This window comes from Anas acuta, chromosome 9, assembly GCF_963932015.1.
Source record: "Anas acuta chromosome 9, bAnaAcu1.1, whole genome shotgun sequence".
NCBI classification, from domain to species: domain Eukaryota; kingdom Metazoa; phylum Chordata; class Aves; order Anseriformes; family Anatidae; genus Anas; species Anas acuta.
This window is the reverse complement of record NC_088987.1, coordinates 25087714-25159390: the sequence shown is the minus strand read 5'-3', so window position 1 is coordinate 25159390 and position 71677 is coordinate 25087714. Positions and strand designations below refer to the sequence as shown.

General features: G+C 36.0%; 3 long non-coding RNA genes across 5 annotated transcripts in view; all 3 read right to left on the bottom strand.

Annotated features, from left to right (window-relative positions):
• LOC137861157 (uncharacterized) overlaps positions 1-1292 on the bottom strand; it is a 9948-nt gene extending 8656 nt beyond the window's left edge. The window contains exons 1-2 of one of the 2 annotated variants that reach the window (XR_011099423.1): positions 927-1292; positions 146-250 (exon numbers count right to left, since the gene is read on the bottom strand). This is a non-coding gene — a long non-coding RNA (uncharacterized lncRNA). Of the gene's footprint in view, positions 1-145; positions 251-446; positions 581-926 lie in introns of those variants that run through there. The other variant, XR_011099422.1, reaches the window with a different exon arrangement.
• Positions 1293-15038: 13746 nt separating this feature from the next.
• Positions 15039-20977, bottom strand: LOC137861318 (uncharacterized). 2 transcript variants are annotated; one of them, XR_011099541.1, is made up of 3 exons: positions 20446-20977; positions 19125-19302; positions 15039-18058 (listed from the first exon to the last, which is right to left on the bottom strand). It is a non-coding gene; the product is annotated as an uncharacterized lncRNA (long non-coding RNA). The 2 variants fall into 2 exon arrangements; XR_011099542.1 differs by having other exon boundaries at positions 15039-17666.
• Positions 20978-28802: 7825 nt separating this feature from the next.
• LOC137861110 (uncharacterized) lies at positions 28803-33432 on the bottom strand. Its single transcript, XR_011099392.1, has 3 exons — positions 33294-33432; positions 32407-32438; positions 28803-31229 (listed from the first exon to the last, which is right to left on the bottom strand). It is a non-coding gene; the product is annotated as an uncharacterized lncRNA (long non-coding RNA).
• Between the last annotated feature and the right edge of the window lie 38245 nt (positions 33433-71677).

Here is a 71677-nt window from a genome sequence, read left to right as displayed (position 1 = left end):
TGTTTAAAACTGTATCCTTAAAACAGGGTTAGCAAGAGAGAAAAGGTGCCAAAGCAAATTCAAACTGAGCATAACAAGGATGGAAGAGCAAGTTAATTGGAACCAGTAAGTAGCTTGTGTAGGGTAAATTTAAATTTTTTCTTACCTCATTTTGCCAGCTTTCAATGTATTTGTATTTACTCATCCACATCTGAATTTCACTTTACATTTCCATTTACTTATTTCTTGTACTCCCCTTTTCACAGACTCTCTGAAATGGAATACAAATGCAAAGTAAGTAGTTGAATGACTATTAAAATATTTCTAACCAAATAATTTATTATTCAAACTCAAGTTTCTAACTAAATTATTTCTTCTCCCTCACTTGCTGTGAACTAGGAGAAAATCAGTTGTTTTAGTTACAGTTACAGGCCTCTGCTTAAGAAATATCTATTTAATTTATATACTTGCTAAAGCAGCACGTTGGTGGCTTAGTCTCTGAAATGTCTCTCCTTCAATCAAGATTTTTCAGAAGAGTGGGATTATCATCAGTGAACAGGGATTTCCAGTGTTGATTCAAAAAGATATATGTGAGACACTTGGATACTTGAACTGAGAAAGCTGCTGGTATAGAGCAAGTCTCATGGAATCATAAAATTTGTAATTAATGTTATCTGAAATGAATCTGAGATCAACAGAGCCCTTCTCCTGCCAAAAGACTTTCCTACAAGAGAATCTCAAATTCCATTGTCCAAAATAATTTTAAATTACCTCATACATCTACATGTTCCCTAGCAGCATTTTCATGTTGTTTAACAGGATACAACATGAAGAGCTGAATTTTCTCTACTAATCAGTCTAAATTTATCTGTACTTGCTTTCATTGTCTCCTTAGATTAATTCAGGTCATCCTAAATGAGTTTCCATGGTTACTACCAGCAACATACCTCCTGATAACAACGGCTTTCGTGAAGCTTCCCATTGGTATTCACTCCTTTTCAGAATTTTCAATGCATTGTTGCAGTAGACAATAAGTTAGGCATTGAAAAGGTAAAAATGTTGCAAGAACCAGAAGGATTGAAAACAAAAAAAACCAACACTTTAAGAAGATCATCATATTTGTGCCTGAAAAAATAAAATAAAATAAAATAAAATAAAATAAAATAAAATAAAATAAAATAAAATAAAATAAAATAAAATTAAAATAAAATAAATTAAAATAAATTAAAATAAATTACTAGGGCAGACAATGCTTTATGGAGACAATAAACCAAGAACTGGGTAATATGTTCTGATCATCTGGTTTAGACAGACTTAAAATACTTGTCTGGCAAAATTATTGCTTTATATAACAGTTTGTTCTTTTTGTTGTGATTAATGACCTTGCTAGTTTCTAAGTAGCAACAGTTCCTACAGCTACACTGGAGAAAGCACATTTTTTGGAACTGCTGTTACCTGCTGGTAAGAAAATGACTATCCTGCCAGTGCGCTTTATAGAATCCAATTAAATCCTGTCCCAAACTAGAAAGTGCTTAGTGCAGCATTTAAATAAGTAAGAATTTTAAAGTGTCCTGTTCTTGTTTTTCTATCTCATTTGCACTACATTCCATGTGAATCTTCAGACAAGATAAATTGATTTTGTTTGAAATTAATTTACTGTCTAAACACATATTTTTACCAGATACCTCTGGGAGCAATGATACTTCCTCTTGACTTCTTCTGGTACCTCAGATGGTTTTTACAGCTTGATTTATTTATTTATTTATTTATTTTTTTATGCTCAGTGCAGTAGAAGTACATTGTATGCACATCTTTTAGTGTTTCATTTTTTTAATTTACAGATCTTGGTCACAGAACAAGGATGCATGAAAATATAGCTTTGTTTCACAAGTATAAAAATGAAAATTTTAGTCTTCAGATAAGGAAACTGAATAAAATGTGACTGCTGTAGAAGTCTGATTTTTTTTTAAATATATATTTTTTCTGTCTAAAACAGAAGCAGAAAGCTGGCAGACTTATTTTGTGTCCAGAAGACAAGCTTCTTTGAAATGTGATGGTTAAACACAACACTCAGCCCACAGCTACCACTTCTTTAGCAGTTTCCTATAGCAAGTAATAGGCAGAACAACATCTATAACCAAGCACAAAATACAGGTCCAACCTGTGCTTCAAACACACTGGATCAGGGCAAAGGAACATTAGGCAAAACACTGTAGTTTCCATACTTTTTAAAAGATGTCTTCATACATTTAGCTTTTGTTTGGAAAACAGGAGGGACTAGGAAAATAATTGCCAGGTCACCATGCTTTGAATGAAGAAAGAGAACCAATCTTTAAGAGTTTTAGGAAATTTATCATAGGAAAGAAGTTGTTTTATTTCCAGTTGCCAAAACTTAAGGCTGCAAAAATCTCTTAAAACATGCATGGGACAAAAAATGCTGAAGTGGTGGCTGGATTTTGAGAGAGCATCTGCCAGAGATTTGTATTCAATTGTATGAACTGGACATATGGATTGAGTTACATTATTTGAAAAGAGTTTGGCACGCAGAAACTGAACTTCTATAAAAGCCAAGGAATACAATGCAGAGGAGCCAGGAAGAAAAAGTCTTTTAAACTGAGGTAGAAAGTGAAAGAAAACAAGATCAGAGAGTTGTGACACGTTGTGTCCTATAATAAAGGACAGTGAAAGTAAGTTTCTCAGAGCACTCTTGAATAAATCTTAGAGCTTAGTGCCATATTCCAAAAATAAATGAGAAAAATCTGTGTACAAGAAGGTTAACAGCCAGTCTGTTACTATAAACTCGTTTGGTTTTGTTTCTAAATCCTATTATTGTGGTTTTGGGTTGTTGTTTCTTTTTAAGAAACATTTCACTCTATTGGGCAAAAGAAAACTCCACTAGCAATAAAGACAATTCAGAATGGAGTAAGGTCCCTTTAGCAAACATCAGAGGCTCTTCCAGTGAACTGTAGGTAGAGAGGGCACAACCTTCCCATCAGAGAGACAGTCCACATTTCAACAGCTTCTTCTCCCCATTATATCAGCCCTGGCTTTATATCATTATATCAGGTCTGGCTTTCACTTGTGACTTCTTACTTCCTGAGCCTTTAGTTTGATTTTTATGCTTTGTGCCAATATTTTCTTCTCTTCCCCAGCTTCTGTCTGGTGTTGCACGAGTGTGGATGTTCTTATGTTCTTTCCCAAGCTTTCTGGCTCTGGAGGGAGGTGAAAGGTTTTTATGCATATCTTTTCTTTTGCACAGATGTTACTGGCAGAATGATTAGCTTACTGGCTCTACTACTTGACTACTGCTCAGAATGGTGCAGGCCACAAACTCCCTTTTACAGCTAGATCTTCGTGGTATTTCCTTATCAATGAAGTTTAAAAATGTAAAGGTCAGTGTAAAGCTAATATTATCTGGTCACAAGCTTATTGTGCACCCAACAACCGCTTCAAACATAACCCAAATCCCATGTACCAAAGTCTGAACATCTCTAAGTAGACCTTTTTGTACTAGCTGCTAAATTATTCCTATGAGCCTCTAGTCATATCCCTTGGGCCAATGATGCAGAGTCTACAGTTTCTCAATAATTTCATACTTGTCATTTTTTCCTGGAATCACCGTCAAAGAAGTCTAAAAATGGTAAAAATTCCAGGATCCTCAAAATGGCACTGTAAGAGAAGCCTGAGAAAAAAAAAAAAAAAAGAGGTTTTATGCTTTCAGTCTGATTACCTCAGACTAACTACAGACTAAAATGAACCTTGGGTTTAATATGAATTTGTAAAGTTTGTCTGTACATTGTTTCTTCATGCAGCTATGGGCTCAGGACTTCTACAAAAAGACAGAGACATGGAGAAAGACAGTTAAGGAAACAGGACCAGCAGTTTGAGGAGCTGTGACACACCACAGGAAAAGTACAGAGCAAGTTTGGGTGATGACTTTGATCAACTCTATCTTTGACTTTTAGTCAGTCTTTGTAATTATTGTTATTTTCTTTCATTTTATTGTGGTTTTTCAAAATGTATCTGCACTTTACAAATGCTATTTTCCTCAGCTGAAAGAATCCAAACAAACAAGCAGAAAACCAAGCCAAAAGCACAACTCCAAAGTACATGTTATTCCCAGCTATACATTCAGAAGGCAGAAATAAAATGAAGCTGACCATGTTTTTATGGTGTTTCATCTGAGCCTTCCAACCCAACCAATGCCTGTTACTGTCTACACACCTACCCAGGCAAACATACACCAGTCTCCAACAAGCCCAGGTTCCTGGGAAGCTGAAGGAAGTGTTTTGCCAACAGGGTCTGGACACCTGCGCTGCCTTCCCTATGAATGGTTCACACTAAAGTGAAAGAAAAAATACTATTAAACAGAGGATCCAAGACCACAAAATCTCAACTTTGAAGCAAGCACCATAATATTGATGCATTATCTATAAATAAAGATCAGCTATTAAATTAAACATTTAGTAGGCTACATTTCTTTGAATATCCTTGAAAGGATATAACCAAGAGTCTGTGGTACTTCAAAAACAGCACTTTTACAACATTTTGGCATTTTAAACAAAACTGCCCTGAAATTTTTAAGAGCCTAAATATGCCTAGAGATTAATTAACTTCACTTTAATGCTTTTCCAGCAATTATTTATATGAAGTGCAGGGAATCACTCAATAAATAAGAGATGCTGTGTCCAACAGTATAAGACCTTCTTACCTTAAATCACAGGCAATAGAAAACAGTATGAAATTCCTCTCTACCTCCTCTAAGAGCATTATTACCAAGTGTAATGTTAGAGTGGACTGTAGAAACTTTAGGTTTCCATGCTGCCACCACAGTCACCTTAATAGTTCAGAGACTACTGTGTTAGTAATTCCATGGCACTGACTGCTATAATTTGGTTTATATGAAAAGAGATACTATAACATGTCAGTGGTGAAAGTAAGAGGAGACTCATGCCCAGGACCAACAGCATTTACATTTATAAAGTTACAGGGACAGGCAGAGCAGATATACTCAAACACAGAAACCACCTGGCAAGTGTCACTTTACAGTCCAGCGTGGGCAGAAATGTTTTCACATAGAATCACAGAATAGTCTAGGTTGGAAGAGACCTCCAAGATCACCTAGTTCAACCTCTGACCTAACACCAACAAGTCTTCCAATAAACCATATCACTAAGATCAACACCTAAACGTCTTTTAAAGATCTCCAGGGATGGTGACTCAACCACTTCCCTGAGCAGCCCATTCCAATGCCTAACAACCCTCTCAGTAAAGAAGTTTTTCCTAATATCCAACCTAAATGTACCCCTTTAATGTACCTATACAGTGCAATAATGTTGCTCCTGAGCCTCCTTTTCACCACGCTGAGCACCCCAGCTCCCTCAGCTGCTCCTGGTAAGACTTGTTCTCCAGAACCCTCGCCAGCTTCGTCGCCCTTCTCTGGACTCGCTCAAGCACCTCGATGTCCTTCTTGTAGCAAGGGGCCCAAAACTGAACACAGTACTCAAGGTGCAGCCTCACCAGAGCCGAGTACAGGGGGACAATCACCTCCCTAGCCCTGCTGGTCACACTGTTTCTTAAGCAAGCCAGGATGCCGTTGGCCTTCTTGGCCACCTGAGCACACTGCTGGCTCATATTCAGCCGACTATCAACCAATACTCCCAGGCCTTTCTCTGCCAGGCAGCTTTCCAACCACTCATCTCCCAGCCAGTAGCTCTGCCTGGGGTTGTTGTGCCCCAGATGCAGGACCCGGCACTTGGACTTGTTGAACTTCATACAGTTGGCCTCAGCCCACTGGTCCAGCCTATCCAGATCCTCCTGTAGAGCCTTCCTACCCTCGAGCAGATCGACACACGCACCTAACTTGGTGTCATCTGCAAACTTACTGAGGGTGCACTCGATCCCCTCATCCAGATCATTGACAAAGATGTTAAAGAGGACTGGCCCCAGTACTGAGCCCTGGAGGATGCCACTAGTGACTGGCCTCCAGCTGGATTTGACTCTATTCACACCTCTTTGGGGCCGGCTATCCAGCCAGTTTTTAACCCAACAAAGTGTATGCCAGTTCAAGGCATGAGCAGCCAGTTTCTTGAGGAGAATGTTGTGGGAAACGGTGTCAAAAGCCTTACTGAAATCAATGTAGACCACATCCACAGCCTTTCCCTCATCCACTAAGTGTGTTACTTTGTCATAGAAGGAGATCAGGTTCATCAAGGAGGACCCGCCTTTCATAAACCCATGCTGACTGGGCCTAATCCCCTGGTTGCCCTGTAAGTGCTGCGTGATGACACTCAAGATAATCTGCTCCATGAGCTTCCCTGGCACTGAGGTCAAACTGACAGGCCTATAGTTCCCTGGGTCTACCTTCTGGCCCTTCTTGTAGATGGGCGTCACGTTTTCTAGCTGCCAGTCAACTGGGACCTCCCCTGATAGCCAGGACTGCTGATAAATGATGGATAGGGGCTTGGCCAGCTCCTCTGCCAGTTCTCTCAGTACCCTTGGATGGATCCCATTCGTCATTCCCTATCGACTTGCGTACATCCAAGTGCCATAGCAGGTCACAAAACATTTCCTCATGGATAGTGAAGGCCACATTCTGTTCCCCATCCCCTTCCACCAGCTCAGGGTACAGGGTATCCAGAGAAAAACTGGTTTTGCCGCTAAAGACTGAGGCAAAGAAGGCATTAAGCACCTCCGCCTTTTCCTCATCTCTTTTAACTAAGTTCCCCCTCCACGTCCAGTAAAGGATGGAGATTCTCCTTAGTCCTCCTTTTTGTGTTGATGTATTCATAAAAACCTTTTTTGTTATCTTTAACTGCAGTAGCCAGTTTGAGCTCCAGATGAGCTTTGGCCTTGCTGATTTTGTCCTTGCTCTGCCTCTCAACTTCCTTATAGTCCTCCCTAGTGGCCTGCCCACTTTTCCAAAGATTATAAACCCTCTTTTTTCTCCTAAGCTCAAGCCACAACTCTCTGTTCAGCCAGGCTGGTCTTCTGTGCCAACTCATCTTTGGGCACGTGGGGACAGATGGCTCCTGAGCCATTAAGATTTCCTTCTTGAAGAGCACCCAGCCTTCCTGGACTCCTTTGCCCTTCAGAACCACCTCCCAAGGGACTCTGCCAACCAGTGTCCTGAACAGCTCAAAGTCAGCCCTCTGGAAGTCTAAGGCAGCAGTTTTACTGATCCCCTTCCTGACTTCGCCAAGAATAGAGAACTCTACCATTTCATGGTCACTCTGCCCAAGACAGCTCCTGACCACCACATCTTCCACCAGTCCATCTCTGTTTGTGAACAGAAGGTCTAGCAGAACACCACCCCTGGGTAGGCTCACTAACCAGCTGTGTTAGGAAGCTATCTTCCATGCTCTCCAGAAACCTCCTAGACTGCTTTCTCTGGGCTGTGTTGTGCTTCCAGGATATGTCTGGGAAGTTGAAGTCTCCCACAAGAACAAGCACTGACAATTACACAACTGTCAGCTTCCTGTAGAACTCCTCATCCGTCTCCTCATCCTGGTTCAGTGGTCTGTAACAGACCCCCACCTGGATGCTTCCCTTGTTGGATGACTTCATAAGTGATTAAGTTTACAGCAGCACTGGAATCATATCTTTTTACTACACAAGAAACTACCTGCAACAGCAGCTGCAGGACAAAACTTCGTCCACTGGCTGACTACACCTTTCTGAAGGGTGAAAAAAATGCTCAGATATTCAGATTTTAAAACTAGGATATGTGCTGTAGGATATTCATTGGTGTTGCACTTTCATTTACTAAGACAAGTGCTTCATATTTATATTTGGCTCTTGGACAAAGATTTCATTAAAAAGATTACCCCAAAACTAACAGTGAGAATAACTATCCCACATAAATCTCCATCTCCCTCTAAGTTACAGATAGCATAAAACCTATGGAACATTTCTCACTTTAAAAAACAAAACCAAGAAAAAAAATGTTGTCCCTGCTGTGTAACAAAGCAGAGGTGGAAGAACTTCAAAAATAAATAGACTGCTTACCCCTCGAATAAGCAAAAATGGTCAGTATGAGAAGTGTCATACTCATACCATATGCCAAGTAGACTCTTGTCTACTCTCCTCATCTCTAAATGAACTCTCAGATTTATTTTACACACTGCTCAAAAAAGATCAGCAATTTTCCCCTTGACTGCACTAAAGGCCTCAGAATCAGAAATATGAATCCTATGTGAGACTGTTCCCTGTTTTCCTTCATTATTTAGTCAGTAGTTTTGCCATGAGGACTAAGCTAGAATGCTTTGTCCCAGAAACAGGCTGAAGACTGACTTGGGACGGTTCAGGAAAGCTGTTTATACCAAACTCTTTTCCCAGTGTAATACACCCCTTGATTGGTCACTGGATGTGGTAAATAACTTATAATCCCTGCTCAGCTGTGAGAGAAGCGAGTTGCCATAAAGTTGCTAATGTAGTTTGAAAATTCATGTGTCACTAATAAGAACCGGCTTTTGCCACAGCAGTGACAACATGAAGGCAAGTCAGGACCCCCAGTCCATAGCGAGCAACAGCATTTTTCTCCTGCAGACATTATGTGCGACTTGGGACAAGAGAACAGACCCTGCTACATGATTCCAAGACTTTCTGGTGCATGTGGGAGAAAGGATGAATTTAACATGGCAGCATCAGGAGGGAAAGGATAAGGGTTAAGCCCAGATGGACAGAGACATTTATTCTGATGCTTGAAACTGAGGTCTGTTTAGATTACAGACCAGGTTTCACAGCATCAACATCCTTCAGTCATTCTTGAATTAAAACAGAACTGGCAGGAATTTGACCTGGGTGATTAACTCCCAAAATTTCAATGTTATTACAGTTTAAAGAAGAAAATAAGTACAGCCGAAATGAAAAAGCTCTGGCTGTAACTGAGAACTAAGTCAAATGTGCCACTGCTATGAGCCCTTGAAGCCCTTGAGGCCATGGTGATGATCTGTGCTTGCACTCGTTGGAGGCGTTGTAAATTCAGCCTGCCCAGGGGAGTGTTGTTCTGAGTTCAATGGATCAAATTAGAACTTACTGCCTTCAAAGCAGATTTACTAGGGGACTAATGGGTTTTCAGCATTTCAAGCTCCCTCAGTGACACTTCCTTGAAGTGTATACAGGATTTCTGGGAAAATGGCATGCAAGTCAGGTAACTGTGGTGGTGGATCTGAACTTCTACAAAAAGCCTGGTCCTTGTATGTCTCTGCAGACATACTCTAGAGATAAACTGACTGCACATGTAAAAGACGTCCTGATGTTTCTGGATTATATCCATGAATACAGACATTTTATTTCTTGTGGATACATGTCTGCTGAGATGTATCTCTTCAGATATGCCCTCTCATTTTCTCACTCAGTACAGAGGGAAACGAAATGCAAAATAGGTGTGGATTTCTGTCTATGCAGGTTTGCAGCCTCAGGTCTGTAATGACTGAAGTTTCTGTAGCTCACATTAAGAAAGGCACAAGCGTACACTAGGGAGAGTCAAAGAGCCACAAGCTCTCAATAATAACTATTCTGGAAGGGGACAAATGTAGTAAAACTGATTTTGCAGGCCATCTCTCCCAAAACACAGAAGGCTGGTATTTTCCATACTCTCTGGTCTACTACACAATCACCCTGGCGATATCAGCATACTAGAGAGATACATTAAAATTGCTTAAAAGAACACTTTTTTTCCTAGTGTTTTAGGTAGTTTAGAGTCTCAACTACAAATTCACTGCAGCTCTGCAAGCTGAGATGAAAGGTGCAAAAAGCTTTAATACAAATCTAGAAGTACCAAAGGAAAATTCCCTGCAAAGGGAATAGCAGCAAAGTACTTGCTGGCAGAGAGGGTTCACACTCAGGTCACAGGACTGCAGCTCCCAGGCCCTGGCAGGGGAGCACAAGTGTCCCTGTTCCACCTCCACCTTCTGATGGCCCCTGAGCCTTGGGGTCACTTCTACCCTGAACTGTCTGAAGGTTGCCACTTTCCTCCTCTTCTTTCCATGCTCCATTGTTTTCTGATGGAATTCGGATCTGCTTCACCCCACCCCTGCCTTCCACACTATACTGCAGAGCTATGCTCACTAAGTGAAGATGTTTCCTTTTCCAAGGGGTAACCTCTGGGACCCTTTCTGGGTCTTTAATGACCTTTACCATGCCAGAACAGTATAAAGGAGGCCACTGACTTACTTTCAATATTTATTTCTACAGAATGACCTTTTCTTTTGCTTTATAAGTTGTACACTGCTTATTCCATCTATTCTCTAAGCGTTGTACCAAAGCTGGAAAACAAAACGAAACAAAACAAAAAAAATAAGAGGAGGGTGATGACACAATAATGTTTAATAAGGCAGAAAGAGCTCATTTGTTAGTCCCTTATCTCACAAAGTAAGAAAATCTTTCTTTCTTTTTTTTTTTCTCCCCCCCAAAAAAACAAAACCAACCAACCAACCAACCAACCAACCAAAAAAACCTGTCTGCTTAAAAGGTAGGACAGAAGGAATACAGCTGGCAGTGGATATAACTATCTACCTACTCTCCCCTCAGTCTGCTAGGAAGGACATCTAATTCAAACATCAGGTTTGGTCTTTGCAATAGATATAAAAGAGTTTTTGTTCATCAGTACACCTTATGCTACCTAGTTATGAACATGTTTTCATAACCACTGTTTAAGTAGCAGCAGAACTCCACAAATTTTTTTTTTTTTTTTTTTTTTAAAGTCAGAAATATTACATCTGTTCATGAATAGCTTTACCTGACTTTATTGGAGGTCAGTCAAGTCCTCTTTTTTATAACTCCACTATATTCTTGGAAAGCTTATAGAAACTTTTAAAATCTTTTACATTTTCCCTTGTGATTTAACATTCATTCAGCCTGTTATTTTATTGGATTTGCTGTAAACTTATTTTACTTTCACAAAGGATTCAGAAATAAACTCTTGTGAAAAGTCCCTACATGAATATTTTCAAAAGGGCAGCCAAAGCTGACCCCAATTATATTTTTCCTATGATTTGTATGATACAAATGAGCAATACCTGGGAATTAATTATTTTTCTCTTTGACAGCAATTGCAGCATATCCAGACTGCACCTATTTGATAGCCTAACCTACAAAAATAATGATTAAACATCAAACTACTTACCAAATCAGTGTATTCAAGCTACTTGAGGACTGTTTACAGCACAACAGGAGAGAAATAACAAAATAATTTGTCACTGTCGTATCTCTGTTTCTTTTACCTTTTCTTGAGGTATATATATGTTTCTGTCCTGTGGAGTGGGCTATGGTAAGGTCTGTACCTCCTTTAAATTGGAAGCTGGTTATGAGTAGCCAAGTTGGTGCTGAACGCTAATGCCAATCAGGGCTTTCTGCTTCACTCCCTTTTCAGCACCTGATTGCTCAGGGAGCAGCTTTCTGTACCATAGCACTTACTGCCTCTCTTACTGCCTCTCATAGCACTTACTGCAGTGACAGTGATTTAAAATGACTCCAGTGACTCAGACATTTCTTCTGAGTCTCTCTTGAGGCCTGATTACAGTGCGGAGACATAAAGCTACAAAATAACCCCCCACTTAATTTAAGCCAACAACACTGACTAAAGTCAAAGGTGTGGTTGTCTTAAAAAAGTTGTATGTGCCCTGGCTGCCTATGAATGATGGCTCCATTACCCCATCTTTCCAGTTCAATTCAAAGCTAGTCTGGTGTAAAACATGGCAGAAAGGCAATGATCCACCACAGCACTTAAGCATTTCTTATTTACAGTTCCTGCATTGTTCCACTGAAGTTAATGTTACTCTTCTCCACATTTAGACTTATGGGTATGTAGTTTGTCAGTTAGCCCTTATCTGGATTTCAGACTTTTGACACCTCCTGCAATGTTCATGTATATTGTCAGAGCATATTTAAATACAGTTGCAAAATCAGGTTTGTTCTAGATGGAATTTCTAAGTGTAAAGGTAAAGCAAAGAATATACAATGATCTGGATTGGGATAGAATGTCTGCATCATGTTTTAAGGAAAAAAAGTGAGATTAGTCTGACTTTTTTTTTTCTTCTCCCAATATCCATTCTAGCCAATTTTTACATTGCTTTTGTTTTGCAGTCTAATAAATCACAGTTAGCTATGTAGGTTGATGTAATGTTACTGTAATGGTCTGAGACAAGTGCTGGTGTGTTAGTTACGAAGATGAGAGTGTGTAGGCAAGGACTCATTAGTGTTAACTAATGCATCCTCTTACAAAATCACATACAACTGAGAGGAATATAAGTTACCAAAGCCTTACGGCTCATTGCATTGACATAGTGGTCTTTAAGGGAAGCTTTGTGGCTTTTTTTTTTTTTTTTTTTGATTGAACATAACTATTTACTGCCTTCCTTGCTTTTAAGAGGCAACAGTCCCAGAGTATGTTTCTGAACTGAGCTATGTTTTAAAGACCTGACTTTTATATGGAGTAAAAGCCAGATTTGCCTGGGAGTGATCTAAAATACACTCTTACTATGCTGCATCAGCAGTAAAACGATGTGATCCTGCAGAGATATACAGGTGTATTTTTTGGAATCTGTGAGACTTCATAGCACCAATGAAAGCCCTTAACAGCTAAATGAAGTAGGTCTTTGTACTTCAAAAAACAATCAATCCCTTGAAGACCTGAAGGAAAACACAGGTGAGCTTTGTTTTCTGCTGAGGCTGAGAAACACAATAGGTTACAGGGAGAAAGCTGGTGTGAGCAGCTATCATCTCATTAATACATTGTTTCCCCTTCATTTCGTAGTTTCCCTATAGCTATGAGCCCTTCTGATTGTTTGTTTAAGGGTACTTTTTTCTCCAGATTCAGTGATCCTCTCTACCTTCCCATGTGAGAAGGATCTTCTGCAAGGGGAGGATTGCAGCTATTTAATTTTTGCATTCTTTGTTGTATGTCGTATTCTTCTCAGAAGTCAGTGGGTCAGAAGAAGAAGAGAGGAGGCTGCATCTTTTCTGGAGAGCTGCTGAGCAAATTCAGGGGAAGAAATTTCAAGAGTCTTCAGGGACAGTGTGGGCAGACCTGGAAGCTGGATCCTGAATGCTTCGCTGCAGCTCAGAAAGTTGTGGAGACTCAACTGCTAATCATAGAAGCAACTGGCAGCTTGCAAAGACTGTCATACATGACACTGATTTACAAACCCTTTTTAGTTCCATTTTCTCTTATTTTGTTGTTTTGAATTTTCCTTATTAAATAAGTTTGAGATTTTATTCTAACAAGATCTGCTTCTAAGTTCTACTTGAATCTGTCTCCCAGGGCTATAAAGATCTGGCCAAGCACACAACATTACAAAACATTTCCAGAAAACACTGTCCTGGCAATGAAAGAAGAGGAAAGCTGAGGCTCAAAACATAAATAAATTCAAAAGTTGCAAAAGTGAGAGGCCTCATGGAGTATGCTTTGGGCACAAGAGATCTGGATACAATTTTCAACTTCAACATGTTAATCCATTTTGTAATCTACGCCTCCACCTATACACTGGTAGTGTGTTCCACTTCTTTGGCTTTTTTTTTTTTTTTAGTTACTAACGTGAATAGTGCTATTAATTTACTAGTTGACATTCATCGGAAGCATTAAGAAAAATATTTTAACTGTTTGAAACCTTTACAGAGATGCAATCTCCCTTCAGCTTTAATTCGAAGTTGTTGAGTTGGCAGAAGTCATCTCCCAGGTGAGGTGAATTTCCCTGCTTAACTCACCCCCACAACAGGAGGAAAGAGCAGTTTCCCTGCCCTACACTAGAATGTATCTTCCTTTTTGTCCTTTTTTATTGTCATAGCTGCACATTTAATAATTTCTTTTTCCTGCCAAAGTAGTCTTGCCCTACTTTGAAGAATACCAGTTGGGACTGTGGGCCGGTAAGAACACTGACAAACTCAGAGGGAATTAAAACAAGCACTGCAGCACGCACATTACACACAAAAAGAGCCACCTTCAGAGAGCTGGCTGACCCAGCATTAGCTAATGTATACATAAAATAATTAGGATAAAATATTATCAGGATATATGGAGTAACATACCAGATAAACCACATACCAGCATAAATAAATGAGACTTTAACAGTAATAAAGTATATAAAGAAGGATATCTTCAAGATTAGCAAAGTAATGTTATATTCAGTCTGTTTTCCTTGAGGACTCATTTGAGAGTTAAAGTTAGAAAACTAACCCTAATATGTCATCTTTTTTGAATATAGTTTAATTCTTGCGTACATGTGACTGGAATTCTACATGTGACTGGAAAGCGATGTTTTCTTTAGCAATTCCTCCTAACCCAGACAGTTTGCAGTAGAAAATAATTTAAGATATAGTTGATTCTTGGAAGACCAGTTCTCATGAAAGCAGGCCTTCCTACACTGTAAGCTTTTTATAAAGGCACAAAGTAGATCATGGCAGAACTGGGTTGACTTTCTGCACCCTAATGAACCATTACTATAAATGCCCATCGGTCAGTAATAAGTGCAAAGTATGAAAAACATGGGAAACCCTTCCCTCCTCCCCAAATTCCTGTCATAACAACCCACCCCATTTTTATTAAAAATACGAGGATATGTTTCTTACACACACACACAAGAAGTAAAATAAAGATAAAATTAAAATATTAAAATCTCTCCTTTCTTTTAAGGAACAGAGCGAATTGATGCAACAGTTGGCTGTCAAAGAGGAAGGGAACAAAATCTCCATGGAAATAAAATAATTTATAATCTGATTGATTTTGGTCATCATCCTCTCATTTTGTAAACCAACTGAAGCAGAACATAACGTGGAAGCTGCCATAGGGCTCAAGAAAAATTGAATATCAATTCTACAGCTGATAAAAAATGCTCCTGGTGAAGACCTCCCTGGACTAGCAAAGAGCTCCACTTACTGGCAGACGCAGTCACTGAATTATTGCTTCCCACTTAATTATGGAGCCAAAAGTAAGCAGCAATAAATCAGTTACCCAGTCGATCAACCCAGCATAAGGAATTACATTGCTTAAAAGTACCTGATGACAGCTCACATGCTTTCAAATATACTTCCTGCTTTGAAATGAAACTTGTATCATGAACAAGTACATAGAAAAAATGTAAAGTGGCACTTAAGCAAAGTGGCGAATCAGAGTGAAGGATGATGCAAAGCCCACTGGAATCTTTCACTTGCCATCAATAATTCTTGGCTCAGCTCCGATACGAAAGTAAGGCTGAGATTTTGACACTATCGGTAATTTCTTTACTATATCCTCAGACTATTAAAGACTGATACGTTGACATTTACTGGTCAAAAAAATCAATTCAGATTACGCATATATTTTGCATATCCTAGTGTGAGATGAATGTAAGATATAAATTTTTTTCCCTGATAGTGAAATATTGCATAAAAACATGCCCTTTTTTGTTGATTTTTTTTTTAATTACCTTTATTTTTCATTATAACATTATGCTTTTCACCTTTGAAGCAAAGTTGAACATGGATAGTGATTTTATCCAACACTTCTTCAAAAGTACCTCATCAGTGTTCATGTGGATGAACTTACATTTCATGGTGTATAACAGGATATTTTGCATATAATGAATGATCAAAAACAATTTTGTTCTATGCCAGAAGTAAATATAAAAGTATGCTGTTCTTTACATTCATTTCATTAAAAAATAGAATTGATTTTTCTAATGTTTGGGAGGATCTTGTGTAATAACATAGTGATAACACTTCCTAATACTTTCCTAGGAAGGGGATAAGAATGACAAATTTTTGGAAAAATAGCACAAGAACTAGAGCTGAGCTAAAAATATTTTAAAGGACATCAATCATAAACCACTTATGTACTCAAATTATACAACCCTAATTATGCAAAGCACAAACATCACTAAGAGCAAATTTACCCAATGAATTTTACCAAGATCACTAGACAAACATTCTTATTTTTCTGAATAGCTGTCTAAATTGGTTTGACGTTTTGTGGCAAGTTTTTTTTACTCGATCAAGGTCAGACTGTGGAACATTACTTGTACTTCATCCCCTTTACTCACAAGTTGCTTTTTCACAGTGAACACTGATAACCTGGAGTGTTATCTCTATCCTTTAGTCAAAGCACACACCCCAATAAGCAGATTGTCCTGAATGAGTTATTGGAGTAACATGCTCTCAGGCTGAGGAAGCATTTAATGTGCAAAATTCATCAGTGTTCAAAAGGCATGAACTTAAAGATAATTTAGGAAGTGCCATCTTATATTTGTACTCTGATTGCTTTCATCACAGAAGTAGCATGAAGGATTTAGAAAGTTCTGCTCATTCCCTTGCTGTGCTGAGCACTGTTCCTTTTCACTCAAATTACTCACACTTTGGCACATTTTGTGCAGCCTGTCTCGTCTTTTAGTTATTTAAGTTTGGATTTTTCACACACATGTGCTCAGGAGTAATGCCACAGTACTTGAGGTTAGAATCAAATCCACACAGGCCTTGCTTAAATGCACACATGTGAGCTAATAACAGTATTCATTTTGTCTAGCTGGTTTTATTAGCTCCTTGGCAATACTACAGCAAACAGAAAGTTATCCTTCTGGTGCGTCGATCATTGTCTAACAAGAAACACTCATCTTTTAAAAAACAATATTCAAGGAAATAAGCATATAGGAATTAATTTAAGATTTCAAATTAACGTACAGTAAAACTCCTGCTTCATTACTCAGTCTGGAGTATGATCTGGTTTAAGGAAGAGCAAGTACAATAATTATGCAGCTTTCACCACCCAACAGAAGCATGCTGGCAAGATAATAGGCAGTAACATGAGCTTCCTTTATTTGTGGACAGAGAATTGGGAGACAGGTTTAATTATTTTTCCCTACCAAATGTTATACAAATGGCCTCTAGAGGGATCCAGGCTATTGCTTTTCTGCTGAAATCTCTTAAGCATTTTTGTTATTATTACTTCTGAAAAAGTGAATCATTCAACTAGAAATAATGATGCAAACATTTTATATTAATGGGTGATGGAACTACAGAGCTCACAACTTAAGAGAAACCTTTTGAAAATCCAGCAGTTACAAAACATGGAGGGCAAGGTTCACATCCAGTAGAAGTCCAGTCCCAAGCAATCAGTTCACATCACATTGAATAAAACAAAGAAAACCAAATAAGTATCTAGACATTTAGCTGTATATCTGAAACTCACCTGAAGACATGATTTTGCACACTTAGGTTAGGAATGTGGTAAGAATTAGGCTCATGTTTCTGTGGAATGAAGCAGCTCTTGTTTCAGCTCCTAGAACTCTAGGACAGAATTATTTCACCTGGTTTACATTTTTACTCCTATGTTTTTAATAAAGCATGCATATAAAGTTAACCAAAGGGTACGACTTTCATTCTATACTGTCTATATTCTATTTATACTATATTCTGGTTTGACCAAACAATGGACAGGTAGCTTCAAAACAGCTTCAGAATTCAGTCTAGCAAGCTTTTGGGTAGATTCTACCAAATGTGCAATTTGGATGCCATTAAATGTAATTGTAATTATAGGCATACAGAAATGCCTGGATGCACAGGTGTGATATGAAGTCCTCAACATGCTCCAACTCAGTTTGCGGCAACATCTTCAGTTTCATACTCTGCTAAAAGCACATTTTCAGTGTGCCAATCAGAATACTGTATGAAAACACCGAGACAATGTCTTGATGAAAGCGTGGTTTGGCTGCTACAAGCTGAGATGGAGATGGAAAAGGGTAAAAGAAAGGTTACACCAAGGCCACCTTGATCCCCACCCTCTGATGGTAACAACAGGTCACAATTCTCCCATTAGACATGATTTATTGAAACTGGAACCTCTGAACAGACTTCAGTTTGCATAATACAAGATAGTACAAAGGCAGTCCAAAACCAATATGGTCTGCTGAGTTTGAATTTTCATTGAACTGTATTTGTATTTCTCTTGTCAGATTACTAATGGATGTCCTGATAGCATAAATAGTGATAGCACATCAATACAGAACAACAGTTTTGTGGCATAGGCATTTGGTCGGGGTACAGGAGGTGTCAATTCATAGAACACAGATCCACTTGAGATCCACAAAGATATATGCTGTTTCTGACATACCTTGTTAAAAAACATAAAATGCAAATAAATTGTCTTTTTCCTGACAATAATTTTGTAGAGATAATTTTTTAGTATCTGAGAAGTGCTTAAGTGAATAGACCACAAATTCATGTAGAAAAACTCTACAAATTCAGTCACACCTTACATATAAATGAAAGGCATGATCCTCCTCCAGAGAAACCAATGACAGCTTTTGTTTCTAACTCAAAAGACACATTGTGCAGTTAAAGCCTCCTACTGTTGCTTTTTGTTTTAAAATTCAGCTTGAAAATAAATGAAAAACACATTTAATTAAAAGTTCTAATATAAACCAGGCAAAGTTGCCTTATGCTTTATTGCGTGCTTCATATAACATTAGAAAAGCTGTAGAATTAAGTTTCTTCCTCAGGGTAAAATATAAAGCAAACAACCATAAACTGGAATCTAAACAAAAATTTCTCATTTTATCAAGCATGCTACTAGCTGAATTTCTTGATTACTCCTTCTACAATTTAATAGTATAGACCATGAAATATCTTCTGAACCTACTAGCTTCAAAATTGTTAGCCTCCAATGAAAAATGACAGTGTTTTTCCATGCATGGATCAAGTAATAGTACCCCTTACTAAAACAGGAACATTTCATTTATTTTCTAGCTGTTATTCCTACATAAATTTTTCTCTCCTTGTAGTTTTTGGATAGTGTCTATAAAGGAAAAATAATTTGTTTTTCCCTATTTGGAATTTACAGAAGTAGTTAAAAGGTTAGTTTTTTTTTTTTTCTTTCTTTCTTTCTTTCTGGAATTTGAATCATCATTTCTGATACTTAGTTAATGCTATACATATAAATATATGTTCCTCTTGAAAGATTTTGATAAGCAAATTCTAACCATTCCAATTCTAGTGGATTAGTGGATTTTCCCTCATGATCTCAGTAGGAAAAGAAAGCTTTTTTCATGTGATTTTCCAGCTCTACCTAATTAGATGAGACTCTTCACATGTCAGGTTTACGTATCTTATTGTCCACCCCTCATAAATAAATAAATAAATAAATAAATAAATAAATAAATAAATAAATAAAAGTTTACCTTACAGTGGGATTCAGAAACTTCAGACATGTTGGGTCTCTGGTGTGTTCATCCAGAAGTCCTGAAGATCGTTCAAACCCCTTGTACCTTATCGGTTATGGTAGGCTCTATCTTAGGCCCCACATACAACCAAAGATGCAGGATTTCTCACATCATACAGTAGCGTAAATCATCCTGGCTGGAAGAAAGGAGATATAAAATAATTTTTGTTTAGGAAAAAAAATCCTAAAAGTGGAGACCATTATTGTTCTGAATTCTCCAATCTGCAAAACAGTCAAAAAACAGATTCAAAAGCAAATTAATATGCTGTTACTGAAATGAAATTCAAATAATGTAACATCAAACAGCTAATAGAAGAAACAGATCAAAGAATTTACAGCAGAAGAACAAAACTATTCCTCTCCAACCTCACAGCAGAGCTAAGACAATTTTTAGTAGCATGTATATTAATGACCATATATTTTCATTAATGAAGCTCTAAGTGCATTAAATGGCAAAAGCTGTTGGTAGCGCTTGCCTTGTGCATTGCTTAGCACATTTCCAGCACTTAGAAATTACATATGCCAGAAGAGAAAACAAACCTTACAAAATGAATATTCCTTAAAACTGACAGGCACGTGCATATTCATTCAAAGTAAAACTTCATCCACTTCTGAAATGTGAAGTTTTTAGCTGGATGATTTCATACATTTTTAACTCTAAATAGTTACATAAAGTGACAAGATAGTACAAACTGGTCATGAATTCATATAAAATTCACAGATAAGAACGTTTACTGAAAAGTAAACCATTTCAAAGGATTTTTTTTTTTTAAGTATTTACCTCTTAAAGTAAAATCTATATAACCATAAACTGTTTTAATTTCAATAAATGTTTTGCTAAACATATTTTTTTTTTTTGTCTGTTATTTAACTTCAGGAGGAATAAGGACTGCTTGGAGCAAGCCTAATCACAGAATCACAGAATTTCTAGGTTGGAAGAGACCTCAAGATCATCGAGTCCAACCTCTAACCTAACACTAACAGTCCCCACTAAACCATATCCCTAAGCTCTACATCTAAACGTCTTTTAAAGACTTCCAGGCATGGTGACTCCACCACCTCCCTGGGCAGCCTGTTCTAAGATGCCTCCCTTCTTCACTCAGCCATTAACATAACCTCAAACAGAGTAACTGCCAAACTGAATAAATAACGGTATTCTAGCTTTTACCAGGTTTCATCCTTAGAGGTCTTCAAGTCAAATTTTCTTAATACAATTTTTCTCATTATAACTCTTGTTTACTTCTTAGATTTTTTTTTTTTTTTTCCAATATCCAACTCACCTCTACTTCAGATCTTTGCTCAAAATCTGTTAGGGTTTTTGGAAGTTATCTATTGTCTCTTTCCTTTTTGGTTCACGATTTACTATTCACTGTTAACTCCCTTCCCAACGTTTACATGAAAAGTGAAAAATATTTGTTATTGTGTTCCCTTACTATGCAATGGTCCTTCTTGTATTTAAAGAATGTATAGCCTATGCTCTTAAAGATGCTTTGTGATACTTCTACAACCTCTTTATGTATTAATAACTTTAGTAGCTCTAGTTGTCACATAAAATCTCTAGAAAGTAGGTGCTTGTTTCCTGAAAGATTTCAGCATAACTTCTTTTTCTATATTCTCTTATCTTGTCATTATCTATTTTGTCTCCTTATCTGCCTTTTGTCACAGAATTTATATCTCCAGATGAACCCTGAATAGAGAAAAAAGGAGAGACAGAGCTACAATTTCAGAATAAAACCAAGCCTGCAGATAGAAATCTTCCACAGAAGTCTAAGCTTGGTGACATAAATAATGGACAGGAGAAGAACTTTCACATTTCCAGGAGCCCTTTTCCTCAGATATTTAACAGGACTCTGCTGTGCATATAAAGATACACAGCTGAGAACAAGTTCTCTTTCCCTTAAACAAACAAACAAAACATTATTTTGGGCTCACCTGCCACTGTAACTAATCAGTTTCCTTTACCACTTTTTATCCTCAGAGAGGATGAAGTCAGAGTGTGGCAGGTATTGTAGATGACCAGATTGCTTCTTTTTAATTTGGTGTCAAGCCCTAACAAATCTGCAGTATTTCTACCCACACCTACACATGTTCAAAGTTTGCTAAACAAAGAATTGGATTAAAATTTTAAGAGTAGAGATTAACTTCTGGCATTTAATTTGAGCACAGCTCAAATGCTGGAGTTGAAATAGTGCCTCTTGTACACGTATGCAATTTACCACCATAATACCTTTTATTCTCTTTTCATGATCCTGGGTGATTTCTTGCAAAATTCCTTGGCTATTTATTGACAAAGAATTTAATCGCACTACAATTTACATTTCACCTTCCCACATTTTGTTTTATTAGGCTTGTGCTATGTCTCTTAGGGCAACAAGAGACAATATCCAGTAGATACATTTTCATTTTTTACTAAGTAGGAATGAGAAACTTCTGTTTTTAAAGAGTGTTCATGGAATTTTGCTGGAATCCAAGGAACCTCCAGGAAAACATCCTTGTTAACTGAAAAGTTAACAAAAGCCAAAAGTAGCTGTGATTCTGGAAGAATTGCATGGGAAGTGAATTTGGAGAATTTACCTGACTGTTATTTGTGTCAGATGTGATTGACAATGTGACTGTTTGTTTTTCCACCTGCATTGAAGAAAAACACCTTTACATTTCCCAAAGTATAGGGACACTTTGCCTGCAAATGGAGGAATGGTTTAAATTTTAAATATGAAAAATATACTGGCCATAGAAAAACTGGAAATCATAAGCCAGAGAGACCATAAGATAAAATCAGGAGACAGTGAACAGTTTTAGTTTTAGTTTCCTACAAGTTCATACCTTGTGGCCAGGTTCCTCAGTGATAAAAGGTCTGACTGAACCTTCTCTCGGCATCGTGTTTGTACCAACTTCCCTCACAAGAGGCTCTTCGATACCTAATAATAAAAGCATTCAGATTTTTTACTTTTGAGAAATTACACTGTTTCACTCTTCTACCTGGCTTATTTTCAAGTATACTAATTACTTTCATGAATATCTGTGAGACTTCAATTTATAGCAACTAGTCAATGTGTTCAAAAGCTAGTAGGGGAATATAGACAAACACTCACCCATGCGCTGGAGGACAATAAGCAGGGCACAAGTCTCATTAGGTTCAACATTGTTCAACAATGGCTTGTCTCAGAACTGGAAATCAGTTCAGAACTGAAAATCAGTGGAAATCAATCAAATTCCTTCGCTTAAATTTCAAGAGATTCATTCAGGTAAAGTATTCTCTAGAGCTACTAAACAACTGCAAAAGTGTGTTTTTGCTGATCTGCCAGAAAGACATTTCTATTCCCTGGAATTAAGATGGACTGTAAAAAAGCAATAGACTTGCATCAAATAACAGAGATCATGAAGCAGTTTGTTTCTAATGATTAAGTCATAAAAAGTTCATGGGAGCATATTAAGCCTTTAAGCCAGTCAAAATGTTTTCTTTGCCAATAGAAAAAAATTTCTTTTCTCCAGTCAGAAAAACAGCTAATTTCAATGGCGTTTGCTAGGGAGCAGTCACTCCATATCTGACTGCCATGTGTCTTTGTAATAAAACAAACTGAATAAATTAACATTGCTATAGTAAGCAATGCAACTAGTCGTGGTACAATTTTTGGACATATTCCCTAGAACAATCAAGTGCTTTGAAATTTTGTATGCTTAGAGCTAGGTCTGCAGTTATATTACGTTATTGTTAATATTATTGCTCAGAAGACAGCATAAAAAGCATTATTCTCAAATAGAAATATTTGTATTGGTATATTTTCAGCTCCTGAAAATCACCTCCTGAGATTGCTGCTTTAGTGATATCAACCTTTTTTTTTTTTTTTTTTTTTTGGTCAGGTAGCAAATCAACAAGATTAAATAAAGTACAAACGTAACCAGTACATGGCTATTTAATAACAAAAGACATGATGCTGCAGGTGTAAATGTAGCACAGAAAAAATGTTCTTGAATAGTGGACAAGAATATTCTGAATGCCCTGCATTCTAAATCTTTCATTAAAGATTTAACTGCATCTGGTATGGTTTCTATTTTTTCTAATTCAGATTCTCTCTCTCTCTCTTTTTTTTTTTTTTTTTTTTTTTTTTTTTTTAATTAAAGAGGACATCTGCATTCCTTCAAAAGCTGTTTGCATTTTTATCTTCTCAAATTATACTGAATGAAATGTGTCCACACAGAGTTTGAACCATAGTCTTGAGTTTGAACCATAGTCTTGAAACTTAACCACTTGAACAAACTGTGAATGGTACTTAAAAATTATCTGGTCCCTTCCACCTCAATAGTGCTATTCACTTGGGTACACACACAAATAAAAAGCACATTCTTAATTAGCTCATCTGAAAGAAGTGCCTCCTAAGCATATCTTCCCATGCTCTGTTTATAATTGTGAAGTTGTCATCCTAAGGGAAAAAAACACCACTGTTTTCATGTTCTGCTATGCAGTCTTAAGCTAATGAGTTTACACTTGGACTTACTCATTAACATGTTTTAAATTCTTTGTATAAAAATCTTGCCCAAGACTCTGTTAGTGAGAATCTAATACAATATGTTAAGATTTAATGCCTTCAACTTTTTGAAAAGACTATGGTGATTACTTGGCTGAATAACATATGTCCATAGTCTCGATGAATTCTGAATGTTACTCTCACTGAAAAATGGAGAATGGACTATTTTAAGCAATCACACTGATTGCTTCTACTTACATATTGAACACGAGAATTAAGCTTATAATTCTAAAGTCATTTCAGTATTAAGGTAAAATGCTAACCAAGTTTTAATTGCATGACTATTGAAAACATCAATTCCTAAGTTAAAAAACAGAACCAAATACATTTGACTTTTCAAGAAAAATAAGTCTTAAAATTAAGATGTTGAAGATGCAGAAAAAGACTGTAGATATGGATCTGGATAGGCTGCACCAATGGGCTGAGGTCAACTGTATGAAGTTCAACAATGCAAAGTGTTGGGTCCTGCACCTGGGGCGCAACAACCCCAAGCAGAGCTACAGGCTGGGAGACGAGTGGTTGGAGAGCTGCCAGGCAGAGAAGGACCTGGGAGTGATGGTGGACAGTCGGCTGAATATGAGCCAGCAGTGTGCTCAGGTGGCCAAGAAGGCCAACGGCATCCTGGCTTGTATCAGAAACAGTGTGACCAGCAGGGCTAGGGAGGTGATCGTCCCCCTGTACTCGGCTCTGGTGAGGCCGCACCTCGAGTACTGTGTTCAGTTTTGGGCCCCTCGCTACACGAAGGACATCGAGGTGCTTGAGCGGGTCCAGAGAAGGGTGACGAAGCTGGTGAGGGGCCTGGAGAACAAGTCCTACGAGGAGTGGCTGAAGGAGCTGGGCTTGTTCAGCCTGGAGAAGAGGAGGCTCAGGGGTGACCTTATTGCTCTTTACAGATACCTTAAAGGAGGCTGTAGGGAGGTGGGGGTTGGCCTGTTCTCCCACGTGCCTGGTGACAGGACGAGGGGGAATGGGCTTAAGTTGCACCAGGGGAGTTTTAGGTTAGATCTTAGGAAGAACTTCTTTACCGAAAGGGTTGTTAGACACTGGAACAGGCTGCCCAGGGAAGTGGTGGAGTCACCATCCCTGGAAGTCTTTAAAAGACGTTTAGATGTAGAGCTTAGGGATATGGTTTAGTGGGGACTGTTAGCGTTAGGTCAGAGGTTGGACTCGATGATCTTGAGGTCTCTTCCAACCTAGAAATTCTGTGATTCTGTGATTCTGTGATATGACAATCATAACCTTTCAGTAAGTAAAACACCTTTCAAAATGTGGCTGGCTGTAGCAACCCAATGCAAACTATATCTGGTCAAAGATATGATAATTTTTCTAGATGTCAATACAACTTAAAATCTTACTCTCACAGCAGAAGTAACAGCATAATGTATAGAAGTGTATATATCAGCTTATGTGGCCACTGGGTTGATCAACTGCAAATATTATTTCGTTAAGCTACAGGAAAAGGATTGTTAAGCTACAGGAAAAACATATTGCTGCACTGGAAATAGACAGTTGCCAGCATGTTAACAGAGTTATAAGAAGCCAGCTGAGTATGTCTCATTTATAACTATGAATTTTGGCAGGGTCTAAACACTATTAGCATTAAAGTGGGAAAAGTCTCCACTGAATTTAGACAATTAGCTGAAACTCAGAGATAGTTTGGAGTAAAGAAACACTTAGGGTGCTACCTCTTTCTGAAAAGTCTATTTTGAGTTCTTTGTTTACATTAGTAGTACATTTAAGCAGATTGAAAAGCAAAAAGCACGTTCACAGAATATCTGAACCACACATTTCTCAGCTATTTTCAAATGTTACAAACAAAACTCAATACAAACACATCAGAAGGGAGAAAAAGAAACTAAGTGTAATAGCTATGCTTTTGTCAGTCCACTTTCTCTGTGATACAATGATTTCTCAGGTAAAGAATTTGCCTGAAAACGATATCTGTGTAGAATTACATTTGATGAGTTTCATTGTTATAACATTATAGCTGAAGGCTGATCAATATCAAATTACCTTGAACAAAGCCAAGTCTGCAGCACAGTTGGACCACTGCATTGTGATCAAGGTAAAGATGTACTTTCTAAGTAAAAATCAATTCTCTTTTTCATTTGTTACCTTACAGTTGAAGTTGCACTTGATTCTGAGACTTGGCTTCAAATCCTGATCTGCTGTTACAGAAAAAGGTAGTACAAATCATCAACCTTCTTCACTATAGACGAAAATGACCTCATATATAACATAAACATCACACATATAAAGTAGTATTCTTTCAATAAATATTATTGATCCTTACACAAGCCATTGATAGAATCATTTATAACCAGACACTTTTTCCATTCAGGCACCAAAGACCTCTGGAGCCTGCAGTATTCCACATGGCAGTGACATATTCTACCCATATTACAGCTGAGTGTAAATGCAAGTATGCTGTTTTTTCTACTTTCAGCTGCTTTTTCTAATTCAGCTGCTTGAGCACTTCTTTTCTGGGTGTTCTAGACTGGAACATCAAACAAAGGTAAAAACCATCCGGTTCTTAATCCCATTAAACCCCTTCTCCTGAGGCTAGGTGGAGATTCACCAGCTTAGGTCAGTACGTGACTTCTCTAGTAGGACTAGGTTTAAGGTTTATGTATCACTGGAATAGGTTAAGCAATAAAAACGGCTCTAAAAACCTTTTCAAATGCACCTTAAGGTAAAATCCCTATTCCTGTTTCTGATTGTATCACAGTTATTGTAAACACATTTCTGGCATCAGGAGTCAACATGCAATCTATTTGGTAAACTTCAGTTTAAATCCTGCCTATACCAAGATTTCAATCAATGCTGTTAAGTGGCTGGATAAACAGGCTTTATTTCTTGACTATATACATGTATTTAGTCCTTCAATGAAGTTTCTTTCAGGTTGATCCAAACCCCCACAATATGGACTTTCTACACAATTGCATACACACCTCTGGGATGTGGGCTTGGGCAAGCACTACAGCCCCCACAATGATGATGCTTATGGAAGTTCCAGATTTAAACAGTCTTAAAATAAACTGTTCATTGCTTTGTTAGAGCAGAGTTTGGGTGTTCTGTATTTCATGGGAATATGCCTATAACAGATATGTTTAATTATCCTGACCCAGCTTCAAATGGATAACTAAGACCTAGAAAGCTTTTACAGATAGAAGAAATAGAACTGGGTTACACTTCCAGTCATTTATCTTTTGCACATTCACTCCATGAGGAACCAACAATACCATGCAGAGTTTTACACATTCACAGTGAAAAAAACTTACTGGTACAACACAGGTAATAAAATCATGCCTCAAATAGAAAAAAATAACCTCTCAGCTATTCAAATGAGCTCTGCAAAAATCTGGTATTGCATCTGGAATTAAAAATTATTTTTAATCAGTTATAATTTACTGATTCATAATCAGTCCCCACACTATTTCAAATCTTACTAAAAACAAAAAATTAAATTATTGTGGGAATTATTACAAAAAAAAAAAAATATCTATTCTTTGCTTTCTTATTCTTCCTCCTTCCCTCCCCTCTCTCCTGTATATCTGTGGAAAATTTTAGGTACTAATTTTTTATGAGATATTATTCAAGTCCTTTTGCTCATTTATACTATCATTTGGAAAGTGTAGTTTTCAATGTACCATTTTGTACAACTTTTTTTTTTAAATTTGTTTATTATTTTTATTTTTTTGACAGCGGGATGGGACAGGGAATTTGTCTTGGTGCTTTTGGTTTGACATAGTTGTAATCACAGCTAACTCTATCTCTATTCACCAATTAATATTGCACATGAATTGCTTCAACTGTGCTGCTCTTTAACAAAACAGTCAATAGTCTCATCTGTCAGCTTCTTGTTGAAAAGCATCTTCCCCAAATATTCTTGCATATATGAACATATCTTTGAAAGCTTTTTATAAGTGTTTCTACTAGTTTTATGTTTTTTTCTCATGCTTGCACTGTTAAGAGAACCAGCTGTTGAAACCTTGCAGCCTAGCACAACTTTGTTACAGACTTCAGCCTTCCCAGTCTTTCTTCCCCCCCTCCCCCCCCAGGAAAAATTTGGAATTCTTCCAGTTGTTGGTTGAAATTCATCTCATCTGACTTCACCTACTGAAATGTGATGGATAAGTTTTACTCTCAGTCATCTGAAGACATTCCTCTTTTGACAGATACATAGATAAACTGGTGTATGGAAGTGCCTGTGTGTGTCCATTCTCCAAGGCTAGACTAGTCACCAGAGAGAGCAATACTTTCAGAAGGTGATTCTTCTCATTTTAAGATGTATATGTCTACAGGTAGATGAGATAGGACCAAACACGCTTCCATAACAGCTAGTCCCAAGCTGGGGACTTCAGTCATTGAACTTTTTCTCAAAAATTTAGCTTTCCAATGATTCCCAATACAGATGAGTAAGTCAGAGGTGCTCCAAACAAAAGGATTGATTTCTGTCAATCCACATCATGTGAAATACTACAGACCTGAAAATGTTACACATTGTCCATCAAAGGACAGTTTCTGCAGTCCTTGCTAGCTACCTGAAATGTACATGCAGCCCATTCAATGCTATGATACCACCCCTTCACAACACAGTTAAGAAATGAAGATTTCTCTCTTTTCATGTAAATGTTGGGAAGGGAGTTAACAGTGCATAGTAAATTGTGAATCAAAAAGGAAGGACACATTAGATTATTTCCAAAAACCCTCAAGGATTTTGAGAAAACATACGAAGTAGAGGTGAGTTGGATATGGAAAAAAAAAATCAAACGCTTTTCACTCCATATCTTGCCTCATATTTTTATATCACTTTTGCTGTTCTACACTTTCTCAATATGAGGATTTACTAAAGGCTGCAGGGGAGGCTGGCCACTGCTGATATTTCCTATCAGTATATTTAATTTCAGAGATTTAGTAAGTAAACAAGCAAACAAATAAATAAATAGGAATGAGGGTCTGGAGTTGACAATGTAATATCTGAAACTTGCTGTTATGATTAGGGTGTCTTTCTTCCTCAAGCAACCTGGACTTTGTTATGCGCAGGCCAAGCTGTAAATCAGAAGGTATTGGATATTTCCAAAGCTGTAAAGAACATCAAATTATGTGGCTTTATCTTAAAGGATCATAGGCAGAGAGAAATTAGGGATGGAAGTCTTATTAAACTGTCTTGTTCAATCTCTGCCAGCATGGGATTATTCCCTGGAATGTATTTTGCAGCACGTTATCCACAATTGTTTCCATTGTGATTTTGCTCTGAAAAGAGCTTATAAAAGTGATCTGATATAGCGTCGTTCTGATTGAATCAACGATTTCTCTTTCAGTTGCACAAAGTTTACAGAAATATTTTTTTCCTTTAAGTTGAAGATATTCATTCTTTCAATCATACACACTGTCACTTCTAATAGATGCTCTGTGCTACATCATCACCTTTATTTGCATTGTGTAACTCCACATTATGCCTCAGCTCACTCTGATTGCCTTAGACATACCGTAATACAGGAAAGAGGATTGAGGTAACAGCACAGGTAAATGCTTTATCAGATGTAGAGCCATACATATTCTTTGTACTACATACATCTGCACCGAGACTTACACGGATACCATATCTTCCTTCCATAGTTGCTCCTCTCTTCTTTATCAGACCATGTATTCTGAATCTTGACATAATAAATCCTTCATTATTCTCAATTTCCTTCTGATATCACTACTGAAATTATTCAGATATTTCTATTGTTCTTCCCAAGAGACCTGTCTTTTAGCTTTAGGTCAGTTATGTGAACCCTGAAGCTGCTGAGAATATTATTCTGCCTCATAGTAAGCTGGTTTGCTATTAGTTTAGTGCTCCTTCATCTTCTCTTAGAAGGAAGTGTGACGTTTTCATTTATCTTTTCGATTTTATTTATTTATTTATTTATTCATTTATTTATTTATTTATTTATTTTTTCCCCTTCCATTTCACTGTTTTAAACTTAGAGTTCCTTCTAGGACTGGAATGTAATTTTGATTTTCTGGACCGGAGTGACCGAAGAGGCCAGGTGTTTTTACCATGTAAGATTTATCTCTGCCATTTCTATAGGTTATTTCAGGCTCCTTGTAAGTGCATGGTCCTCTTCGCATTATCTGAGTGTCCACAGGCTTTAAGGTTGGATGCAGGCTGGGTGTTGTTGCTCATGTTTACTGATGGCAACGAGCAGATGCGTGCCCACCACAGCACTGACTGGAACTGCTCTTCTGGGATTTTCTCACAATTGTCAGCCTATCCATTTCTTCTTTTTATAATTATTCCCCCCATTATTTATCATATTCCTACTCTTTGAAAGTTTTGCAAATCTTAATTTCTTTTTTGCTGAATCCAAAACAATTCCAATTCCAATGACATCAAGCTGCTTTTTAATTATTAACAACTAAAGGGTAGGGTTACATTCTTATCACTGACAAGACATGTCAGCAGCTCTGTATCCACAACATTAACACAAATCGTTTTTTTTTTTTTTTTTTACCCCCCCTCAGTCTTCTCTGCTTGCTTGTCAATGTTGGCTTTACTGAGGCTCTTCACGATGTCCTTATGCTGTTTCAGTACTGTGGCAGGCAGGCAAGCACAAAGTGTCTTCAGAAAACTTGACTTGCCTCTCAGATGAAGCCTTCTTGCAGACAACCTGTCAGGCACTCTGGTGCTGTAAAACCAAATGTACAGCCACAGAGATCTGCTTGCCCCAAGAATTGCACTGAGGTGCCTACATTTATATTTACTGTCTCTCTACTCTATGACCAAGTCAGGATTAAAAATGCAGTTTAGGTTTAATGGTCATTACCTACGGATTCCCTGTCACCAAAGCAGGGTTACACCTCTTTGGTTCACTGCCTTCTTCTTTTCTCACAATCACAGTGGCATCCTTGGCGATGGAGTACTTATGAAAATCCTGCTTTGCACTTTCTTGCTGTTTTCTAGTCTGAAGCTCATCTTGCCTGCTGCAGATTCCTTTGCCTCATCTTTCATATCTTACAGGAGAAGAATGTACTTTGTCAGTCCTTATTCTAACCGCAGGCTGTACTGCAGCCTGAGGCTTCCAGATGCATTTTAGAGAGAGAGGGCTGCACTGACTGCAGTGGTCAAAACATTAAGCAGACAGGGAACCTCAGATGTATTTTTACTCTGTCACGGTCTTGCTGAAGGACTGTGGCCAATTTGTGGAACCTCTTTTTGCTTCAAGTTTCCCCATTTTTTAAAAGGAGATGATACTGGCTTCCTTTATAAAATGTTTTCTTGCCCACTGAAGAAAAATATCTTGCTAGAGAAGTGTTATTATTGCTTCACTCAGGCAAACCTTGGTATTTTCTCATCACAGTCACAGGAACACAAGCATTATAAAGCAAGTACCTGAGAGAGGAGGTTCCTTCTAAGTGAAGGGCCCAGAGTGAAGGGCACAGAGCCTTTGGCATCTGCACCAGAACTGCAGTGGGTCTGCCAATGCTGCATGTTTTGCAACTTTCAACTTTCCAAAAACTTTCCAGTCTGAGCATTTATTTTTTTAATGCTAGAGAAAAAAAAAAAAAAAAAAAAAAAAAAAGGAGAGAAAGAAGATCTGGATAATTTTCATGTTGTACCATCTGTGATTTCTGTTTCTGATTCACTTACAACAGTAAACTTTTCCAGTTGTGTCATCCAAAAGATCTGGAAAATGTCTGTTCCAGTTGTTTTCAATGTTCAACTCCCTGAGGATGAAGTGTACCGATGTAAATTTACTGTGATAGTCACACTGCTGCTGATTGTTGCAGAACTACCACTGAGTAGTAAATGCTTCACTGCTTTGTTACCCAGGGGGCTGAGCATTAACTACACTACTGAACAGCAAATGCTTATCATCCTCTATAATTCAAACTATATAAATCACTGAAAAGAGAAAATGTGCCTGCAGGGAACTCACATGGTCTATAAAAATGTAAAAATCTGAACTATATTTAGCTGACAGAGCTATACTTTTTTTTAAAAAAAAAAAAAAATAAGTATTCAAATGATAGTCTTAAACATTAGCTTCATCTACTGAAGCTTTGGTGGTGGTTAATCTTTTCTGCAAACATTTTAATCTTTAACAACTTATTAAAAAAAATAGGATCAAATAGTAAAGATTATTACTTTCTTCTTTGCCTACATTCTCTCTCCTTCAAGTTTTCACACATCATGTAGAGTGATCTCCTTTAAAACCATTGTTAAAGCACAGTATTTTTGTTTATTGAGCATCTTTATCTACTTTGTTTAAAAACCACTAACAGAAGGTTTAAAATATGGTAGTAAAACGTGTGTCCATCAAAAGGAGGGGACACAATTACCTTCTGTTTAAAGACATAAATCTTCTCATACAGGACTTATGCAAGGATCACTGTACTGAAATATGAAAAGCAAGTTAAAACATTCTTTTTGAGGAACTGTACTGTGACGGAAGTAATAAACTTTCATTCCTGGATAAGCAAACACAATCTGAAATGGACACAAGTAGGTTCATTACCATCAATGAATTACTCATACTTGTAAAGTATGAGTACACACAAATATTTGCAACATCAGAGGATTTTATAATAACCTGGTGGTGCATATTCCTTAACATATACATCAAATAACTTTTGTTCCTCCTTTTTGGCCTCAGCCATGCAATAACCTTTGGACTGGCCTCACCAGCATTGATGTAATTATCACAGACTGATTATGTTACTTACTACAGAGCTGAGGCTTTCAGTAATATTCTCCACTAGAAAACAAAAACATATCAAAATGCCTATCAGTAGAGAAATAAAACATGTTGACCTTTAATACACAAATTAAATTACACAAAAAGACAAAGAACAAAACCAGATGAGAAGACCCTCAAGGGAGAACTGGTATTGGACTTGCTGAATTTCATCTTTCATTCAGAGCACTGATGAAAGAGATGGTTCAGAGCAGATTTCGAAAATGATCAGAGTCAATCAGTGTTTAGAAGGGGTCAGGATCAAAATGAAGTAAGAATACTGAAGCCTTTATGTTATTAATCCACAGATAGCTTAGTGTATTCTCACTAACTTTTATCCTTTCTGAAGGTGTTCTAATGAAACAAAGATTTTGATTTTTGAATCTTATGAAAGATTGTCATCAACAATTTATGTTTGATACTTTTTTTCCTTTCACAGAGGAAACGTTTGTAAATAATTAGCATGGATCTACCACAGTCTGTGAGCCTGAACTAACCAACAGCAATGGTGGAGTTTAAACAGAAATATAATTAAGCAATGTGAATATATTTGAAATGTTGAAATGAAAACAAGAAGTATGATTCCAAAACTGGTACAGATAAAGCTGGAAAATCTAAAAAGAGTTCTCTCAGGAAAGAAATATATATATATTAATATATAAATACATATTAATATATTTTTCTTATATATAAAATATATAAAATATATTTAATCATTATATATCATTATATAATATATCATTATATTATATATTATATTATATAAAATATATATAAACATATATATACTTAATATACATTAAATATATTTAATATATATATATATAAATATATATAAAAATATATTTATACTTACAAGAAAAGTATAACGCTTACCTAAGACTACTTATTAAGAAAGTAGCAAATAGTGCCAACATACTTGGGATACACTATCAGGGTAACTCATTACCAAGAACAGTCTTTCTTTATATATCCCTAATGCAGCTTGAATGTATTGCTTTGACTTGTCTTCAAATGCAAAGTAGACAGTTAATTATAAGCTAAATTCAGGAAGCTCAGAAAAAATGAAACAAACAAACAAAAAAACCCACTGGTCTTCTAAAAGCAACTGTTTTATACAGTCAGTTGCTTTATCATTTATATTATATTATTATATGCTCATCACAATGTCAACACTGAGAATAAAGCAGAATATACTAAGAAATAGTGAAAAATCTATAATTTGGGATTAATTTCAGAAAAATAATTCAATACAGCAATGGTTTAATATTCCAGAAAAACCAACCCTTGTAAGTAATACTCCTAACTGTACACCAGTTCTAGAATTCCAGATGAATTTGAGATGCTAGTCCCACAGAACTAAAGTGAAAATGAACTCGTGCTTCAATATTTTCATATCAGAGCCATTTGCTGTACTAGCACCCCACAGTATATTTCTTAGAGAAATATTGATTCTAATTTTCAATGCCCACAGACAGCAAAATCCTGTCATTTCACTTTGGAAACCACTCTGCAACCTGAACCAGCCCTATATGATATTATTCTGATATTAATCTAAGAAGTGTCACCTTCACCTGAGTAAATATTAGACATCCATAACTTCAGGTGGCTGGAAAAAATCTGAAAATGAATAAACTCATTGATTTCAAAAATTGTCTCCTGATTTTACTCATTAGTCAATGCAGATTACTGAAGTGCCACCAACTGAAATGGTGACATTTCGCACCAACATGGACTTGCTGGGTAGTGTACGGTGTTAAGCGTGTGTGTATACTTGCATAAGCATGGCTCAAGTGCAAGTAAGCTCTACATCTTCTGGCATATTGTGATGATGAAGCATGAGAGTCCTACACATTATAATCAGACCTTTTAGTTTATTTTGCTCCTAAAAAATTTTAGCTTCCCCTTGACAACAAAGAAAAAATATCTAAGTGAAGAAAATTAAACCTCTTAAAAATTAATCTCAATTGCATTATATTCAAGACCTACTATTACACTTCATGCTCATTATATCTGACCTAAAAAGAATATTAAAAACCTCATTACTTTGTTGCTGGCTTTTCTACTTAATTATTACCACAACAGGCAGGTAGTCATTATGCTGATTACTCAAGACTGAGATGTAAATAACTCAGGTGGGGGTTAATAATCAGATAATAACAGTAAGCCCTTGTTCTGTATAATTAAGTCAAATGACATGATTTATTCTGGGACAAATCTACCTTCAAAATGAAATATTTTTTAATATTACAATCTTTTAAAGTAGCCCTACACTTAGTAAGCATGCCATATATAGAGGTTGCTTAAACCCTAAAATTTAGGCCATTCATGAAATTTAAATGGAAAGGAGACATTTTGTTTTAAAATTGCAATCATCAATATTTGTTATTAATGTTGGATACCATTAATTAATTTACCTTTTTCAACAGTCCATATATTGCAGAATCACGGAATGGTTGAGGTTGGAAGGGATCTCTGGAAGTTGTCCTGTCCAACATGCTTTTCAAGTAGGGCCACATTTATTGATTGCTTCCAGAAACCTGTGCATCATAATATTCCTATAGGAGAATGCTGAACTGCTAATGTGGCCAATGACAAAATTGTTTTAGAGTTTCTAAAAATAAATTATAATTTATAATGTAGAGACTTTCTTGTATTAACTCATCATTGGAAATTGGGATTACAAACTTCTCTTCTTCTACTGTGCATTTTTCACTATTCTTCTGATATTTTATTAATGCCAGAAAAGAGCAACAGGAAAAGCAAGCATTCTTCAGGGTAAATGGGAAGAGAGATGGACAGAACTTTTCTTAAAATGTCACTGCTTATAAGGAGCTTGTGACAGTCCAGCATTATATAAGGCTGGCTTTTTAGAAGGTATTGTTAAACACACACTGATTTCTCTCATATTTTTAGCTTGATATTTTAATCACCTCTATACTGAGATCTTTTTGAATTTCTACGTTACAATTCATTGTCATGTTTTTGAGTCACTAGAGCAATGTTGTCCCAAATCACAACGAAGTAGGAAGTTTATGGCTATCAAATGGAGTTACTGGTAGCTGAACAAAACAGTTATTTCTTTAGCAAAAAACTTCAAAGCCCTCTGTGCATGATCTGACTCATTATGAGAACTCATCATGATGGGATCTGGAGCGTGTGTGCGCGTGTGTTGCTAGAGTGCCTTTCAGTTTATTTGCACACACATTGACTGGATTATCCCTTGGGGTCAGGACTCATGGGTTGCCCAGTTGCAACTGTCATCAGAGACATCATATTTACTGTAAATGTGGCCATGGCTTTAAACCAACTAGTAGGTTTATTTTGTTTTTGTATGCAAGAAACTGTTACTGAACAAATTCAGAGACATACATGTAAAATACAACAACAAAAAATATATATTGATTTTGATATATTCAGTTTTACAACCCTAGAGAGAATCTACATCACAGCGTTTTGTGGTTGTCTCATCTATATACATTTTTAAATAGTGAAGATTATTACAGACTTTAAGGCCATTAAGAATTAATGCAAACAATTTTAAGAAGTGTCATTAAAGTAATTTATGCCTTACAATAAAGATTTAAAAGAAAATCTTTTTCACATTTTTTTTCTTAAAATGTATCTAAAATGTAACTGATCTGCACAGAGAACAGTAGATAATAATCCTAGGTATCTTTCTACTTTAAATGGAGCTCATGTAAAAAGAAGTGATTATTTTTCGGTAGTTGTTTAGTATAATAAGTTATTTAACACCTTTCTTAGCACCGGTGTGCTTAGATAGCCTTTTCAAACAGTGATCTCAAACTGTGTCACCCTGGAGTCAACTCCTAAGCTTTTCTGAGCCATTGTGACCTTCTAATAGAGGAGAAATATACAGGAAGAGGTAAGGTTTAGGATTTCCTTAAAAGAAAACAAAAAGCATGAAAGGAAGAATGGAGTGGGTACATCTGAAGTCCATGCCCTTGCCTTTATTGCTGTGGTATTTAAGGTTTTCTCCCATCCTTTAAAAACTCATCTAGTTCTTGTGTTTGGGTTAAGGCTTGTTTCTTCTGTAAGTCAGGAAGAGAAGCCATCTAGTGAGTCTGATTCTCTGAATAGTTAGCTAGAGAAAGCTGAGAGTCAACATGCATAAGGGCTCAGTGAAGGGTGTTAAGGGTGTTTAAGGCTGGGAATAGGTGGCAGCATTACTTCACCAGCTTTATCTTTTTTTTTTTTTTTTTTCCCCATGCTGGGAAATTCAGATAATATGACTCCACCAGTAAGCACAGAAAATGATCTTGGGCTTTTCATTCTTTTGCTTTCTTTATAGTTTACCTTCTTGAGTGCTGACAGAAGCCCTGTCCTAATTGTAAATCTGAATCTGCTGAATATTGATTACCAAGAGGTCTGATTGTATTTGTCCAAAATAATGGAGAGGAGTAGCTGACTTTAAAGACAACTCTAAACTTCTCCATCTAACAATATAAATCAATGAGCTCTTAAAGTAATTGGGTCAGCCATAAATAGGGTTGTTTGCAAAGACACAAATACATTAATTTGTAAAGGTCATATTGATAGCATCACTGAGAAGTATTATATTATTTATATCCCAGATCTGAGGATTGATTAGTTGTAATCAGACTGTATCTGTTTCTTTCAAAGATGTTCAAAATAAGGAGTGCCCAGGAGGTTTCTTCCATGTAGTCCACAATACAGAGGCAGGGCAGAAAAGAATTTAAGTAGTCATGCTGTTGGTTTTAGGTTCTTTAAAGGGAATTGGGATAGAGTATATCTCCTATGAAGAGCTGAAAAAAGCAGTATTGATTTCAGGATGCTTACTTCAAGAAAGAAGAAAAGAATGAATGTCCTGGTGTTGAAGGTCTAAGGGATTATTACAGACAAGGGAAAAAAACAAACAGGATCTGCTTGTTCAGTATCTGTCTGATACAGTGTTCTCTAAACACTTGTGTACGTGTTCTCTACACACACATGTACATGGAGACATACATGCAGAGGTCTCTGCATTGTATTTTATTATGTTTCAGTGGACTATTTTTTTTTTTTTCTCTACCTCTAGAGGAATTCTTTTCATACCACACTGAGAAATAAATGATTTATTTCAGGACTTCTGACTTGTCTGACTGAACCTAACATCCCAATGATTTTTGGGAAGTAGGAACCTAAAAAGGATGTGATTTTACAACCCTCCTTGCCTATACTTGTCATGATAATATAAGAAACAGCAGCACTGCAAAACTGTGAATTAAAAATGTTCTCTCACTTTTTGCTTAGCTTTGTAGATGGTTTCCAGTCTGACTGTCTTGTCTATTCCTGGGCTTCTCCATCAACCTGCTAGAGAATGAGAACTGAATGTGGTTTTCTAAGCCATTAAATTAGAAATAAACTGCACTGTATACTGCTATCTTCAGCAGATTCCTGGAAGATTTAAACCCTGTTGTAGTCCTTATTTACTCTATGCAAACAAATAACCCTCAGTGTAAGCTGCAATTAAATTAGGAGAATTTATTCAATGAAACTCAATAGAAATCTACCTCTGCTGGATAATTTACAGTTTAAAGTTTCACATTGAAAATTTCAGGTATTGAGTTGGGATGATCACAGACATGAAAACACTACAGCATGAAAACACTATCCAATAAAAAAGAAATGAGGTACTAAAAAAGCCAGACTTAAAAAATGTCAGAGGAAAGAACTAATAGCTAATCTTAGGAAACACCTCATCAGGAGTAATTTCATTATTTTCTACCTAATTTTCCCTATTTATAAACTATGCATGAACTGACTGGGAAAGCCTCAGATGTAAACCTTATTTAAAATTCATATGAACAAATTTCTACAAAACCCTTACACATAATGAACTGCAAGGGAATTTTCAGCAGAAAGCTCTTTGTGAGGCAGTTGGATCAATACTTTGATATGAGTAAAGTGTATTATACAGTGTATAAAATATGCAATATATATGACTACAGTGTACTATGCAGTATATAAAAATAAATTAAAAAAATAATCAAATGTAATGTTTTTAAAATTTTCATTTAAGGGTACCTGCATATTCAATATTTTTTGGAATATTTTAAATGGAATTTCATCACCTCTTAAATTATTACAGAACTAAAAGTTTATTACAGAAGTGGACTAGATAAAGGAAAGCATTAAACTGATATTTAAACTCTGAAAAATAAATATCTTTAGTCAAATAATTAAACTTCTGCAGAGTGTAGTTTTGGGTTGATCAAATACTACGAGTTTCCAATAAGCTCCTCTGACTGGTTCCATTAAAAAATCTACTGAAAGAGGTTATCTATGTAATTCAGTTTCTATCTACCAACAACAGTGTAAAGAAAATAAGTAAGAAATGAAGAAATTCAAAAGTAACTCAAAAATTCATTTCAACTCAGCTTTTCTTGAGGAACTAATGCAGTCAGCATCCTTGCATGTCAGACACTGAAGCAGTCCATGTTATTTCCACTAAGAAACAATCATACCAAATGTCTTTAAACACAGTATAAGACCACACAGGGACAACTGCAAACAGCATCACTTCATTCATAGTCAGTCTCTCCCAGAGGAAACTTTGCTATCTTTTCACCTAGCTTTCTGTGGCAGCATGCTTTTTAAAGCATATACCTAGAAGGCTCCTGTTTTATTTTTGTTTTTGTTTTCTGGAATATTTATGCACATAGATTCCCTTTATAGAGCATGAGTGATGTGAAATGAGCTGCAACAGGAGTTGGAAGCTCTGTGGAAAAAAGGGCACTAGAACACAATATGTTTCCCCTGGGACAAAATATATTTATATAACAGAGTGCTAAGTTTGTAAGTGCACAATGACAATATTAATTTACATTTGCAACAGCAAGTGTTTACAATGAAAACTCAAGTGTCATTAGGACATAGACTGACCAGAAAATGGAAAATACTTAGCCAGAAAGGACAACAGAAGTAATTCAGAATAGCACTTGGCTGGAATCAGTAACACCATAATGTAACAGGTGACACACTGGCCAGGACAACTAAGCAGGCTAGTAAATCATCAGCAAAATGTAATATATTTTTTTTAAAAAATAAAACATTGTGCATATTGTGGCCATGAATGTTGAGGACTGTTTTCCCATATACCCAATGACCATGTATTTTCCAAATACAAGCATCTTTCATGATAGCATTATAAACACATGTTGCAAAACTATGCTTTAAACACACTGTTTCTTTACTTTAAACAGTATATTTCAGGTATGTAAATGATTTTGAATCACTCTCAGTAATAATCATTGTTTAGTTACCAATTAAGATTTAAAGCTGAACATAGTTATGTGCTTCATATTACTGGAAAAGTTAGTTATTTTCCTGATAAATCTAAGCCAGTTTTACTATTTCTCCTCAATCTTAAAGGTTATCTCCTAGTTAGCTGTCAGGATGTATATTCATCAGTATTTTAGAATAAAAACTTTTTTCAAAGTTATATGAAGATTATTTTCAAACTGCTTGGCTAGGTTTCAGTCAGATGGTGTTTCATCATGCTGAAGGTTACTTAGCGGAAGCATATTATGGTGGTCTAGGCATTAGATGGTCTAGGCTATTAACTGAATCTGTAGAGATATTTAAGTGGTAGAGCTTGGCTTTACTTCTCACCTCAGGAACTTCACTGTTTTCATCCAAGAGCCACCACTGCATGCTCTCCTGAATTAATGAATTCTCTTTTTAATACAGTCTAATTGGTGAATAGGACATAGGACACCAAAGCATGCCTTGCCAAGAAATTGCTGCTTTTGAAGCTATAGCTATAATTTCAGACTGCAATAAATGTGCACATAGTCAGCATGGGCGAGGGGGGAAGCCTAAGACATTCATCACCGTCTGATGCTGGCTGCTGGCTAGAAACACAGAAAATGGTGCCTGTAACCTCCAGGGAGTTAGTCCATCATTAGATTAACCACCACTAAGGTAAGGTCATACATCATTAAAAAAGACAGGCGCAGTGTTGGCAATACAAGAATAATAAGTAGAACAACTTGCACCGTCACTTTGCGTAGGAATGCAGGAGAAGCCTTACAGACTGCTGGCAAGGCAGGGGAGGGCGAGTAGGTAGTCAGTACCTCAGGAGAAAAATGATGAACCACATTACTATTCAGCCCATGTGTCTTTGCTTAGCAAGTCTATCTGCATTTACAGTACACTATGAGAACTAAATACATCAGTTACTCAATGTCTAAACATGCTTTTACAACATGAAAAATATATTTGGCTATCCTGATAAGAGCTTAAATGCTTTTCATGTAACCTTAGCTTTCTCTACTTCAGTTTTAATGACAAATTGTTATTTATGTGAAGTGTTTTCCAGCTAAGCTGCGTAGCACAGACAGAGCTCCTAGGGAATACTACAACATGAATATATGGAGCCAGACTCTCCCTCTTCCTCACAGGAGCACTGTCCTCAGGTACTTTCTGTCACTGCATGACTACAAAAGGCAGCCTGTTTTCTTTCAATATCAGTAAGGTCTTTAATGTAAGACCATCACTTCTGGAAATCTTTTAAATTCTTTTGTACTCACTAATTGATTAAAGTGTACAAGGAGAAAATCTGGGGATGAGTTTCAGAGCAGTGGGTGCAATTTATTTATTTATTTATTTATTTCTGTGTCGATGGAAGAGCAAGACTTCATTTTGAGGGTTGCTCAAAGACAGCAGATGGTTATTTATTAAGCACAGTGCTGAATCCCACAGCACCTAGTTCTCAGGATTATTATTATTACATTTAATTTCAGTTTACCCCTTCCTTTTCTTTTTGTTTTACAATTTCATGAATGGCAATGAAAGTGTAGGGAAAGAGTCAATATAGTTCAACTCCTCCTGCAATTTAGCAGACTTTGCACTATTTAACATCTAGGCCCCTTTGTCACCAACTGGAATTTGGAAGGTCTTCCTTTTCCACACCAAGTTCATTTCCTCTTGTGATGTGTCATTTATACACTACCCAGTCAATATATACATATATTATTTTTTTTCTTCAGAATGAAGCAAAACATATACCAGCAAGATGCTAATTTGTTTTGCAGTCTTCCAAGATTTTGATTTTTGGCAGAAAAATGGCATTTTGATAGCGAAATCTATTTGAACATTTGTGCAATACTTTTAGAAAGTATTGGTATACTGGCAAAAAAAGACTAAACACTTATACACTCTGTGCTTTTATGAAATTCCAGGGATTGAGGATATGTGAACAATGTAATCCTAGCAGTCTGTGTTCTGCAATACCTTAACTGAACCAGAGCATGTTCCTGCGATGGTTGTGCATCTGATGTAAATTCTGCAATAGCGAACACTTGTCAAAACTCTGCTCAGACAAATCCCCCTCCACTTTAACGAGGCTCTGCAAGGAGTGATATCTCATCTTTGTCCCTCGTTTTCTCTCTCTCTCACATACAGATTGCTATGCTGCTTACTGGGCAAATGGGCCCCAAACTGGTACTCCGAACAAAATATACTAAATTAGTTAAATTGTTTATCAATTGAGAAATGGTGACTTACTGGGGTGAATATTAACAATCTGAAACAGCTAGAGCATTAATGAAGACTGAACACAGTACTCGAGGTGCGGCCTCACCAGAGCTGAGTACAGGGGGATGATCACCTCCCTAGCCCTGCTGGTCACACTGTTCTGATACAAGCCAGGATGCCGTTGGCCTTCTTGGCCACCTGAGCACACTGCTGGCTCATATTCAGCCAACTATCAACCAATACTCCCAGGCCTTTCTCTGCCAGGCAGCTTTCCAACCACTCATCTCCCAGCCTGTAGCTCTGCCTGGGGTTGTTGTGCCCCAGGTGCAGGACCCAGCACGTGGCCTTGTTGAACTTCATACAGTTGGCCTCAGCCCATCGGTGCAGCCTATCCAGATCCTCCTGCAGAGCCTTCCTACCCTCGAGCAGATCGACACACACACCTAACTTGGTGTCATCTGCAAACTTACTGAGGGTGCACTTGATCCCCTCATCCAGATCATCGATAAAGATGTTAAAGAGGACTGGCCCCAGTACTGAGCCCTGGAGGACGCTACTAGTGACTGGCCTCCGGCTGGATTTGACTCCATTCACAACTCTTTGGGGCCGGCTATCCAGCCAGTTTTTAACCCAACAAAGTGTATGCCAGTCCAAGGCATGAGCAGCCAGTTTCCTGAGGAGAATGTTGTGGGGAACGGTGTCAAAAGCCTTACTGAAATCAATGTAGACCACATCCACAGCCTTTCCCTCATCCACTAAGTGTGTTACTTTGTCATAGAAGGAGATCAGGTTCATCAAGCAGGACCTGCCTTTCAAGCAGGACCCATGCAGACTGGGCCTAATCACCTGCTTGCCCTGCAAGTGCCATGTGATGACACTCAAGATGAACTGCTCAATGAGCTTCCCTGGCTTTTTTATTTTATATTTGTATTTTATACTTTACATTTGACATTTATATTTTCATTTAATCTTAAAAAAAAGAAAAACAACCCAACAACCTCCCCCCTTAAAAACAAAACAAAACAAAACAAAAAAGCAACAACAACAACAACAAAACATAAAACTTACAAAGCATACAAGCATCCTCTGGAAAAAAACAAAACACTTTACTTCTAATTAGAATGGCACATTATTTATGTACCTAGATTTTAATTGCACTCACTTGATATACTAATTAAAATTATTTTCATTACAATCAAGCTTGTTACTTCTTTTATACCTACATTAGACTTAAATGTCAAAGTAAGAAAAAAAGCCTAAACAAAAATCCAGCAGCAAGCATCCCTTGAATCTGAAATACACCCTATTTCTTTTGACAGAGCTACTTCTCCTAAGCCTCCATGCTGCTCCCCAGTAGCCCCGTTAAGATACTCTTCCCTGCTTGCACGGCAGCTCTTGCTGCCTGCTGTCTCTCACCTTGACCACAGCTGCCCTCAGCAGGGGCCATGGCCTATTTCTGCCTCTGGCCTTGGTGCTCCCCTTGTTCCCTGGCCTGGGCTCTCAGCACCCACCTCTCTTTGCACAGCACAACCCTGTGCAGCCCCTACCTGGATGCTTTCTTAATGGTATTAATGTGCTATTAGTTAGTACCCTTAATGGTTTTAAGGGTATTAATGAATATTGCAGCAGGGCCCCTGCATGAATCTGAACTGAAGCAATCTTAACAGGGGCAGAGGGAGAGATTTACAGTCGTCCTGGACTTTTAATATGTATCTCCCTCATTACAGGAGATCCTTGTCTTGGTACTTGGCTCTCCAAACCTGGCTGTCTCCTGCAACAAGGCTTGGGGTGCAGCTGAGCCCATGCAGGGGACCTCACCATTCCTACTGCACAGTCTGGATGCATTTCTGCTTCTGAAGGTCAATCAATTTCTTGTTAGTAGTGCCCCTCTCAGTCCCTCCTCACATCTGAATTTCCACAGAAAAAAAGTCATGTCACACAGTCAACATAAGACATCCCATAACATACTGTGGAGTAGATTCCACCTCCATTCAGAGTCAGCAGGTGTCTTTTCAGTTACTTCAAAGAAAGCTGCATTAAGTCATACATGCTACACACTGTTTTTAAAAGAGGGAGGGAAATATCAGAGAGGGATATATGAAAATTCTTATTCCATAATGGTAACCAGTGAACCAAGTGAAATTGAATTTGATAAATTTTCAAAGACCTCAGTCCAGCAAAGTATTTAAAAATAAATGTGAAAGTTCCCTATGTCACTTTGATTTTTAGAAGTACACAGATGCTAAACTACTTAGTGTGCAAAGTCCCATGTAGGTGCATGATACATTGTAACCACATTTTTGGAGTCAGTTTGTTAAATTTCTTGCATTCTTGGAACACCTGACTACCCTATAAAAATATGTAAAAGATTCTGAATCACTTTTTTAGATGATAAAATAATAATAAAAAACACCTCTAAATTAGTTTAATCAGTTCTTGTATTAGCTTAGTTTCAGTTCACTGTGACAAGTCTTTATACTCCATTACTTAAAAAAAAATATAAAAATTAATACAAATAAACTTACCAAGAACAATTGCAAATAATTGCTGGATTGCAAGTCTTTACTATGATAATTAAATATAAAGTATTTCTTTTTCTCAATAATTCAGCTATTTTCAACATTTTGGGCACTGGATTATAAATATTACCTTTGCACTACTACATGCTGCTTTATCATGTCAACCCATCTGGCCCACTGAGGAAGGTTCAGTTTAATTATTCAGAGAGCTGAATTCCTGCTAAGTTGAATTAATATAAAAATATTTTAATGTGCATCATTTCAGCATCTGGTAATGTAACTAGCATTTTTTTTCTCCCAAAGGAAATTATATTCATTTTTTTGTTGTTGTTCAATAAAACAATCTATTTTTACTTATTATTTCTGTTACAAAGCCAAACACAAAAGAACAATTTCAGAAATTTTCCCTTTATCAGAAATAGATCAACTAAATTTTATTTAAACAAAACCCAAAATATCCACACACAAGGCCTATACAGTCAGCAATGAAATAACAGAATTGAAAATTTTAAAATGTTCTTATACAGTAGAGCTATCAGTTTTCTGTATTGAGCACAGTGAAACTCTAGGCAAGTTCAGACCAAGGTTGATATTTTAACTTCTGAGGATAAGGCCCATCCCAACTTGTAAAATGTAGCATGAACATGAAATAGTACATAAAAAAATAAAAATAAAATAAAAATAAAATAAGACTATTAAAAACATTACTGAGTTGGGATAACACATTTCTAAGTATCACTCTCTGGCTCTTCTCAAAATACCAGGCAATCATTCCCCAGCAACAATGAGGTTTCAACATCATAACATTCTTCTTTCAAAAATAGCAGATAAGACTGTCACACACACAGACACAAGGCATATTTCCAGTAATCTTACTAATCAAGAATCATTCTGATCTGCCTGTACATCCCTGCTGTACTGACGGTAAGTTGCTTCACCAAAAATACAGATGTGCTGCTGCTGAAAGGTCTTTGTGGTCAAAAAATTTGAGAACACTCTATTCTATGATTCTCTTTCTAAGAGCTTTCTGGTGACTGAGTACATGTGAAAGATACATAGAAAACAGAGGCTGTTTTTGTCCTCTTTTTATTACCAAATTGTTTTGAACACAGTCCGTACCTATAATGACAGCCATAAACTTTGTAAGGCAGCTCTCCACAATGGGGGTCAGAGATCAGGCAATTAAATTCTTTTTTAAACAGATTTCACTCTGCCTAACTAAAAAAAAATTATATATATATATATATATATATAATATATACATAAAGCAATTTTTACTAGCTGAAACCTCAAAATCCTGGCCATGTACTAAGCGGTCAACAGTAGCTCCATTTTGCCAGAAGGTCAAATCAGTCTCTGCTATTTCTTATCCAACAAGCTTGAAAGGATCTGTAGTCTATCCTATATGAAACACATTACTTTGAAGACAGGGATGGTGGAATTTTCCTCAATGTTACAAACTTATAGGAGACTCTTTACAGAAAATGTATGTATGGAGTTTTTAAAATAAATTTTAAAGAAATTAGAAGATTTAGAAAGAAGGATTAGAGTCTGAGTTACCTGTAACAGTCTCAAATTCTGGCAGGGTTCTTCACTGCAACCCTTCTGGCCAAGGCAATGTTTACTTAGGCAAACCACCAAACTCTTTAGTAGAAAGGAAGACCTTCTCACTTAATGGAGGCTGTAAAGAATGATTCACAACAGCAGCATACTGACATAGTCACTCCTGAGAGAGCCTCATCTCCGAAATCACCCATCTTGTGTGCCTATGTGTGATCTTTCACAACCCTGTATGACGCATGCCTCTGGATAGCTATAAGTCAGAAGACCACATAAAGTGTAATTGTTACCAAAATTACAGGATACAGTGCAACACAGTAACTGAGAACACCTGAACACTTTTTTTTTTTTTTTTAAACAAATGTATCTCTATGCAAAAATTTTCAAATGAAATACATAAATCTGATGTTGTGTATTTATAATGAGTATCTATCATATCCAACATCATTATTTTCCTAACAGAAATGTTGATATTTGACACACTTTCTCAGTTTAATTTCTGCTTCAAATTTCAATGGAAGATCAACTCATTAGTTCTCTCATTGAAAATCTCAAAAAAAGTAGTGATATTTTAAGTTATTGTTCATTGTGTACAAATTGTAATTCCTCTGAAATATATTGCCTTAATAAGGGGGAAATTATTGTATGGTACAGACAGAAACAAAAGTGAAATAATTGGCCTTCAGTGTTTGAGCAACTTTGTTCCTTCGTATTCATTCAATTTCTGTCAGTGGAGTTAAGATTTCATTACAGAGTGAGCTACTGGTTCAAATAAGATGCTACTGAAATATTATTTCTGCTTTGAAATCATGTTTAAATGATGTACCCTGTGAGGTTAAGTTTTAAGGGCTAAATCATTGGGGAAAAGTTAAAAAAGTAAGTTACTGTACTCAGAAATTAACACTGGTTCCTGAAAGAGCCTGAGCAAGGACTTGTCTGTGAAGTGCATCGCGTGGATAGCACAGAGGTAGTCTGAGTGGTGGCTGCCTCCTTACTTCTCATAAAAGGGGAGGAAAGGCCCAGGAAGGTTTTCTGATGTTGGTCAGCAAATCCTACCACCTCCTGTGAGCCAGTGTCAGGGCACTGGATGGGAAAAAAGTGAAGGCATTTCCATCTATTTCACACACACAAAGTAAAAGATATTTAAAACATATTCTTATGAACATGAGTGCACTCGCATTTCCTTTTACTTCATTCTGTGCCTAGTACTACTTTCAGTCTAGCTCATATAATTTAGAGGGTCTGACATCTATTGCCCTGATCTCATTTATCACCAGCCCATCTCCATTTTAGAAGCACAGATACTCAGTGTACAATTTTTACTGTAAAACTGGATTTGTTTGTTGTGACAGAGTAGGCTTGTTGAATTTATGATTTAACATTGAACATCCTTCACCTTGAAAGCAACTCTCCTGCCATAAAAGCGAAGCATCTCTCTCATGAGGACACTATAATATCACAGTACAGATGCCCATCCTGTTAGACAAGGTTGTGCCAGTAGAAACTAACTTAATTTCCTGAGACATTCCAGTGCTTAGCTCTACCTTTCACTTTACAAAAAAAAAAAAAAAAAAAGTATATATATATATATAAATTTATATATATATATTTATATAAAAGGAAATACTTCATGCTAGTGTAATAACTGTCCTTCCATCAGTAGAACAACAACAGAAAGTTTTATCAGTTCAGTTCAAGTCAATAGTCAATTCAGAATGGTTGGGTGAAAGAAAATACAAAATACATGTTGAAAAAACACACATTATTTGTCTGATTGTTGTTGCCTTTGTCTCTGCTTCACAGAAAATCACTAAATTATTTCATATGTACTTTGGAATGAGACTTTTCACCATGGGTGTGTATTTTATTCAAAACTGTATTTTTGGTCTTCCTCAAATCCTTTGCCATTGGGTATACTGCTTTGCTCTTTCCTTATGCTTCTGTCTGCTCCTCCCTGTTCTCACTCTACAATTACTGTCAAGTTTCCTAATAAAACTACCCTTAGATTGGTTTTAATTTATATGATACATAGGAACACGAATGTTGTGTTGTTTCCAGCTTGTCTTGAAACTTTCACAACCTACTTAAAGCCTGAAAATTATCTTAGAGAAGTCCACTTCTGAGATAACAAAGTTCTGCACTAGCTCAGTCTCTTTATCATGCAGGGGACAGCATTACAGCTCATTCAAATCCAGCAGCACTGATGTGTCCACCTAGTTCCATCTCTGAAATGCAAACCAACATGTTGCAGCTCCTCATTTTCCAAGAATAATATCTCTTATTCCCACTTAAAGTCTTTTCCATGATGCCTTGCCTTCCTTTCCTGTTTTAGATCATCTTTTTCAGTAGAGCAAAAAGCTAGATGCAGCTCATTTTCTCCAGTCAAGAAAGTAGGAATCCTTATCTTTATCTGTTGCAACTTTTTCTGTGCATTCTCGTTCTCTAGAAAAAACTTAGCTGCTGCCAGCTATTAAGGTACCTAGCAATTTTCTAGCCAAAGTAAACACTTTCAGGCTATAATTACCACCTGTCAACACTCTGCTTAACCTTAAGGAATAGGGATGTTGAAGACTAAAGAGTCTCATATCTACCTGGATCCATTTACAACCTTAAAAGGGGAATCAGTTCAGATGGATATATATATTTTTTCCCCATTATATTTTAAATTAGGGTCTGTGTGTTCCTTGGGCAGGAGAATGAACATTCCTGGCAGAATAGCTGGATTCTGCAGTACTCTAGAGATGTTATGGAAGCATTATTTAAATAGAAATATTTATGAAGCAAAGAAACAAAAAAACAGAGAACCATCATGTGCTCTCTTAATACTAAATGACAGCTCTTTTACACTGTTCTTGATCCTCATGCATGGAACTTTCCTGGCCCACAGCAACCATATTGAAGAAAAAGATGCAAGGTGCTTGAAATCATACTTTATTCTCCCTGCTAAGTTTATTAAATTCTGTGGTTGCAAGGAACATCAGAACATCATGGACCATGTATTTCACAACATAAACTTTCAGTAAATCATCCATCATTTACAAAGGTTTAGCCCGAAGAGTGAGGCCTTTTTAATAGAGGTAGGCAGACTGATGAGCTCTTCATGTATTTATTCTTCAACTGTAGGAATGTGCATCCTTGAAGAAATTTTGTTTGATTGCACAATTGGACAATAAGGCACTTTTTTTTTTTTTTTTTTTTTTTTTCCCCCTGGGACGCAGTGAAAGATTATTATACTAAGAGCTCAACACTTCTCAGACTTTTTTTTCTGTCTTCCTCAAGCTGTTCAAATTTTATATTGCTTAACTTCCCATTTTGATTTATTTTCTACTCCTGTATATTTCTCCCTTACTAAGAATAAATCACCAGAAGAAGGTATTTTGAAAATGGCCTGGATGTGTTTTAACCAACAAATCCAGTGTAATCAAAAGACCAGGATTCTTGAAGTTGAATGTTATTTTTAGAGCCGCATGCCATGTTTAATCAGTTTTACTAATACTGCACAGCCTATCTGCTTTGACAAGAATGTTGATATTATAGAAGGATTACTGCTAATGGAGATCTTTTAGACAAGATTAGATTTTGCCTCTGTCCAGATGCCTCAAAGAACATTATTAGTTTTTGGTGTCATATTTTTGTAACATTAATATGATCAGCTTATGGGCTTGCTCATGTGCTATAACTGCAGCAATTTATCTGACAGTTAAACTGTCAGGATTATGCAGCATCTAACCCAATGAATACTGCTACAATCTGTATCAAATTAGGCAGTGCCTGCACAATCCTACCATAGCTGTGATTTGAGCAGTGAATATTCTGATTGCTCCCAGCCCCTGAGATCCAGAAAATTTAATTGTGCGGCTCAATAGATGTTTCCAAGAAAGTTGATTACATCATGATGTTATTCCAAATGGTGAATTTGCATATTTTTAGAGGAATCTAGCTTTTTTTCCTAAATCAGCAAAATGTTATTCAGAGCAGTACTACTCCAACAGCTAATTAATGTGGCACTGTATGGGAAGCCCCTTAGCATAACTGAGCTGTAATAGCAGGTTTTCTATAGGTACAAAAAGGATGATATATTGCTTTGTTTATAAAGCACGTTTCTTTTCTTCTTTGAAAGCTAGTGCATAACTGCATGTACGTTTCCTGAGGTATATTTACCATTTAGACATAACAAATGCTAAGAACCATAAAGATAAGATTTAATACATTTTAACTAGAGTCTTACAATATCAACCAAGCAACACTATTGCCCTTAAGTTTAATAATACATACTGCTATGTGCTCTGATGGTATACTTCATTCCTTTTGATAATATGCCTTTAAAAACAATGTCCTTTAGGGTCCAATGGACCATGAAATAGTCTCTGCAAAAGTACCAGCGGTGCCAATGCCAAGACAAACATTCTTTTTGTCTGTCAGCTTTAAGGACTGTGGAAGAAATGAAGCGCATTTATTATATACTGATGTATTCTGACTAGATAATCCTTTTCAGTTGTAGGCACTATAAAGGCAAGTGCAGATTACTGTGGGGGAATAGTTAAAAAAAATCAGATTGGCTGAAACTGTTGTGCTTCTAATTTCACAGTTGGATAATTTGCTGTATAAACTTCTATTTAAGAGAAAGTTTTACTGGCAATGAAGTACGCTAAGCAAACAATCTACAATTTGAAAGAGAGTAAGTTAAAGATACTCAGAAGCTGCTTCTACTTATGTTACATTTATTAATTAATATTGGAGTTTGCTCTTCTATGCTGCAGGAACTTTGAATGTATTTCTTAGATACCAATTTTAATTACAATTCTGTCAAAATTTATCCTTTAAATTGCCACTCTTTTACAGCACATTGATAGCATGATTATTTCAGTATAGCTATGATAGTGACTAATCAACTCACACTGAAATCAACAAGACCAGAGGATTTGGAACAGCATACTTCAATTTTAGTACCTTGGTGCATTTTTTTCTTTTCAGTGCATAAACTGCATAAACCTATTTTTTTTTTCCATTTTACAGCTGGGAATTAGAGGCAGAGGAATTTTTTTTTTTTTTCATTATTCAGTAAATAGAAGGAGAAGCTATATCAAGACTTCTTATTCTTGGCTACCAACATTAGACTGAGCCCACTGAGCATGTATTGTCAGGTCTCTTAAGAAACACTGATAAGCAATCAGTCGGATGCAATATCGGACTGAAAGAGAGTCGGACTGAAAGAGAGAGCAGAAAAAAACTAGAATTTATTGTTATGCATTTTTTTATCAATGCCTAAATCCAATATACTGAAAACTAGCAAAATGGAGGCAACCTAAAAAGCCAAAAAGCAATGCAATGTGAATGCAATGTGCACTCCACATGATAACAACACAAGACCTATACCTATTTTATTGAACCCTTTCTTGTTAAGCACAATTTTTTTCCAAAATTCAGAGGAAGGACAAAGGAGAGTTCTCCTCTAAGAAGTGTAACACACATGTGAGACTAGCACAGAGAGAAATTGTTCTACAAAGCAAGACTGTATACATCAAACATGTTCATGGACACTAGATGAACTATTAGATACACTATTTATGTATTTATGCCATTCCCACATCAGAACTCTTGCATATTTTCTAATTTACATGAAACAATTTATACAACATCTTTTAACCTAGAGATACAAAATACAGATAGTCTGGTAATCTTTGCAATTCTGATATTGGTTAAATTTATAGTCGACTGAATACAAACTGAGTACTCCACACACTTCTCTTGCTTCTACTTTTAAAATACACATCATAACAACAACAGCAAAACCCACTATTTCTTTAAATAGCTGATTAATATATAACAATCACAAGTCAAAACTGTTTGGAGATTATATTTTGTTTAGTTAGTGAGAGTTCGGTGCTTGAGAGAGAGTAGAACTGACTAGAAAGATGAGCTGACTTCTGTAACAGCATGGTCTTCCTCCACAGTGAAAAGTTCTCTAGTTCCTCTGCTAATGTCTGCCACAGCCAAGGCAACGTCACCTCTGAAAAGCTGAGTATATCATATGTTTTATTTCACTGGCATGTCATATTTCAAGAAAAGCAATTTAACCTTGTACTTCGCCCATGTGTTACTGCTATCTGTATGCACTCTGAGATCATACTTATTGCTTAGAAGAAAAGGGAAGAAATGCATTTCATCTATATATTCAGAAGCTCCAGTTTTAATTTTCTTCCCCCCCCCCCCCCCCCTCAATGCAGAATTAATTTACCAGCTGTCATCCTACTTTGAAATTACATTGATACACTGATCCGCCATGTGTGTTAATATCAGATTACTGAAAAGGTTACTATACTTATCAGGTTTCTGATGTAAACAAATTTCTAGACAAGAACTTCTCAAAAAATGTAGGTTCATTGGAAACCAACTGGTCTCCTAATAAGATGTATTGTACTTACAAAAATAAAAAAGTCATTTTCTGAAAAAAAAAAAAAAAGTTGAGATGTTAGACAACAATTCATGGAAGTTGCCATAGTTCTGGAAGGAATGATGTTCATACCATGTGGGGCTTTGGCATGAAAACTTTACATACAAGGGAATCAATTGCTTTCCAAAATTATTATACTCTTTGATAAAGAAGATAATATAAAAAACTGCAATGTTGTGACAAGCAGCTTAAAATTTCTAGCAAAAATACACATTTCCTGACTGTATACTTTCACAATTTCTTTTCACATTCACTTTCATGTTCACTTGGCAAAGAACAGTGAAACAGCAAAAGTGAACAGCAGCAAAGAAATGTACAAGAGAAAATTGAAAGTGCTCTTTGGAAGAATTATAGATTCTTTTATTATGGCACATCTGTCACAGATATTTTTCATCTAGTTGGAAAGGAGTACGGCCTTTTATTTATGTCAATTTTCTTAACCAATTAGGATTGTTATCATGATTGCATTGAAATAAAAATTATCTTTTAATAGTAAAATAGCACGACTCTAAATTTACTTACAGTCTTATAGGGATTTAGTATCATTTATACACTAGTGGGAAATTTTAGTTTAAGCTCTGTGAACCAGTGGTATTCTGTAAAAACATCTCTAATTCAGGGTTGTTTCTGATTTGGTGCAGCTACTGAACACACTCAGAGAAAACAATCTGTATTGAATATACCCATACAAGAATGTTAGTTTTGTTTCCTAACCAAATGCAAAAGTGAAAAACAAAACACATTTGAAGTTTATAAAATATTTCATTCTGTCAAAATAAAATATTTTTTCCAATTTTTTTTTGTCCTTTCAATGCTGATTTTAGTTAAATATTTTTTCAAATGTCATAGCAAAATAAAAACTTGAAACGTTTTGTTTAAAACAAATGTCAAAACAATATCAATTTTATTTTCTGTTATGTAGCATTATTTTTATTTTGTTTAGTAGCAGCCTCCAAAGGCATTCAAATTATCTTGAGTAAGGAGTGTGATAAAATGTATTTTTGTATTGCATATTCTCTCTGTCAGGAAGATCTACATGATATTTATTTTCTGTACCACTCTCTACATGTCATGAAGCATATGTTGTAGGAAACTGATTGATTTTCAGGCTGACAGTTGCTTTGCTGTTCCAATTCCCTGTCACAAAGGAAGATATTTAACCCAAGAAATTCCTCAATAATATGTTAGGACACTTTCCTTTAGAGCTTAACCATTAAAAAGGCCAGGGTTCAGTTTGCCTTCAGTATTCTGATTTCCTCATAGAGACCTCTTTTAATGTTTATGGAGGTAAATATTTCCAATCAACACTGATCTCCATTATCTGAGGAAACTCTTATCTTATACAACCCATGGGATAAAAGCCCTGACATAAATCAAGTTAATCATTTTAAATTTTGCTTAAATTCTTCAACAACAACTTAGACACTTAGAAGAAAATTAATTTCTTTTAAGTTAGTCAGGGAGTAATAGTTCATTTTTAGGCACACATAGTCTTTTTCATCATTATTGTGGAACACCTAGAATCATGGAATTTCACACAATTTCTTCTAAAGAGTCAGATCTCTTAGTATCAAGGCCATTGGTGAGCTGACAAGCATACATTCTGAAATGTCTTTGAGGTAGGAGATGCCTAGCTCTTTTAGAGATACTGTTAATCTAGTTATTATGGCATTTCTCCTGTGAAGAATTAGCTTGCATTTTCATTCTTCGAGTTATTATAGGTTGGAAAATTGCTAAACTTCAAGCTTATACTGCCATTCAGCCTATAAGTTGAATCCACTTTCATTTTATTTTCATCCTTCAGGCAAAGCTATAGCTATACAATGCCTAGTCAGTTAATATACAAACATATTTGATCTATTCAATTCTTTACCTAACATCATGCAGTTGGTGATTCTTCCCAAATCATTTCTTTCAAAAAATGCAGAAAGGGCTGCAATAGAGTAGATCATCCTCTAGCTAATTTATTGATAGGCCTCTACAAAGGTTTCACACTATTTAATGTTTCATATGAACACTTAATTTTTGTAATCCAAGAACAGTTGATTGCTCTGAATTGCAGAAGTTATGCTACTATGATTGCAGTAATTAAAATAATTAGGGTTGGAAGAGGTATAATTAAGTTATTAATATACATGGTCTTTGTCACATGCAGAACACGAGGCTTTTTGAAAAGGAAATAAATGCAACAGGGCAACACTGCAAAAAGGTTAAAGAAACCAATCAGATTGCAAGTCAGAAAACTGTGTTTTCCTTGAACTAGCAAGTAAAAATTTTCTAAAAAGCAGTGATGTATGTAATTTTCTATTCCGGTAGATGTGTATGTTGAGATAACACTAAGTCCAGGATACACTCCAAATAAGGATTTTTGATTTTGCAGAATTTGCACCATAAGCATTATTTTATAGAAGTTATAGTTAATGCAGAGTTATCAAACGTCAGATCCAAGGTAGGTTATGCTATTTCCTGTCTGATAACATGACAATATATTTAGTTTCACTCTATACTGACATTTTTTTCTGGTTATTTTTCTATTGTATAAAGCCTATTACAAATTTACATTATTCGGAAACAGAGCGTTAATACATTTTCAAGGAAGCTTGCCAACCCATCCCTTCCTTCTGTTACAGTAATGGAAAAACAACTTTGGCAGAATTTTTAGCAAATGGAATTGCAATCTTGTTTCCTAATTACAGAGCATAGCTGCAACATTCATTAGTCTGCAATTGGCAAGATTCCACAACTTTCAGGCAATCCAGCACTTTCTTGCTGGCAGTGGAAAGTAATGTTATGGGCCTGATCCAAATCCAAAGAAAGAGTCAGTATTTGCATTGGCCTGTGATCAGAACCCAACAGCACAATGCATACGTGCACCAAGTACTTCATCCACAGTGGCTTTAGGTGAATTTCTTAGATGCAATATAGTAATGTTCACAGAAATTTGGTGCATTTTTGGCTATAGTTTTCATGATATGTGTTTTTCAAAACTTCCAATTTTATGGGAGATGGAAACAGTGAGTCTAAGCCAGATACTGCAAGTCTTTGATGTTGCACAGGACTCAGTAGATACTCTTGCTTTGTGAGGAGACACTGACCTCTAGCACACTGGTGGTATTTTGTTGACTGAGGCAAAAAGAGAAAGTAGAATTTTTAAAACAGACAATAAATCAATAATCTCAAAACTTCTATGTATTTTATGTGTATTTGATAATCCCTTTCATTTGTATACTCAACTATGAAGATTATTTTGTAGAATGGTTTCTTCTTTTGCCTACTTAAGATTTTTTATTGCAGAAAATTACAGTCTGTTTTGTCATTTTGCCTCTTTAAAGATGTACAAAGGTCATATAAACTTTTGGATAATGCCTTGCACTTTCATTTATGAGCATGCAAAAGAAGGTGAAAACATGCACAAGCACACTTGCAAGATTGAACTCAGATTTGTACTGCAGCTGCACACATGCTACAAATTTAAATAATTATTTATATCTATTTCTATGCAAGCTGAAGATACTTACTATGCCTGAAAAAATTATGTCGTCAGTTACGCCATGAACTGAGATAACTATCAATGGAAGCTAGTTTAGATGTCCCAATACAAAGTGAAACTGGACTCTGCTGTCAGGCAACAGTTACTGGTTCATGGGGTATTCAAATTTAGACTGAGAACATTACAATTAAACATTGTACAGGAACACTTCAAGTGGCAAGGTCTCACGGCCATTTTGTGAGAAAGAGGAAGGAAATAGAATTTCTCCCTGGCTTTGATAGTTGTGCACTGATTTGTTGCTTTCCTCTTCAGGACTGTTAAAAGAAGCAATGCAGTCAAACATGCCTGCTGTATCCAGGGCTGTGCAGGTGAGGATGATGTCAAAGATGAGCCCTTGAATGGTAATTAAACATTTTGAGATGAGGGAATGCAATCAGTATTTGTAAGGAGGTTCCCAGGGAATGCAAAACACTTTTTCCAATCTATGATGGGTTACTAAATACTACAAAGCACAATATATATTTCGGATCACATACTAGTTTATCTTGCACAGATCTTCAAGAGAGACCTGCCTTTGACCTACCTCTGTAGTTTGGCATTTACTTGGCATTTCAGTACTTGATACTGAGTAGCCACACTTGTATGTCACTTTCATTCACACAGGTAATGTGTCCGTGAGTTTTAGATCCATCATTGCCAATAGCATCCTTTGGGGCTGGATGAGAAGAATATTTGTCTAAATCTGCCACACTTGTACAGACTTATCTGGAATAAGTTGGGCAATATGACATTCAGCAGAAATAGCGCAGTGTATTTAGAAGCCATACTTGTAAAGTTCTCCAGAGAAAGATGGGCAATATCAGTTACACATTTCCAACATTTCTTAGTTTTCCACTAACTTTATGCACTAAAGTATAGGAAAGTATCAGTAAAGGTGTGAAGATACCAAAAAGCAAAATAAAAATATAGGCCAGAAGGTTAAGGAAAGCTCTCAGCAGGCACAAATCAGGGTTACAAAACACAGCTTCAGTTTCAACCCCCTAAAGACCAAGCCATCAGCTTATCCACTGACTTTTATAAAGTAGATGAAATATGCCTCTTAACATATAACATAATATAGAATGTATTTTTTTTCTTCTTATTTTTTTTTTTTTTAATTTGGAAAGTCGATTTCTAGGGAACTTTTCCTGTTGTGGAAGACAGCGTCCCTATTGGAGCAGAATAAAATACAAATGCTCAGAGGACCACATTTCCCTTCATTCTGAGTTACTGGCAGACTACAAGGACCTTCCAGAAATTCCTCTCAACTCATTAGGATCACACCTGTCACTTTCTTAGTGTAGTTATGGCAGTTTTTTAAAAGAGTACCAAAAACCAAAATATCCAACATTTTAATGATGGATTTTTAATGCTTTGGAAATATAACAGCAAGGAACTCTGTGATGCAGAGTATTCTATATATTCCTTGACCAGGAGATTAAGTTTCTCATTTTGGAAGAGATACCCATTATTGCATTTGTTGCAAGGTATTATTTGTTAAAAAATTAAGGTTTGTCCCTAACACTTATGTGTTTGTATAGGTCACAACTGGTGTACTGTAAATGAAACAAAATATTCTCTTAAATAAAATGAGGTTTTCATTGTAACATTTCCTATGTTGGGAAGCTGACCAAAAGAACTCAAACATAAGTGTGATGGTTATGAGAAAAAAACTTAGGTTGAAAAAAGTACAAGTCAGCAATGTGGCTACCTACCTCCATGTCATGAAATTTCATCAGACAAGGCTTCCACTTATCAGGTTAAGAAAGCAAATGCATATGCTATTTCACACAGGATGGTAGGTATTGATGCCAATATGACAAGCAAGGTGAGAGGATCATTGCAGAACTCCAACTCATTTGAGTTGGACGTAATAAACTGCACATAAATAATTTAATTAGGGCCTATTTTATTAAGTAATGTTTAAGTAGAATGTAATATATTCTTTTATCTGGAAGCTGTATCAGCTTTCCAACTTCTAGATTATAGTTTTTTTTTTTAATTATTATTACATTTTATCTGATATGTCAGTTGCATTCTCTTATGGTGATTCACATAAATGCTTTGATACAAGTTGGAAATTACCATAACTAATCAGCATGTTATTTCTGTGCATGCACTATACATCTGGAAATGCATTCTCCATGCTTGTGCTGGGAATGGAAAGAATTGGACACAGGCCTAACACCTGTGCCAAGTTTTCTTGTGAACAGTTATACAAATATTTTGGGTGACAATAAAAGAAGTTCAGAAAACCTTAGTTTGCACAGCTGTCTAACTGGAATACAGATTTAGTATTTAACTTTTTTTAAGGACTCTCTTTCACAGTTTTGGCCAGTTTTGAACATTAAGCATATTCACACATCACTTTACCAACAATGAACTGAAAACTACTAATTTTATAGACTGCTTATATAAGCAAATACTCCAATTTATCAACATTTTTATTTTAATACCAAAATGGAAAAATATGGGTAAAACAAATAGGGTTACTAATCATCTGAATATTTTGTATTGAGCTCCATAGGTCACAATCCATTGACCTATACTTTTCTAATAGGAAGCTCTAAAGAACAGAATTCTATTTCCAGGCTTCAGCCTAACATCTAAAACCTGCCCGACTTTTGGTAAAACTGATTCAGCTTCTCTGGGGTAAACTGGTATTTTCCGAAAATAAATAAAAATATATAATTAAAGACATCAAACTGATCTATAAGCTTGATCACATTGGTATTATGGATTTTCTTAAAATAGCACAATCATATAAATGTGGCTTAGTGTAATTGAGAAGAACAGGAACTGGAAGCAAGAAAGATAGACAGCAATTTTCAGAATTACTAAACAGTATTTGAAAACAATTCTACTCCTCCTGAAATAAAGGAGATATAGGAAATAAAGGATTTTGTCATTGGCTTCACTGACAACAGGATTTTACATCTGTAACATTGTGAGATTACTTTGAGTTAAAAGGAAAACTAGTTGGAAGAAGCACTGTGAATTTTCCTGTTACGAAACATGTGTCTACATATATATATATAACATTTATATATATTTAATTATATATAATTTTTATTATAATTTATTACAATATATAATAATTGATTCACTTGCAATATAAAGACACAAAACCAAAATTTTGAATGGACAGAGACAGAAAGAAACCATATAGAGTATCTTGTCTTTTGAGACTGAATTTACCCTGAACTACAGACACTGATTATTTCTGATTCAAAAGTTGTGAGCCCTGTGGTGGTTTTTTCCTGCTGGTTCTGCTGTGGTGTAATCGCTACAGTAATGGTGTGGAAGATTAACATTTATACAGAGCAAAATTTTCTGAAGTAATACATTTTGCACTACTAATATTATGTCTATCAGGGTATTATTTCTTCACTTGCTCAATTTGAAGGCTGGACTGTGCTTGCATTTTCATAGCAATGTTCATGCTAACTTCAAAAATTGACTGCTCATGCAAATAAAACAAACAGGTTTTGGCCTTCGATGTCAACTGATATAACTGCTCTTTTGATTAACACAGGCTTTTAGCATCACTGACTGTCAAAAATACAAATACTTCCCAATAATAATTTCCTCTGTATATTACAATGCAGTCAAAAAACAAGACAAATAAAAGGGATCATATTTCATTGGAAGGATCAACAATATATATAACAATATAACATAACAATATAATATATTCTGGAATATTGAATCCCATGTTGATATTTCAATCATATTTTTACAGAAGTAATGTATTTATTTATTATTTATTTGTGCTTAAATTAGGTAGTTCAGAAAAACTCCTCCCCCTACGTACCTCAGAACACATGAAAATGCTGGAATAAAATAACATATTCCCTTTTGAGAAACACCTGACATGTTCCCTGAAAGTGTTAGGGATGGACTGTACTGATTGCTAATGCAGCTGTAGGACAGCAAGGACCATAGATGCTTTTCATGTTCTTCTAACATTATATGCTTATATAGTAATAGTGAAGGAAGAAACTTGAGTCTTATAAAACTAAGTTCAGTAAACAGAAACTTTGTGATATCCCTGATTTTTTTCTCTCAAGTCACAGGGTTAGGAAACAGCCAACAAGTCAGCTGATAGAACCAAGCTGCTCTGAGATGAGAGAAGAAATGAGTATTTTACAGCTAGTGCCCATGCCAAACTGTACTCAGCTATGTGTATTTTGTGAAGCTGGGGTGTACTGAAAAATAGTGTTTGTAAACTGCAGCAAGTTTGGAAACCTCAAGAACACGCTGTCGAGAGGGTATGCATTATAAAATCTGATCATATTAAGGATAAATCCAACACAGAAAATGCCATCCTTTCAACTGCTGGAAAAAGAAAAAAAAAAAGATTACTAAATTTTCAGTTTAGGTTTGCTTTTCCCCACCCTAAACATACAATTCCTGAGCATGTAATACTGAATAATGCAGGAATAAAAAACAAACAAAAAACTGATTGAAATGAATTTAGTGCTCTTCCTCTCCCTTGAAGTGCAATTTTGTACTGAATTGAGGCTCTTAAGATAAATTTTAGTCTCTCAATTCTTTACTCGTCATTGACAAGGAGAAGCAATGAAAGAACAATAAATCCCAGTTTGTAGAAGTAGGATAAAATGAAACCACTCAAGCATTTACCTTCTATTACCAAATGTGAACTTCAGTTCCTCAAGTCTCATTTGTAAGACCTCTCCCCCTTACTTATCATGCTTTTGCCTAATAATTAATTTTTAGACCAGCTTTGACAAATGCTTCTTACGTAAAAGCTGTTAAAAAAAGACTTGCCTAGGCTGCATAAGGAGCACTAAGATTTTATCTTTACCTCTCATAGCACTAAAAAGAGTGAATAGGTTTCTGAGATACTTGGAAGGATAATTACACAGACAGATCTGCTATGTAGCTTCTAAACCCATGTTTGCCTAGCACAGAGAGCAGAAAAAGTTTAGTCCATCACAATCCTCCTGTTCATTAGGCTGTGAATAGATGTGAGAATATGTATAGTCATGGTTTTCGTTACAGAAATACCTCACAGTCTTTACAGTTCTTGTCTATTAAGCAGAACAGCAGTAGTTACCTCCATCTTGCAGGCAAGGAAATGGGGCCTGAGATTACATGCAATTTATTCAAGGTCAAAGAGGAAATCTGCATTAAGATTTGAACTCAAGTGTTCTGATCTCTAAAATTCAAATAATTCAACCATTACACCACCATTCAGGATGCAACGTCGAGCACATCCCTAAGGTGCATTCTGAATTAGGGCATGACTTCTCAGTCTTTTGCATGCCCATACTCTGCAGGAAAATAAATGACTTCAGAAGCTGAGTAAATACCAGGCAAAGGCAAGTTGTTTGATAAGGATGAAGTGCTTGCAGATACAGCCAGGCACAATGAATGTTATTTTCTACATACAAGACCAAAAAATGAAAAAATAAAAATATAAATAGAATTAGAATAAAATAGTCTCCCCAGACTGTTGAGTATGTTGCAAAGAGGAGGATTATGCCCAGTACTGCAGAACTGGGATGGTGACTCACTGAATTTTCTACGGAGAATTATGGTACAGCTGACAACTGAAGCAAGGCAAACACCACAAGGCACTAAGTTGTGATAGCCTGAATCTACCTGAACTTATAAAGCAAGAGAATGTCTTTCTTATGGGTTGGTGTTGAATTGGAACACTGAGAAAGGTACAGCAGATTTTATACAATGTAGTTAGCCATACCTCTGCTTCCAGTTCCTTTACAGTTCCTTCAGGCTTCTTCATAGTCCTAGCAAAAAGGAGAATTTTTACAAATGAGTACTCTACTGGTTGGTAAAACCCTGGAAAGTGTCTGAATAAATCTGCCCAAATTCTACAGAGACATTTTGCTTTCCTGGACTTCGTATTTTTACTGATATTTTCCATCTCCATGTATCATGGAAAAGAAATAAGGCTGGAGAAGACATTCACTTTGCCTGTGTGGAAAACCCCAGAAATGCCTATAATGCCTCTGGCCTAAACTTCAGCACATTATTTTGGGAACAGTAACGCTGTCTTTCCCTCCCTTGGGGGAACATTATGGCAGATTCCTTCCAGCTCAGCACCGCCGCCAGTCTGGCAAGACAAGAAGTTATGGCAGGCTGTCCTCCAGTGGAGAGGACTAGAACTGACAGCTCCATATTCTACAAGGGAACTTCTGATGGATTTACAAACCCCAAGCTTTCGTAGGGAAAAAAAAAAATAAATAATATATATATATATATATTAATAATAATTCTATATCTTATTCTATTCCTCTGCAGATCTGAAAATGGCAAAGGCCTGCAGCATACTGATCACTGACAGAGTTGCAAGGCCCATTTAATTAAATGATGTCCATTAGGCCTGCTTCCACAATTCTGAAACCGCACAGTTGGAATTTCATTATACAGAAAAATAGATGTCAGTGATGTGATGTCTCTATTATCTGTTAATGCAGAAGAAATCATTTTAATGGAAAAAATAGTCACATTTTAAAAAGTGTATCTTAAGGTTTTCTCTTGTTAACTGTAAAAAACAAACAAACAAACAACAACAACAACAAAAAAACAAAAAAACACAACAAAAACCCTACTACATTTCAATCTAATTCTGAACACCTTCTCAGTACCTTTATTTTTCTGAGAGAGAGAGTTAATTCTAGATTTTAAGTCTGTAATCAGTTTTGACTTATAGAAGCAATTGAGGCCTATGTTGTTAATTTTAGGCACCTTCTTTGCATGTTGATAACCTTTTCCAATAATCTCTCATTTTATTAGAAGAGGATATCTATTATTTAATTTTTACTCTACCACATGACAGAAAAACTGGGGGCCTTGTAAAATTAATTGATATTCCTTATCTTGTGTCCCAACAAATTAAAACTGCATGTAAGAGCCTGAATTTGGCTTCTACCAAACATCAAATTTCTATAGTCATTATTACAAAGAAGAAAATGAACCTATGAATAAGGCAGGTGCTCTATAACACCAAATATCTGTATAAAGCAGAAATCACTAATATTCTACGCTCAAGAACAGTCTTTGACTATTAAACCAACCCCCAAAATGAAAAGATAATCAATTAAAAATATCACATGTATTTCATCATCTTTTCTTGATAAGGAAGTGGGAGAGATCTGTGTGTTCAGGAATTGTGTTGAACCCATCACTCAAACAATTATAAAAAAATATTGGTGCTGTTGCATGTAATTAGGGGCAATAACTCAGAGGTTAAATGCTGCATGGTAATGTGATATTATGCTTTAATTGGAGACTGTTCATGAGAAAAGGAAACCTTTATGAAAAAAGGCTTGTAATGCTAGTATTTCAGAATTCAAGTCACTCCTTGAGGAAACTGACACCTGATTTTTGGTATTTTAATCTGATTTCATATTTTAAATTTGTATGTACTAAGTTGCAGAACTGCACACTGAGTGGAAGCAGGACTCCGAGAACAAGGCTCTCCAGACACCAGGAAAGCAGGGACAGAGAAGGGCAATTCATTCTGAGATGATCAGATCTCAGTTCTGGACCTACAGAGGATGGGTAGTAAAAGAAAAGGAAAAACAAAACAAAACAAAAAAACTGTAAGATGTTGAGGCCTGTGTTCAAACCTAGATAAATATTGCAGATAATGCCTATAAATATTTTTCAAAGGCTTGCTCACTCCATTCGACTCTGCTGTAAGAGCTGTAGCCCCTGAGAAAGAGGGAGTTAAACAGAATAATTTATTGATGCAGTAACGTCCTGCTGCATGTCTGCCAGTGCCTTGCAATGCAGAGCACACTGACTGACAAGATTTAGTCAGTGATTGCAAAAGTATATAAGAACAGTTCTTCTGGGTCAGGCAAAAGATACCTCTAGCCTAGTGCTTTGGTCTCAATATTGACCCTGGGGTGGAAAATTAGAGGAAAAATAGTAGTACTTCTCACAAAACCCTCTTCCAGCAACAGGGATTAAAGATCCCCAAAATGAGTCATGTATGCATATAACAAATATGAATGATGAACACATTACATGTGTTTAATAGCTAACAGACTATCACCTCAGGAAAACAATTGTTACCATTCCTCAACGAATAAAGAGTACAGGACTGTTAGCCTGTAACAATCTAAGATGGGCCTGATATTTTCCAAGGCAGTTATCCTTCACTTGGGAAGCTGCTCAGACAAAAGCTTTTGCTGTAGCTTCACTGAGGTCTTTTAGCTCTAATGTAACTGAACATGGGCATTAATCTCTATGCATCATGTCCTAACTTGTAAAATACAAATAATACTGATACTGTACCCAACAGATAGAACATATCCTAATGTGAGAATACTGAAGAATGTTAGGAGGATAGGCAATGGCCTTTTTATTTTCTGAAATACATAGGTCAAAAGAGAATTCAGTTGAGAGCTCCTCTAGTTTTCTAATGGTTTACAATTGAAGAAATGGTGCTACTGTTGATTTTTAGCCGTCATGCATAATATTTAGTTGTTTTGAAAAACACATATTACCCTTGCAGAAAATCACAGAATCATAGAATCGTTCAGAATGGAAAAGACGTCTAGATCATCTAGTCCAATCTTTAATCTAGTACTAAAGTCCACCACTAAACCATGCTGTAGGTGGATATATCAGTTTAGCTCTGAGTTAAATTGGGTTTGTAGTGTTTCACCATTTTTGCTCACAAACTCTGAATTTGAAGTCATTCATGTATTTATTGTAACATATTTTCTTCAGACCTGACAATATAAAGCACTAGCATCTTTTCAGCGACTGCTAAGCTCCTCTGCCATCCACATACTGCCAAACATCAGAAAGGTAGATAAACATGGAAGACAGAGGTGAAAAGGGAACAGATGGGCTTAGCTGCAATTATACCTCTAAAAAGACTGAGAGCCTCACACAGATTTATAAACCTTCTGGAGACCAGACATTTGGTGATCAAATAAAATGATCCCTGAAAATGTTTTAAATGAGTAATTCAAAAACTAACTTTTTCCTAGGATATGGGCAACTTCTTAAATCAGCCATGACCCAATAAGCAGAAAATAATTAGGTACCCAGAAGTTATTTGCAAATACGTTACTTGAGCAAGTAAAACTATGATTCTAGAAAAGGCATTAACTCCCAACACCCTTCAAGATTTCAGACAAGCAAATACACTATTTTCAGATATATGTAATGGGAAGGCTTCACAAACAAAGCTGAAGCAAGGGTAGTAACTTATCTGGCTTGTCATTAGGATGTGCCAGTTATACAGTTTTCCTCTGTAAGAGAGAAAATCAATGTTTCTTGGTGTGGTAACAGTTACTTGGTTAAATCTATGAGGTTCTTCCTTTATGAACTAAACAAAACTGAGAAAATATTCTGCTATCCATCCTTCCTCTCACTATTTAGAATCTTTTAGGGATATTGGTCTTGTTCCCTTAAATATTAGAGGAGCATACCTCTGTGTGTGTGCATTTGTAGTTGCAGAGACAGAAGTGGTGAGTGTGTCCCTACAAAGATACCAGTGCTTATCTATTATATACTCTAATACTTGGTGGAAATGAAAGTAGAGTTAATGGAATTAAAAGGGCAGGGAATATCTCCAGCTTTCAGCAAAGTATAAGGCAACAATTTTCTACCACCTGCTCAGTCAGCTGTGATGGCTTTCTAAAACATCCATTTTTCTCAGCACAACGCTGAACAGCCTACACAGGGATGACTTCAGCTTGGAAACTGTAGGTCATACAATAAAAAAGAAACAAATTAAATTATGTAATTTGTATAAACTAAATTTCAAATAGTAAGTTATTGAACTCACATATAGCAAGGTCTGATATGTACCCTATAAAGCCTGTTGTGAGTAGCAGACCAATTCACAAAAGTTTAAGTCAATTTGCAAAAAATCCAAAAAGAAAATTAAACACTGTGTCTCTGACAACTAACAGCTGAAGCAGTTGCAGTGAAGTAATTCCAGGAAATTCCATCAACTTTTGGCTTCTAAACCAAGCCTGATGTAGGAGATGCTCCAAGGACAGAGGCCAGAAAACATCCAAGTTTTAAGCTTGAAAGCTTAAATGTTTTAAGCATTAAGCTTGAAACATTTTTCAGGGAAAAAATAATAATTGAGAAGCAAGATTTCTAAGAAATCTGAATATAAAATATTGTCAAACAAGCTGTCAGTTATTGGTAACAGAAAGACTACTTGTTTAGCCAGTCATAACACTTGTAGCAACACATTATAATGCTTTTTACCACATTAACCCAAGTTTTGACCTCAAAGTAACTGAAAAACCTTGAGGGATTTCAGAAAGGAAAAAAAAAAAAAAAAAAAGGAGGGTGGGGAGAAAAAAAAGAAACAAGAACAACAACAAAAACAGAACCCAAAACTTGGTACCAGCAAAGATAAAACGAGACAGAAAATTATTCAGCTGTGAAACAATGACATATCTAATTTCTCTGCCACTGTATTTATATTCAGCCATGGAAAGCAATTTTCCAGCTAAAAAATACAAATTGACTTATTCGGGAAGAAATAGCATTTAAAGTAGATAAAAGGTTATAGGCTTTCACAAGTGGATTTCTAAGTCTTGTTCTCCTAGACAGAAATAATGCATGTGCATTGTTCTTACACATTCAATTATGAGCAGAGAGGGTTGCATTTTTCAACAACTTGAAAGATTTACAAACCAATGTGAGGACTAGAACTGTGAGTCAATAACATCATCAAATAATTATTATTTGTTTCTCCCCAATGTTTTTTGATTTCATAAATATAATTACAGCTTAATTGTTTCAAGCTAAGTGTTCCAGCTGCAAGCTGGATTCCATTTCAAGTCATTTTCAGATGGTCAGTGATACTTCTATTCAACTAAACAAGCACAACACCAAATACAGTCTTTATTTCCTAAATATAAGCTGGAACAGGATCAAATACTATATTACAATTAATCATTACTATATGATAAAAGTAAGAACTTCAATTTTTGTGTGAAGCCAATAAAATCAACTAATTTCCTTGGTTTGACTGCCATTTTAGAAATGAATACACATGAAAACAAGAAAGTCTTTTCCCAGCAAATTGATTTTAATAGTTCTGATTTTGATGGTGATAGCTTTAAAATCTCTTCTGCAATTATATGTAATTTCAGCCTTAATTTACATTAAGGTATTTTAAGGTATTTTGAAAGCAGGAACAATGAAATTAATGAAATTAATTAATTAATGAAATTAATCTAGCTTAAATTTAAGTAACCATTTCCCCAAGTATATATATATATATATATATATATATATATATATATATATATATATATATATAGTGTGTGTGTGGGGGGTAATCATTATTATGAAATTATCATAATCTATTTTCACGATATTTTGGTTAATTTCTTGGGGGTGGGGGGGGAAGGGGAGGAGTGAAGACTGGAAGCTGAAGTTCCATATAGAAAAAGGTATGTCTTTTTAAGTGGGAAGGTTAATGATTTTTAGAATACTTTATCAAAAGGGATAGATTTTTTTTTACAACTTTTACTTTTACTTTTAACTATTAAGTTTTTACTTAAATTCTAGCTATGTGTTGTAAAATTGATACCAAAACTACTTAACCTGTAATACACAGAAAGACAGACTTGATTATTACAATGGACTCTAAGGGCTTAAAAGCTACAAAACTGTTAAAAGAAATTACTTTGGGCACAGTTCAGGGAGGAAATTTATCATGCCAAAGAATAGAACATATACCTACCTCATCTTGGATCAGTAGCTATTAAATTAACTTGTTTCTCCAAATAATAATTTAAGCAAATGTTTTGGTAACTAAAGTAGCATTTAGATTTTTTTTTTCCCTCTGTTTTATCAGCAGTGGCAACGCTCCTTGTCTTTTTCTTTCTAGGATTTCTTCCAACCTCTCACTTGATACAGATCCACTTTCTTGTCTCCTTCACTTATGATTCTCAAGAGTCAAACTGCCAAACAGTTCACTAAATCCTTGCAAAATACTCTGTGATCTAAACACTTTTGCTTCTATAGTGTTGAAGCATGGAGGGAGCCTTCCACATGGCATTTATTTGAAACAAGGAAAATTCTATAAAGTTGCACAGCTATCCTGTGGTCATTCAGAGCTCTGAGGTCATTCAGAGCACAGTAGAATTAAAATTACACTCTGCCACAGAACCCTCCTGTAACCGAGGTATGGAAAAAAGAAGAGGAAATTGAAAAGATAGAAATGCATGGGGTATTTAGGGCTGAGGTTATCACCTCAATTACACAGAAGAGTAAAACAAAATGAATGCAGATAGATAAGGTCAAACTGTAGCTTGATATTTCTGTAGAGCTTAAAGGACAAAGAGAACGGATTTTTTTTTTTTTTTAATATATATATATATATATTTTAATTTCTCCTTAGAATTCTCTGTAGATCATTCTCTCCAAAATAACCAGACAATTGGTTTAAGTATTGAAAGTGTGGGGAGAATGCATGCATTTCAGGTTGCAAAAGTTTCCCTGTCACCATCAGCGCCCCCACCCAACATTCAGTGCATATTTTTGTCATCATTTCTGAATTCCATTGTGATTTTCTCTTTAAAACTAAAAATTTTCTTACTGATATATATGTATATCTTGCATGTTAAGTTGTTATAGCTTATTTTGATTGTATTTTTAAATGCACTTTTCCCTACAAAAAAGGTAAAATCTCTTACATATTTGAAGAAGACCGGAACAAGAGATAGTAGATTCTCTTTCCACCCTCTTTTTTATGTTCTTTGGGAATAAAAGGGATCATATTATGGGTTCTCTACTACATCGCTTGAATGAGCACTATGTTCTCTCATGGATACTACCAAAACTCTTTCATATTATAGTAAAATTCCCACCAGTCTGCTTTCTCTTAAAGTAAAAAGAGCCTTGAATTTCCTTCTGCTTTTGCCTTTTGTGTCCTTTCATTCAGAAAAGGAAGAGAAGGTTATCTTTTGAGCCTGTCACACAGAAAACCAGCCTGTTTACCTTTCAAGGTCAGAAGATTCAAAAAAGTGAGTTGTTTTTTTTTTTTTTCTCTTTTCCATTAAATACAGCAATAAATGCTTACCTGATTAAACCAGCTGATAAGAATGGCTATTGTAATTTTTTTCTCTCTTTTCATTCCTTTCTTTGACTCCAAGAGATAAGAATGAAGAACTTCTAGCCTGGCATTGATCCAAGCTATGAAAGGACCTGCTGATTATGGATAATGTTCTTATTCAAATGAATAGTCCCTCTGAAGCAAACAGTGACATTGCCCGACTGTGATGCGGCTATAACCCCCATATTTTAAATGAATTTCCACGTCATATAGAAGTGTATTTATATATCCCAAACCCTAAGACACCCCCCTAAACTGTCTTCCTTCTAATAAAAAGCCCATTTAGCCATCCCTATATGTTAAGCTACTAGATCTCTCTTATTTAATTTCTTTAAACCATTTCAATTCTAATATATCCTTTGTGAGATGGAAGAGACACCAGAAAAACACATGGCATTCATGATATGATTTATGGGCAATGTATTTATAAAAGTATAATATGGCTTTTTTTTTTTTTTAATATTAATTTATTATCTCTCACTTCCCTAGCAATTTCTAAAAAGTGGCTTGTTTTGGAAACTCACCAAACACCAAGCTGATGCTTTTTACCAGTACTATCTATAGTCCAACAGGGTCTTGCTCTTGATAATTAAAGAGCTGATCATTTTATATGTGGAGATCAAATTGTTTTTTCTTCTCTGTCAGTGTATATTTATCTATGCTGAATTTCACCTATCATTTTACTGCAGTCACTATATTTTGTTATTGTATCAAAGCAACATATTTTAATGTCCTTTGAAACAATGCCCAATTTCAGTGGTATAAATGCATCCTGTGGCTAAAATATTACTGGATAATCATTTGACATATTTGTCTTAAAAAATATATAAATCTAAAATATCTTGACAAAAAAAAAAAAAAAAAAAAGTTGTTAATATTATGCAAGTGTTTCTAATAATTGTTAGAATTTAAAATACAAGCAAATATTTTCTTGGTAAGTATAAACATATGTAACAGTTGATTTTTTTTTTTTTCCTTTAAAACAAAAAATTTTTCTCAATTTTGTTTCCATCATATCTATATCCATATCAACACTAGACCATGGTGAAAAACGTTAGCTGGCATTTCTTTAAATAAGAAGTGTAAGTTCAGTCGTGACAAAATACTTCAAAAATCTCAATCTACTACACTTCAAAATTCCAAAAATACCTATTTGATTTGTTTCAGGCATTTTGAAATGAAACTTTATTTTCAAGGAAATATTTTAATTTAAAAATTCCTATTTTCTTTGAAAATGTCAACATGAAATGGAACATTTTTTAAATACAAATACTCTTTTCTGTAGCTTTCAAAAGAACAGAGCATAGTTCTTCAGCATATCATTAATTATAATTCTTTCTGTGATGAAAACAAATAATAATTTGTTTCTTGCACTGAAAAAATCTAAGGAGGGACAAAATTTTGTGTTTTCATTTTCAAATCCTACTGGAAGCCAGTTGCTCTCATTTACTGGTAAAGGCAGCATTCAATCGTATTGATATTGAGTCCTGCCACTGTGCATCAGAGAGATGCATTTCCAGTGTATGCACATTGAAAGATTAATGCAAAGAATATTGCTAAAGTTCACAGAAAAGTATTAATGTATTTTTGTAATACCATATATTAAAAAATCTTATTAAGCACCATACATAAAAAATCAGTTTTAGCTCTTACAGAGGTCTAAAGAAAGAAGAATGAGATAATTTGAGCTGTAGAAACGGTGGAAGAGCATCCATTCCCAAGCAGATCAGCAACAGAACCCAGTACTCTGTGCTGAGAAGAGTGGTGAGGTAGCAAGAGAGGATGGAAGGAAAGAGAGACTTTGGGGCTGGGTCTACTCTATATTTTTCTTCCTTCTACAATATCACTTCCTTTTTTTTTTGACATGAAATCTGAGCCATTTGGAATGAAAATTACATGCATTCATATTTGGTTTCACAGCGTCCAAAGCCTGTTAACAGCAGTGGCCACACCTCTAGAACACTGGACATCCAGAAATACTATACAGACATACCGTACATGACAGCAGAGGTACACAAACTGACCAATCCAGGCTGCACCACACATCACCTTAATTTGCACCACAGATGCACACAGGCAGCAATTCCAAACCAACTTCCCCTTTCCATTGTGCTGAAGGAGCAGAGTAGCATAAGCTCCTGGCAGTGATGTTCCCTGCCTGTGTATGGCTGCCCCAGCATGGGCTCCATGGCTCCACACAATGTTTCCAAGTAAAAATCTGAGGTAGCAAAACCTCAACAGGACTATGTACACATAGCAGACAATATGTACAAGCATGGAATATTGCAATGATTAAGACAGTTATTAAAAATGTGTGAATTTCCCTCTTTTTGCATTAAAGTTTATTGAGTATAATTGGCAAGATACCTGTGCATATCCTAAAAACAGAAGGAACAGGCAGGGAAGTTACCTGCTTCCTGCTTCATTCTCCAGTAATGGCTCGAATTATAAACGTTTCTGAATTAATATGTTACAGGTCCTTGAATACTAACAAGGAAAATGAGTGTAACACACTTTTATTTTTTTTATTTTTATTTTTATTATTATTTTTATTTTTATTAATTTTTTTTTCTCCCAGTAAGAAGACTGCGGAGTTCC